At 39.2% G+C, this 60,948-nt stretch overlaps 3 protein-coding genes across 4 annotated transcripts in view; all 3 read right to left on the bottom strand.

Moving 5' to 3' along the window:
* Positions 1 to 3,435: 3,435 nt before the first annotated feature.
* Positions 3,436 to 30,450, bottom strand: syt5a (synaptotagmin Va). Of its 2 annotated transcripts, none has more exons than XM_061973712.2 (9): positions 30,337 to 30,450; positions 20,645 to 20,803; positions 11,903 to 12,084; positions 8,157 to 8,243; positions 7,866 to 8,033; positions 7,626 to 7,793; positions 7,427 to 7,544; positions 6,223 to 6,356; positions 3,436 to 6,102 (listed from the first exon to the last, which is right to left on the bottom strand). In XM_061973712.2, exons 2-9 carry the CDS (start codon positions 20,796 to 20,798, stop codon positions 5,893 to 5,895), a joined length of 1,221 nt encoding a protein of 406 aa, XP_061829696.2. In that variant the 5' UTR covers positions 20,799 to 20,803; positions 30,337 to 30,450; the 3' UTR covers positions 3,436 to 5,892. The 2 variants fall into 2 exon arrangements, with proteins under 2 accessions (XP_061829696.2, XP_072771811.1); XM_072915710.1 differs by having other exon boundaries at positions 20,645 to 20,800; positions 30,337 to 30,421.
* Positions 30,451 to 39,901: 9,451 nt separating this feature from the next.
* Positions 39,902 to 42,494, bottom strand: LOC133615253 (ferritin, middle subunit). The gene is made up of 4 exons (XM_061973709.2): positions 42,211 to 42,494; positions 40,503 to 40,649; positions 40,316 to 40,441; positions 39,902 to 40,244 (listed from the first exon to the last, which is right to left on the bottom strand). Exons 1-4 carry the CDS (start codon positions 42,310 to 42,312, stop codon positions 40,089 to 40,091), a joined length of 531 nt encoding a protein of 176 aa, XP_061829693.1. The 5' UTR covers positions 42,313 to 42,494; the 3' UTR covers positions 39,902 to 40,088.
* Positions 42,495 to 51,848: 9,354 nt separating this feature from the next.
* aldh16a1 (aldehyde dehydrogenase 16 family, member A1) overlaps positions 51,849 to 60,948 on the bottom strand; it is a 38,829-nt gene continuing 29,729 nt past the window's right edge. Inside the window, exons 14-17 of the mRNA XM_061973701.2 lie at positions 59,064 to 59,268; positions 58,578 to 58,763; positions 55,152 to 55,277; positions 51,849 to 55,010 (exon numbers count right to left, since the gene is read on the bottom strand). Coding sequence (XP_061829685.2) covers positions 54,855 to 55,010; positions 55,152 to 55,277; positions 58,578 to 58,763; positions 59,064 to 59,268 — 673 coding nt within the window. The 3' untranslated portion in view covers positions 51,849 to 54,854. The remainder of the gene's footprint in view (positions 55,011 to 55,151; positions 55,278 to 58,577; positions 58,764 to 59,063; positions 59,269 to 60,948) is intronic.

Raw genomic sequence — 60,948 nt, 5'->3', positions numbered from 1 at the left:
CAGCTAGCTCCCAATCAAAGGGAACTACGTTCAAATCCAAGTCATGGTCAAGCAGTGACTAGGAAAGCTCCATCTGGGGAAGTTAGAGTTTTATATCATAGATTTCTGAGACAGGTTCTCAATTAAATATGTCATTGGGGCCCGAAATCTTGTCTTCAGCAGACCAATGATAGCTGAATGGTTAAGGCAGCTAGCTCTCACTCAAAGGGGATTGGTTTCAAATCCACGTCATGTCATGTAGTGACTAGAAAAGCTCCAACTAGAGGAGTTACAGTTTTATATCATAGCTTACTAGGATAGGTTATGTCATTGGGGCACGAAAACTGAGAATTGGCAGATAAAGGAAAGCTGAGTGGTTAAAGCAGTTAGCTCCTAATCAAAGGTTACTAGGTTCAAATCCAAGTCATGGTCGAGCAGTGACTATAGAAAGCACCAGCTGGGGCAGTCAGTGTTTTATATCACAGATTTCTGAGACAGCTTCTCAAATAAATATGTCATTGGAGCCCGAAATCTAGTCTCCTGCAGACCGATGATAGCTGAGTGGGTAAGGCAGCTAGCTCTCACTCAAAGGGGATTGGTTTCAAATCCACGTCATTTCGTGGAGTGACTTGGAAAGCTCCAACTGGGGGAGTTACTGTTTTATATCATAGTTTATTAGGATAGATTATGTCATTGGGGAACGAAAACTCTTCTCTTGACAAGACCCAGGATAGCTCAGTGGTTAAGACTGCTGCCTTTCAGTCTCTAGTACTGGGTTCAAATCCATAACTTGGAAAATGTAGGTTTTTGCTTCACCTCTATCACTGTTCACTGATTGAATTTGTATATGAGCAAAATTTATGTCACAACATGACCCAGGATAGCACGATGGTTAAGTCTGCTACCTCTCAGTCTGCAGTACTGGGTTCAAATCCATGACTAGGAAGACTTAGGTTTTTGTTTCACTTCTATCATACCCCACTGATTACATTTGTATATGAGCGAAAATGATGTTAAGCCGGGACCCAGGATAGCTCAATTGTCAACACTGTGGGCTCCCAAAACAGGGGTACTTGGTTCAAACCCCAGACAAGTAATCAGTAATTTGGCTGTATGGCGTCAAGACGACATACACTTTAAAATTAAGTAAATGCTAAAGATAATAAAAATGGTCAAAGAGTCTATGAATACACCTCAGGGGTTACCTGTCTGTGTGTGTGTGTGTGAGTGTAATTCCTGAGGTGGGGGGGAAGACCAGTAAAAAGTTAATAATAAAGAGCGTTGACCAATGAGCTCTCCTGGGTACGATTTTAAAAAAAAAGGTTAATTGGAACAGTTAAAAAAAAAATTAAATAAGTTAATTATTATTTTTTCATTACATATGAAGGTGAAATATATATATATCATCATCTGAAACTTCAACTCAAAACTTTGTATGGTACATTCCACCCATTGGATTTGAACCCAACACCTTTCATTCCAAGTCAACAGTCTTAACCACTGGGCTATACTGGGTCTTGTGAGGTCATGTTTCCGGCTCATATAGAAAAGTAATCCTTGACTCTTTGCTGAGTAAACTACAATAAGGGAGAATAAAATACTGTCAATCCAACTGGGAGTGAACCCAAGACTATTTAATACAAGTGAAGGGTCTCAACCACTGGGCTATCCTGGGTTTTATGAAGTCTTGTTTCCGGCTCATATAGAAAGGTAATCCTCGACTCTTTGCTGAGTAAACTACAGTGAGGTGGAATAAAATACTGTCAATCGAACTGGTAGTGAACCCAAGACTATTTAATACAAGTCAAGAGTCTTAACCACTGGGCTATCCTGGGTTTTGAGAAGTCCTGTTTCTGGCTCATATAGAAAGGTAATCCTGGACTCTGCTGAGTAAACTACAATGAGGGGGAATAAAATACTGTCAATCCAACTGGGAGTGAACCCAAGACTATTTAATACAAGTCACAAGTCTCAACCACTGGGCTATCCTGGGTTTTGAGAAGTCCTGTTTCTGGCTCATATAGAAAGGTAATCCTGGACTCTTTGCTGAGTAAACTACAATGAGGTGGAATAAAATACTGTCAATCAGACTGGTAGTGAACCCAAGACTATTTAATACAAGTCAAGAGTCTTAACCACTGGGCTACGCTTGGGCTTGTGAAGATGAGCCCCCCTAAAATAGGCCTAACAACGGCAATGTTGATAGATATATTTGCGCGGAGTAGCGGTCCGGTATTGCCGATACCAGCCTGAATTGTAGTTGGTATCGGATCGGAAAGAAAATCAGTGGTATCGCACATCACGACCTACAACTGTGAAGGAGTATTTTGTACTGCATTTTAAGCTGTGCTCTGTATGCTTTATATATGTGGAATTGTATCACCTGTCTCTCACCGCCCGGTTTAATTCCCGCTGCACGTGTTTGGCTCACTCACTGCTTGGGACTAATCCCACACACACACACATTCTTGTATTTGTTACCTTCTTGAGACCTGAGAATAAAGCCTACTTCATTAGGACCACCCTTTGTAGATATATAAAGATGTGTATTTACAACATTAATAATATCTACATACTATGCCAGTATAAAAAAGCTTGTTGTGAAAAATGATTTGGAATTTCTCAAGAAAAAGGTCACAATTTCACAAGTAAGACTTAGAATTTGGGCATTTTAATAATAAAAGTTGTAATTTTACTCGACGCAAGTCGAAATTTTACTAGAAAAAGGGAAAATGTGTGCAATATTATGATAAAAGTCGGAATTTTACTCCATGACAGTCGCAATTTTACAAGAAATGCTTAAAATTTTGGCAATTTTATGAAAAGAGTCGTGACTTTACTCGACAAAAGTCACAATTTTATAAGAAAACTTGAAAATTTGGTCAATATAATAATACCGGTAATCGGAATTTCACTTGGCAAAATTATGACAAAAGTCATCATTTCACTGTAGAAGCTAACTGTTAATGGCCACTATAGTCTTAGTACTGTAGTGTATTTGTTCGTCCTATGGTCACATATGGGTTGTCTTACGTCAGCACCGGAAGTCGTAAAATCAGCTGTTCACCCGGCGGGTTTTTTCGGGGAGGAATAAGGAAGTCCTTCTTTAGCTGCCGTCTTGTTTTATCGTACATGCACCTGTCAATGTTTATGTCTATTAGTCTCAAGAAGGGCAGAAATACAAACACACACACACAGAGGAGTGTTTTGTACAAGTTAATTATAAACAAATAATATTGCATGTATTCATTTTCAGTTTGACGTACATTAATATGACACAAACACAAACATGTTATCGTCACAGAAAGGAATCACTAAACACTCTTTTACAAGAAACAGAGAGGAATATGCTTCATAACACACAAATCCAGAGTGATGATGTGAAACATGTCCAAATGCTTTCCCCATACATTGAATTAATAATAGTCAGCATTAGATTTGGTTTGGGTCAGCCAATGAAATATAGTTTTTTTTAATACAAGACATTAATACATTACCTCCTCTTAATAATGTTCCACAAGTCACATGGTCCACAGGAAGTTGCATCATCAAATGTATTTCTTTTGCATATTCAATGATAAAAGTGCTGTGCATCTGGAAAGTATTCACAGTGTTAGTTTTTTATTTGTAATAAATTTGCACAAATCTTTAAAAAAAAAAAAACTTTTCACATTGTCATTATGGAGCATACTTTGACTTTTTGGTATGTGGCCCTTGGTGGAAAAAGTTTGGACCACTAGGAACATTTTCCACTTTGTTTTGTTACAGCCTTATTCCAAAATGGAATAAATGAATGTTTGTCCTCAAAATTCTTCACACAATTCCCCATACTGTCAATGTTTTTTTATTTACAAGTGTATTGAAAATAATAGACTTGCCAAGCTTGTGGCATCATCTTCAAAAATACTTAAGGGTTGTCTACCGCTTGTCCCTTTAAGGGTTGTAGTTGCATCAAAGGTGCATCAACAAAGTATTGAGCAAAGGTTGTGAACAATTGCATACATGTGATTTTACGTTTTTATTTTTCAATAAATTTGCAAAAAAAATTAAAAAAAAAAAAAATTCAGCTTGTCATTATGGGGTATTGTGTGTAGAATTTTGAGGGGGGAAAATATTTATTCTATTTTGGAATAAGGCTGGAACATAACAAAATGTGCAAAAAGTGTAAATACTTTCCGGATGCACTGTATATTATTTTCTATTGTTTTTGTTGAGCCACTCTAAAATTCTAAGTATACTTAAAAACTCACAGTCCTGTTACTCAAACAAAGTAGTTCAAAAATGTATATATTATCAGATTTACGGTCAAAACAAGATAGAAATGTAAGGTTTTAACTAGCAAATGGCACTCATTTTGTGGAACGCTGCTTATGTTATTTATTTATCGTTATATCTGAAATATGTTTGGACACACTTTTTTAAGAAGTGCATTCTATATATTTTTTAATAAATTATTGTCGCATGGTGTTGAATTACTCATAATGAAATATAGTTTTTTTTTTAAATACAAGACATTAACACATTACCTCCTCCTGAAAAATAGAAATGTTCCACAAGTCACATGGTCCACAGGAAGTTGCGTCATCAAATGTATTTCTTTTGTATATTCAATGATAAAATTGCAGCACAGCCCTTGTACCAACAGTGCATCCGGAAAGTATTCACAGCTTTTGTTTTTTATTTGTAATATATTTGTGAAAAATTTCCAAACATAACCTTTTACATTGTCATTATAGGTTATTGTGTGGAGAATATTGAGGACAAAAAAATAATTTATTCCATTTTGCAATAAGGCTGTAACATAAAATGTGTAAAAAGTGTAAATACGTTCCGAATGCACTCTATCACTTTTTCGTGTTTTTGTTGAACCACTCTAATCTTCTAAGTGTGCTTTGTATATTAAACATATCATGTATTTGCTTAAAAACTCACTCCTGTTTGTTAGAATAATTGTTTCTAAATTATCACAAAAACTTTGTATTACATTGTGTTCCTGACAAGAAGAATGGTGTTCCTGTGTTCTTTCATGTATGGTAATCAACAGAAGGATGTTGTTCTGGCCCAAGGACTTCAGAGCGGAGAGATGACAGGATCTGCCCAATTTCCAGACAAACTCTTTTTGAAGTATTTTACAAACTCTCTTTGAACTATTTTATGGAACTCTTTTTGAACTATTTTACTAACTCTTTTTGAACTACCCTTTCCTGTGAATTGTTTACGACCTTTTCTGTGAACTTTTTGCGACCTTTGTCCTTGGGAAACAGCGGTGGCCATGTGGTCGGGGAGGGTCCAGATTGTAGAAGGATACAATGTCCGGGCGACTCTCCTCAATATAATGAGTCCAAATTGAATTCTGTCTCTGTTTAATTCTTTGCCAGTGTTTGAACCTGACACTGTTACTCAAACAAATCATCTTCACCGTAAAGTTGCCAGAGTAGTTAAAAAATGTATATATTATCAGATTTTCAGAACCAAAAAAGGTAGAAATCGAAGTTATTTTTTAGAGTTACAACGAGCAAATGGCACTGATTTTGTGAAATGCTGTTTATGTTATTTATTTATCATTCTAATTTAAATATGTATATCATTGTTGATGATGTGCTTTGTGTTACAGTGGCCAAAAATATTCAATATACTTGTCAAATAACACCTGTGACTTGTTTTTAATGACTACTTAGGCCTACTACGCCACTGTATTTTAATGTTGGTCCTTATGGCTGTGACTTGTTTTTAATGACTACTTAGGCCTACGACGCTACTGTATTTTAATTTTGGTCATTATGGTGGTGGCAGTTGAGAACCACTGCAATACAGGAGAGTGAAAACGTCTAAAGACGGAACGTTCTTCAAATATTTTCCAAAATACTAAACGATGTGAGACAATCCGGACATTTATAATACCGACTGAGTGTGTTAGCGAATGGGTGCCTTCAGAGCAGCATCGACCTCCTCCTCGGACTGCAAGGTGTGCCACTGGGCCACCGGACGCCTGGGGTTGGCCAACATGTCGGACCAGTGGCGCAGTCCCACGCCCGAGGCGCCGTAGCCGATCCAGCACTTCCCGATGGGGTCGTTGCTTCCCAGTTTGTCGTAGTCGTACACGGTGATCACCACCTGCACTTTCTGGGAGGGTTCCAACAGACGTGAAGGCAATTAAAACACTTCATCGACTTCTCAATAACATGAGCGAATATCAGGAGCAGTAATAATGATATGCTTTGGTTTTTCTCGGGGTTGACACACCTGGATCTGGGAGAAGGGGATCTCGAAGCTGAAACTCTCGTTGAAATATGGATTCAAAGTGTTTTGTTTCACTGACGTCTTCTTCTTCTTCAGACGCTTGCCGTTGTGCTGCAGCACCACTTTGACGAAAGGGTCTACGAAGGAAACATCGGAGCAATCAGGAGCGCTCTCAGCTCACTTACATTGTGCAGTCATTTTAGGGGAATAAATAATTGTTGGACACCAACCAAACCAAAATGCTTTTTTTTTTTAAACAATAATCTAAGCTGCTGAGACAGAACATAGTCATTTATGTAAATGTAAAATCGGCTGAAATCAAAATTGAAATAAGAGCTAGCTAGGAGATCAACAGCTTGCAAGCGCAGTTGTTGCTAGGCAGAATTTGTTCAGGCGTCAAAGAATGAATTAAACTGCCTCTTATTATACACCATCAACCAAGTAAATAAAAAAAGTAAAAACAATTAAACATATCCATTAATCCGTTTTCTATGTTTTTTTCAAATAAGAATTACATTTATTTTATATATTTTATAAATATATATACAATGTATATTTTATAAATAAAAATATATTTTATCAATGTTTTTTAAAACAGTAAATTTTTGGGCAAATTGATACATAGTACATGCTGTATATATATATATATATATATATATATATATATATATATATATATATATATATATATATATACACTATGTATGTAATAAAATATACAACCAAATTCGCAAAACAATTGGGGGAATTTTATTTGGAAAAACTGTTGAATATATATACATATATATATAAATAATTATATAAAATATAATTAAAAAATATATGTATTTATAATTAAATTGTTTTTAAATGTATTTTTATCAAGTTACATTTTATATATATATATATATATATATATATATATATATATATATATATATATATATATATATATATATATATATATATATATATATATATATATATATATATATATATATAATGTAACTTCTCAAGCTGCTGTAAGGAATGTATTTATTAATATTTATTAAGATTTTTTGGAACACATTGATATGTTATTGTTGTGATACATTCAGTATACAAAATGACTTTTCGATTGTTATAAATGATGTAATGGTTATGTAATTCAATGTCACTTGAAAGCTGGTCCACAAAAAACAACAAATTAATCGCAGATACAAGATCGCTACTGTTGTGTATACATTACCTGACAGTCCTCCAACGTCCATCTTCTTCAAATTCTTGGCCTCCATGATGTTCACAGTGAGCTTGCCGGCCGTAGGAACGTAGCGAAGAGAAATGCAAATGTCTCCAAGTTTCTCTGCCTGTAAAGCCCCATTTGAAAAATGAACGCATCAGCATTTGAACAAAGGTGACACTGTTGCTGAAGGAAACAACCAGCGCACCTCTTCCTTCTCGCCTCCAATCAGGTCCTTCCATTCGTGGATGGGCTGGCCGAGGTCCACCGAGTTCATGGGAATCTTGATCTCGCCGATGACGTCGTGTTTGCCGAAGCGGTCAAAGTCGAAAACCTGCAGCACCAAAGTCTGACCGCCCAACTCCGTGTAGGGGATCTTCAGGGGCACAAAATGACCTTTGAACCTTTCATCGACGAGGAGGCCTGAACACTACCAAGCGTGACGCACCTTGAAGGTGAAGGTCTCGTTGAAAACAGGGCACAGGTTCTTGCGCTGGACTTTGGTCTCAAACTTTTTCTTCTTGTCAGGCAGCATGTAGACTTTCACGTAAGGGTCTGAGGTCCCGCCCATGTCCATGGCGGCCAGGTCCTGAGCCTGCAGGATGCCTACTATCAGCTGAGGGAGGAGAGGAACAATTAGGTTGTTTTAGTTCTTACAGTTAGGACATCTCGTGTGTGTGTGTGTGTGTGTGTGTGTGTGTGTGTGTGTGTGTGTGTGTGTGTGTGTGTGTGTTCTTACCTGGTTGTCTGTGAAGTTGTAGTCCAGCGTATATTCCAGTTTGCCAAAGTTCTCTTTCTCCTCCTCTTGTTTACCTTCTTCTCCTTCCTGCAAGACCCAATACAAGACTCTGAATGGAAGACCACTCATTAACACATCATGATGGGACTGCTTGTGAATGTAACTTGTCGTTACAACTCCGTACAGTAGGTGGCGGTATGCATCGCAACCAGAGGTGGGTAGTAACGTGCTACATTTACTCCGTTACATCTACTTGAGTAACTTTTGGGATGAATTGTACTTCTAAGAGTAGTTTTAATGCAACATACTTTTACTTGAGTATATTTATAGAGAAGAAATGCTACTTTTACTCCGCTCTATTTATCTACATTCAGCTCGCTACTCGCTACTGATTTTTATCGATCTGTTAATGCACGCTTTCTTTGTTTTGGTTTGTCAGACAGACCTTCAAAGTAGGATCTATCGCATGCCTTCGTTTCACCAATCAAATACAGTCACTGGTGAGGTTTGACTCCGTTTCACCAATCAAACAGAGCCAGGCGGTCACGTGATTAACTGCACATAAAGTTTCAGTGGCAACAAGCTTAAGCTTACATGAACTCAACGTCAAATTTGAGGAAGCACATCGCGGTAAGTAACGTTAGTAGATATTTTGGCTGTCACCGTAGGCTGATGTTAGCTTCCCTGCTATGAATCACTGTCAAATGTACATCGTGTGGGGACATTTATTAACGCACTGCAGCCTCATAGAGACAAACAAAGACACACACATCACTATCAGTTTATGGTGTGTGTAAAGGCTAACTTGTTATTTTCCTTTGTAATCTCTGCTTACTGAGCCTATGGTGCTGTTAAGTTATTGTGGCTCAATTTGCCTTTATTTTTTTTATGTTAATGTATTATTATTTAATATATATTATTGTTTTAGTTGCTTAAGAGATATTCCTGGCTCTGAATTTGCTCATTGCTATTTTTATGTTTGTGTGCATTATTTGTTGCCGTCATCATTAAACGAACAGGTTACTCATCAGTTACTCAGTACTTGAGTAGTTTTTTCACAACATACTTTTTACTTTTACTCAAGTAAATATTTGGGTGACTACTCCATATTTTTACTTGAGTAATAAATCTCTAGAGTAACAGTACTCTTACTTGAGTATAATTTCTGGCTACTCTACCCACCTCTGATCGCAACACCGCTTATACCTTAGGAGAAGATATCCAGGAGAAATGTGTGGTGCCAACTTAGCGAGAAATTCCATATCACGGCTATTGTGACCAAAATGATCATGGTATTGATGAATGTGTTTAAAGAGTACTTATACACACACACACTGAAATATTTTAACCAAGTGTATTGGATTTTTTTCTAATCAAGTAGTCAAACAAAATTGTCTTCCATTTTCAGTTATTTCACCTTTTTTTTGTTAAGTACATAACTCATAGTTTTGATGCCTTCAGTAGTAACAATCTACAATGTAAATAGTCATGAAAATAAAGAAAACACATTGAATGAGAAGGTGTGTCCAAACTTTGGCCTGTACTGTATATATATACATACATATAAAACTATATATATATATATATATATATATATATATATATATATATATATATATATATATATATATATATATATATATATATATATATATATATATATATATAATAATGTATTAGATTTATATAGCGCTTTTCTAGACACTCAAAGCGCTTCACAGAGAAGTGAGAACCCATCATTCATTCACACCTGGTGGTGGTAAGCTACTTTCATAGCCACAGCTGCCCTGGGGTAGACTGACGGAAGCGTGGCTGCCAATTTGCGCCTACGGCCCCTCCAACCACCACCCATCATTCATCATTCATTCACCAGTGTGAGCGGCACTGGGGGCAAGGGTGAAGTGTCCTGCCCAAGGACACAATGGCAGCGACAATCTACAATGTAAATAGTCATGAAAATAAAGAAAACGCATTGAATGAGGTGTGTCCAAACTTTTGGCCTGTACTGTGTGTATGTATATATACAGGTAAAAGCCAGTAAATTAGAATATTTTGAAAAACTTGATTTATTTCAGTAATTGCATTCAAAAGGTGTAACTTGTACATTATATTTATTCATTGCACACAGACTGATGCATTCAAATGTTTATGTCATTTAATTTTGATGATTTGAAGTGGCAACAAATGAAAATCCAAAATTCCGTGGGTCACAAAATTAGAATATTACTTAAGGCTAATACAAAAAAGGGATTTTTAGAAATGTTGGCCAACTGAAAAGTATGAAAATGAAAAATATGAGCATGTACAATACTCAATACTTGGTTGGAGCTCCTTTTGCCTCAATTACTGCGTTAATGCGGCGTGGCATGGAGTCGAAGAGTTTCTGGCACTGCTCAGGTGTTATGAGAGCCCAGGTTGCTCTGATAGTGGCCTTCAACTCTTCTGCGTTTTTGGGTCTGGCATTCTGCATCTTCCTTTTCACAATACCCCACAGATTTTCTATGGGGCTAAGGTCAGGGGAGTTGGCGGGCCAATTTAGAACAGAAATACCATGGTCCGTAAACCAGGCACGGGTAGATTTTGCGCTGTGTGCAGGCGCCAAGTCCTGTTGGAACTTGAAATCTCCATCTCCATAGAGCAGGTCAGCAGCAGGAAGCATGAAGTGCTCTAAAACTTGCTGGTAGACGGCTGCGTTGACCCTGGATCTCAGGAAACAGAGTGGACCGACACCAGCAGATGACATGGCACCCCAAACCATCACTGATGGTGGAAACTTTACACTAGACTTCAGGCAACGTGGATCCTGTGCCTCTCCTGTCTTCCTCCAGACTCTGGGACCTCGATTTCCAAAGGAAATGCAAAATTTGCTTTCGTCAGAAAACATGACTTTGGACCACTCAGCAGCAGTCCAGCTCTTTTTTTCCTTAGCCCAGGTGAGACGCTTTTCGCGCTGTTTCTTGGTCAACAGTGGCTTGACACGAGGTATGCGGCAGTTGAAACCCATGTCTTTCAAGCGTCTCTTGGTGGTGGATCTTGAAGCACTGACTCCTTCTGAATCTCCCCCACATTTTTGAATGGGTTTTTTTTCACAATCTTGACCAGGGCGCGGTGATCCCTATCGCTTGTACACTTTTTCTGACCACAGTTTTTCCTTCCCTTTGGCTCTCCATTAATGTGTTTGGACACAGCCAGCCTCTTCAGCAATAACCTTTTGTGTCTTTCCCTCCTTGTGCAATGTGTCGATGGTTGCCTTTTGGACAGCTGTCAAATCTGAAGTCTTCCCCATGTTTGTGTAGGCTTCAGAACTGGACTGAGAGACCATTTAAAGCCCTTTGCAGGTGTTTTGAGTTAATCAGCTGATTAGTTTGTGGCACCAGGTGTCTTCAAAATTTAACCCTTACACAATATTCTAATTTTGTGACACACGGAATTTTGGATTTTCATTTGTTGCCACTTCAAATCATCAAAATTAAATGAAATAAACATTTGAATGCATCAGTCTGTGTGCAATGAATAAATATAATGTACAAGTTACACCTTTTGAATGCAATTACTGAAATAAATCAAGTTTTTCAAAATATTCTAATTTACTGGCTTTTACCTGTATATATATATATATATATATATATATATATATATATATACACACACACGCACACACATATATATATATATATATATATATATATATATATATATATATGTATGTATATATATATATCGCATGGAAGTCATCTTCTTCTCACCTTCTTCTCCTCTCCTCCCTCTCCTTCGGCGTCTTTCTTCTTGCGTCCTCGCCCGCCCTTCCTCTCTCGGGCCTTCTTGGGCTTCTTGCCCTTGTTGAAGCACTTCTTGTAGAGGCAGAAGCACATGCAGACCACCAGCACCAGGACCACCACCACAATGGCACCCACTGCCCACATGGGCACTGGACAAACACAACACAGAACGTCTCTTATTTGGGAAGACTTTTGGGGAAAATCCAACCAAATATGGATGTTATTGATACCAGGGTAGTATCAGATTGTCTATTTTCACAAATACCTGTGTTTTTGTTAGGTTGTTCAAATATATTGTTTTATTTATGCATTATTACATTGTTTATAGGAGGCCACGGGGGAAACCCAGGACATGTTGGGGAGACTATATGTCCCCCAGCTGGCCTGGGAACGCCTCGGGATACTCCCCAGGACGAGCTAGACGAAGTGACTGTTGAGAGGGAAGTCTGGGCTTCCCTGCTTAGGCTGCTGCCACCGTGACCCGCCCTCGGATAAGTGGAAAAAGTCAGATGAATGGATGGATATTGTTTATCAATTCAGGGAATAAATCATTGTATACATACATTTTGGGGGCAAAAACCGAAATAATTTTAATGAGAGCCATTAGTTTTTGATTTTGTTGACTTACTTTGCTCTAACAATTGTACGCAATAAAAGGGAATACTTGTTTTATTTTTTAAATATTTCTACTTTATTAACTATATGTTTGTTTTATACTAAGTTGTTTGGTTCACAAATGCAACTATTTTTGTTTTCTTAAAATCTTTGTCCCGTGTTTTATTCTGATTTTAATCATGATCAACAATAAAGCGAAAATCAAAAAACTCACTTATTCAATCGGTGTCTGTATCGGTAACAGTATTGGCGATACTATCTTGGTATCGGATCGATACTTAAATTGGCAGTATCGCCCACCTTTATTATTGACCTTGTTTTTGAAACGACGTGGTCGCATAGTGATGCGGGTGTGGTTCTCCCAAGGATGCAGACGGCTTCGGACACAGCTTGCAGGTAGGAAAATAATTTATTGAAAATATAAATCGTACGGGGAACGAACAAAAGACGTGCAAATAGCAAAAGGCAAAAACAAAAGGACTAGCGTGGGAGCTAGCAGGCAAAATGGCTTAGCGTGAAAACTAGCAGCTAAGGAACATGAAATAATCGTCGTCATCAGTTGTATGGGAACAAACTAGGAAGCCAGACCGAGTGAGGCCAGGCCAAAGACTAAATAGCCCTCTGATTAGCGCCCGGACAACAGGTGCGCGTCCCGGACACTAACCAGAGGCAGGTGTATACAATCTGCCGTCATGGCAACAGAAATAAACGAAACTCAAGGTGCTGAAAACACATGTGACTCAAACAAACAAACTATGATCCGGGCAGCGGATCGTAACAGTACCCCCCCCTTAAAGGACAGATTCCAGATGTCCCTTGACACTAAATAAAACTAGAACCCAAAAAACAAGAAATAGTTCGAGAGTCAAGGGAGGGTGGAGGGAGGATTTGGTGGTGGGTCGCCAGGCCACGTGTCCCCGAATCCACCGGGGAAGAGTCAGGTGGCGGCGGAGAGTGGAACGCCGCTGCCGCAGGCGAGGCGGGCGACCACGGAAAGGCCACCTTCGTGGCTGCCGAGAAGGTGGGCGTGAGTGGCGCCAGAAGCTCAACAGCCACAGAGTTCTAAGTCTATGTCTCGGGTGTCGCTGCTGTTTGCGCCACAGGCGTCCATACACACACCTCAGAGAGCGCCGCTTGCGCAGCCAGACCACTCGAGGTCGCTGAGACGACGATGAGGGTGAGGAAAGTGGCGGCGTCCTGGAAAAGCCCACCGGAGACGAGGAGAGAGAAGACGTCGCCGTGGAAGCAGGAGGAGTCGTCGTCGCCGTGGAGGCAGGAGGAGACGTCGTCGCCGTGGAGGCAGGAGGAGACGTCGTCGCCGTGGAGGCAGGAGGAGACGTCGTCGCCGTGGAGGCAGGAGGAGACGTCGTCGCCGTGGAGGCAGGAGGAGACGTCGTCGCCGTGGAGGCAGGTGCAGGTTCTGGTACCAGCCGTGGAGCAGGTGCAGGTTCTGGTACCAGCCGTGGAGCAGGTGCAGGTTCTGGTACCAGCCGTGGAGCAGGTGCAGGTTCTGGTACCAGCCGTGGAGCCGGCGCTGGTGTGGGTACCAGCCGTGGAGCCGGCGCTGGTGTGGGAACCAGCCTTGGAGCCGGCGCTGGTGTGGGAACCAGCCTTGGAGCCGGCGCTGGTGTGGGAACCAGCCTTGGAGCCGGCGCTGGTGTGAGAACCAGCCTTGGAGCCGGCGCTGGTGTGAGAACCAGCCTTGGAGCCGGCGCTGGTGTGAGAACCAGCCTTGGAGCCGGCGCTGGTGTGAGAACCAGCCATGGAGCCGGCGCTGGTGTGAGAACCAGCCTTGGAGCCGGCGCTGGTGTGAGTACCAGCCTTGGAGCCGGCGCTGGTGTGAGAACCAGCCTTGGAGCCGGCGCTGGTGTGAGAACCAGCCTTGGAGCCGGCGCTGGTGTGAGAACCAGCCTTGGAGCCGGCGCTGGTGTGGGAACCAGCCGTGGAGCCGGCGCTGGTGTGGGAACCAGCCGTGGAGCCGGCGCTGGTGTGAGAACCAGCCGAGGAACTTGGCATGGTGGAGCTTGGCGTGGTGGAGGTACAGGAGACGAAGCTTGGTGTGTCAGCCGAGGTGCAGGAACAGGTGCTAGCCGAGGTGCAGCAGGAGGTGGCCTAGCTGGCGGTTGTGGCTTAGCAGGCCAAAGGACTGGTGGCGGTGGCCGTGCAGGAGGTTGCGGCTTGGCACGCTGAAAGACTGGTGGCGGTGGCCGTGCAGGGGGTTGCGGCTTAGCACGCCGAAAAACTGGTGGCGGTGGCCGTGCAGGTGGTTGCGGCTTAGTACGCCGAAGTTGTCCCACCGCACTAGCACAGTTCCCAGTACTAGCCCCCCCCTCAAGACGCGGATACCAGACGCGCTCTTTGCAGTTTGGAACCGTCTTCAAGGGTGGGTGGGGGGAGGTATGGAGGGGGGTATACTCTTCTTCAAATTGTCCAAATTGACTATTATCATCCCCCACTTGAGATTGGGTGGGAGCACAGGGGGAAAAAATATGTGCAGTGGGCGGAGCAATAGTCACTGGGGGCGGAACCAAAGTCACTGGAGGTGGAGTCTGAAAATCAGAATGTGACTGACTCGACTTACACTTAATAAAAATGTCCTGATAATGTCTTATCTTAGAATGAAAGTCATTTGGTATTGGCTGACAGAAAGAATTAGAAGATGGAAAAAAAAATTCTTGCTCAATGATGTCATCGGGAGTGGGCGGAGTTACCTCTTCGGGGGGCGCCAATGAAATGACGTCATTGTTGCAATTGTCCATGTGACTGACAGCCCAATCGGAAAACTGTTTGGCGAAGTGGTCGATTGGGTTGCCAAACATCTGAGGAGGGGAAGTTTGAGCTGCATGTAGCTTGCTTCGGTCCGGGGGAGGAGTTTGCAGGAGTGGCGCGTCTTGGCGGCGAGGGAAAGACCTTCTGGCCGGCTTCCGTCTTCGCTGACGCGTCCCGTACTGCGGGGGTGTGGCGATGTCCTCGGGCCAAACGGAGTGGATTGGGACCAGCTTTCCGTTGGGACCCCATATCAGGTCCTGGCGCTCCGAGGGGGAATAGCGAAGAGTTTCCGCTTCCATTGCTCGCAACACCTCCCACGTACCTTCGTCAAACTCCTCAATGGCTGCCGCGGGAGAATTGTTATTTGCTGGCTTCCTACTGAAACGACTTGGTCGCATAGTGATGCGGGTGTGGTTCTCCCAAGGATGCAGACGGCTTCGGACACAGCTTGCAGGTAGGAAAATGATTTATTTTAAATATAAATCCTATGGTGAATAACAAAAAGGCATGCACGTAGCACAAAAGGCAAAACAAAAGGACTAGCGTGGGAGCTAGCAGGCAAAATGGCATAGCGTGAAAAGCTAGTGGGAATCTAAGTAGTCGTTATCAGTTGTATGGGAACAAACTAGGAAGCCAGACCGAGTGAGGCCAGGCCAAAGACTAAATAGCCCTCTGATTAGCGCCCGGACAACAGGTGCGCGTCCCGGACACTAACCAGAGGCAGGTGTATACAATCTGCCGTCATGGCAACAGAAATAAACGAAACTCAAGGTGCTGAAAACACATGTGACTCAAACAAACAAACTATGATCCGGGCAGCGGATCGTAACAGTTTTTATCAAAAAACAATTGTTTAAAAAAGTTAACACACAAACGTGTAATAATGTTATACTTCTCTTACTTCTCATCTGTTCTCAACAAGCACATGAGTGTGTGATTAAGGAGTTGGGGTCAGAAGTCACACAGGACTATGAGAACATCCTTCTGTGCCCCACAAGGCTTGAATTGATTATAAAACACCATCCTCCACATGGTCGCAAGATTGGGTCATTTTTTGAGTACTTTAAAGCCCTTAAAAAGGTGATGTAGTTGCCGAAATAATAACTTAATAGTAAAGAATAATTACGGAGCCCCTAAAGGGACATGGGGGGAAAAAAATGTTTTATAATTTTGTTTTTTTTGTACTTTTTTAGACATGTATCTCGTGCTCAAGAGAAACTTTTTATAAAGTTATAAAAAAATTAATTAAAAAAATTATATTTTTATTATTATTATTTTTTTATACATGTATCTCGTACGCATGAGAAAGTTTCTCATGCGCACGAGATGCATGTCTAAAAAAACCAAACAAACAAAAACAATTATTAATTTTTAAATACAAAATGCGGCTGCTAGACTTTTGACAAGAACAAGAAAGTTTGATCATATTACGCCTATACTGGCTCACCTGCACTGGCTTCCTGTGCACTTAAGATGTGACTTTAAGGTTTTACTACTTACGTATAAAATACTACACGGTCTAGCTCCAGCCTATCTTGCCGATTGTATTGTACCATATGTCCCGGCAAGAAATCTGCGTTCAAAGAACTCCGGCTTATTAGTGATTCCCAGAGCCCAAAAAAAGTCTGCGGGCTGTAGAGCGTTTTCTATTCGGGCTCCAGCACTATGGAATGCCCTCCCGGTAACGGTTAGAGATGCTACCTCAGTAGAAACATTTAAGTCCCATCTCAAAACTCATTTGTATACTCTAGCCTTTGAATAGCCCCCCTTTTTTTAGACCAGTTGATCTGCCGTTTCTTTTCTTTTCTCCTCTGCTCCCCCCTATCCCTTGTGGAAGGGGAGACACACAGATCCGGTGGCCATGGATGGGGTGCTGGCTGTCCGGGGTCGGGACCCGGGGTGGACCGCTCACCTGTATATCGGTTGGGAACATCTCTGCGCTGCTGACCCGTCTCCGCTCGGGATGGTTTCCTGCTGACCACCCTGTGGACTGGACTCTTACTGTTTAGCTGGATCCACTATGGACTGGACTCTCACAATATTATGTTAGACCCACTCGACATCCATTGCATTCGGTCTCCCTAGAGGGGGGGGGTTACCCACATATGCGGTCCTCTCCAAGGTTTCTCATAGTCATTCACATCGACGTCCCACTGGGGTGAGTTTTTCCTTGCCCTTATGTGGGCTATACCGAGGATGTCGTTGTGGCTTGTGCAGCCCTTTGAGACACTTGTGATTTAGGGCTATATAAATAAACATTGATTGATTGATTGATTGATTGATTAAATAAACATTTTTATAACTTTACAAAAAGTTTCTCTCGCACACAAGAAAGTTTCTCGTGCGCACAAGATAGTTTCTCGTGCCCACGAGATAGTTTCTCGTGCCCACGAGATAGTTTCTCATGTGCACGAGATACATGTCGGAAAAAATAAAATTAAAATAAAAAAATAAAAAAATTCCCCCATGTACCTTTAGGGGCTCCGTAAATAATACATATTTAATTAGATTTTTTTTTTTTTACATTTATTTTATATCTCAGCATATTTTGACCCACATTGGATTGATATATTTTATTAATATCATTGTACCCCCCCACATTTTTTAAGGTTTAAATATGCATGCAGCAACAAATCAAAGTGGCACTACCTGCTCCTCCCTTTGCTAATAACACATTATAATGGGACTGCCTGTAAATGTAGCTCGTCCCTACAGCTCCGCACAATAGATGGTGCTATAGTCCTTAGCTTCGTTTCTTAACACACCTCCTACACCAGACCATAAGAAGGTCTAGCAGTGTAACCAACTTTTAGCGCTCTATTTAGAAAGTGTTTGGACCTATTTGGATTCTCTTTTTCTTGTTATTAATATGCTTTATTGAGCATCAACAGTGCAGCACAACGCAGTGCAAAAATAAACAAAAGTTGTAATTTTCAGGTTTTTTTTCCAATTTTTTTGAAGATGAACTGCCCTCTCCGCACCCAATCACCCTTCCCATTCATAAATAAACAAATATATAAATACATATGCACAAAGCAAACTATAACCTACTACCCAAGAATGTACAACAAAAGAGGAGAAATATAAACTTACAGAAAAATGTAATTTAAAACATTTGTATGCACGTCTAACACCTTTAGTATATCAGTATGTGGAATTAAATTATGGAACGGATTAAGTAAAGAAGTCAAACAATGTACTAATATGATCAGGTTTGAGAAACTGTTCAAACTTAGTGTTTACAAAGTACAAGGAAGAAGAATTCTGATGAACATTTTGAACCCTATTGAAAATTGGATAATTTTATTCATCTCACTATGTTGATTACAACCTTTTCTTTGGAGAAGTTTATCACTTATTATTTATGAACTTAAATTGTTCACAAAGAACAGGAACTGTTAGTAATTCCTATGTAATGGAAAATAGGTTGGATTAAATAAGCTCTGCTTCATCCAATCCTTTTCGGACATGTTGAAAGGAGAACCTGGAAATTGAGATGTATCGTATTGTGACTGTACACATGTTTGAAATGAACTTAAACCATAAACAATAAATTCAACTAAAATTAAATCAAATCGAATAAATACAAATCAAAATAAAATAAAATAAAATAAAATAAAAATGAATACAATAATACAAATAAACAATAACACAGACATTTATTTTACTAATGTGAAAGTAGCAAAAAGGGAGCAAAGAGGGAGATTATTGGATACTCTTTTTCAATTGGAAAAAACCCCCAAAAACATTTAGGCCAAAAATATAAAGAATTTTAATGACTGTCAATAGTTTTTGCTGCGTTTACCTATTTTTGACTGACTTTATTTTGCTCTAACAAGTGTGAGTAATAAAAAGGAATACTTGTTTTAATTAAAAACTTTTTTTTTTTCATTTTTGTATGTTTTTTTGTTCACATAACCAAATATTTTTGTTAACCTAAAATGTTTATCGTGTGTTTTATTTGGATTAAATTAAACAATAGAAATAAACAAAAATAAAGAAATGTATTTTATTATTATAAAAGTAGCAAACTAAAAAGAAAACCACCAAAAACTTTTGTGGCAAAAAGCTAAAGAATTTTTATGAAAGCCAATAGTTGTTCAGTGTTTACTTATTTTGTACTGACTTTATTTTGCTCTAACAATTGTGAGTAATAAAAGTGAATATTTGTTTTATTTTTTTTAATATTTTTACATTTTTGTATGTTTATATATCCAAATATTTTTATTTCTTTACCTAAAATGTTTGTCCTATGTTTTATTCTGATTAAATTAAATTAAGTGAATACAAAAATAAAAATAAACAATAATAAAGACACTTATTTTACTATTATGAAAGTAGCAAAAAGGGGGGGAGAAAAGAGCAAAGAGGGAGATTATCGGATACTCTTTTTCAAACGAAAAAAACCCCAAAACGTTTGGGCCAAATAGCTAAAGAAATTTAATGAGAGCCAATCCCTTTTTCTGTGTTTACCTATGTTGTAGTGACTTTATTATGCTCTAACAAGTGCGAGCAAAAAAAGGGAATACTTGTTTAATTTTTAAAATATATTTACATTTTTGTATGTTTTTTTGTTCACACATCCAAATATATTTATTGGTTTACTGAAATTGTTTGACCTGGGTTTTATTCAGATTAAATTAAATCAATACAACAATAAAACAATAATAAAGACATTTACTTTACTACTATGAAAGTAGCAAAAGGGGAGCAAAGAGCAAAGAGAGACATTATCGGACACTCTTTTTCAAACGAAAAAAAACAAAAACTATTTTTCTAAATATATTGGTTTTGCTTTTCATGTTTTTTGCTCACATTATGTCTGACACACTGCACCGCCTTCAATTATGCAAACCATTTTTAACACAATGAAGCCTTTTAAAAGTGTTTTTTGGAATGGTATACTTACATTGGAGTTTATGGTCTGGAGCAGAGCACGATGGCGACAGGATGGAATGAGAGAAGAAAGAAATGAGACAATACAGATGGAGAGTGAAATGATGACCCCATGCTGATATAACAGAATGATTATGATGTAAGTATATCAATCAATAAATGTTCAAATCGATGCATTTTGATGAAATGTGAGGACACCCCTCACATTTCTGCAAATATTTATCAAATATTTTTTATATATTTATCAAAAATATTTTGATATATGCTGGTAACGCTAATATTTAACAAATATTTATATATATTTATTTTTTATTTATTTTTATTTATATTTTATTTTTTTCATGGGTCAACACTGAAAAAATTATGAAGTTTAAAGTAGTCGGTGTACAGCTTGTATGTAAATTTACAGTCCCCTTTAGAATGACTTACTGGGCAAGTGTGTGAATTCGTTGAAGAACTTATTCTTCATGCTTTCAAACTGGTGGCTGGAGTGGTGGGAGGGAGGCGGGGGCGGCGCGGGCTCCTTGTTCTCCTCCTCCGCCGCCCTGCGGGGCCGCGCCCCCGACACGCTGACCAATCGCATCGCTGCTGTGTGAAAAGAAAATGTCAAATATTTATCACCCTTTCATTGACAGTAATGTCCCTTAAGTCACACGTGCTAATTGTATCATCTTTCATTCTCACAAGTGTGTAATACAAATAAATATCCATCCATCTTCTTCCACTTATCCGAGGTTTGGGCGCGGGGGCAGCAGCCTAAGCAGAGAACTCCAGACTTCCTTCAGATAAATATATTTATGTACTATTAACAATATAATGAGTCCCTCCAGGATTTCACTGGCTTTTTCTGTCATTCTTGCGGCCTAAAATACCTACATTTGCGGAAGCTTTTTCACAAAGTTGCAGCAAAAGTTGTTTTGAGGTGATTCAAATTGTGATTTTATGAATTTGTTATCACTGTTTTGAGAGTTCCTTGCAACCTCAAAAAGCACAGGATTTCAACAAAACCAATTAAAAATACAGAATTGATGTTTTACTCGTTTAATAGCACACTGACTTAAAAGTAGACACTAGATGGCAGCAAAAGCAAATACTAAGTGCTCATTGTCACATTACTGTACTGTTTTAATTACTTATAACTAGTAATAGTAGTTAATAATTACCATATTTTTCAGAGTATAAGTCGCTCCGGAGTATAAGGCGCACCGGCCGAAAATGCATAATAAAGAAGGAAAAAAACATATATAAGTCGCACTGGGGTATAAGTCGCATTTTTTGGGGAAATGTATTTGATAAAAGCCAACACCAAGAATAGACATTTGAAAGGCAATTTAAAATAAATAAAGAATAGTGAACAACAGGTTGAATAAGTGTACGTTATATGAGGCATAAATAACCAACTGAGAACGTGCCTGGTATGTTAACGTAACATATTATGGTAAGAGTCATTCAAATAACTATAACATATAAAACATGCTATACGTTTACCAAACAATCTGTCACTCCTAATCGCTAAATCCCATGAAATCCAATTTGAATCACCTCAAATCTTACGTGAATGAGCTAAATAATATTATTTGATATTTTACGGTAATGTGTTAATAATTTCACATATAAGTCGCTCCTGAGTATAAGTCGCACCCCCGGCCAAACTATGAAAAAAACTGTGACTTATAGTCCGAAAAATACAGTAACTAAATATAACAATTCCTGGGGAGATTGTGTGTATACGCTGGTGTATATGCCGTCAAACGACGCGCCCAGGGCACGAGCCGAAGTGAAATGCCAGCGAAATTGCCAACGTCAGCATGAGTCAGGTACCAAGTTATACGACTCTGAGGTGCACGCCTGCTGAAGCCCAACTGAAATGATGCATGCTAGTATGCTAACAGTTAGCATGTGTTCACTACCAAGTTATACGACTCTGATTAATTGATTGATTGAGACTTTTATTAGTAGATTGCACAGTACAGTACATATTCCGTACAATTGACCACTAAATGGTAACACCCCAATAAGTTTTTCAGCTTGTTTAAGTCGGGGTCAACTTAAATTGATTCATGGTACAGATACTATCATCATAATACAGTCTTCACACAAGATAATCATCAGAGTATATACATTTAATTATTTACATTATTTACAATCCGGGGTGTGGGATGTGGAGGGGGGGTTCGGTTTGGTTGATATCAACACTTCAGTCATCAACAATTGCATCATCTGAGAAATGGACATTGAAACAGTGTAGGTCTGACTTGGTAGGATATGTACAGCGAGCAGTGAACATAGTGATCTCAGAAAGCATAAGAACAAGTATATACATTTGATTATTTACATTTGATTATTTACAATCCGGAGAGGTGGGATGTGTAGGGGGGAGGGTGTTAGTCTAGGGTTGTAGTTGCCTGGAGGTGTTCTTTTAGTGCGGTTTTGAAGGAGGATAGAGATGCACTTTCTTATACATCTGTTGAGAGTGCATTCCATATTGATGTGGCATAGAAGGAGAATGAGTTAAGACCTTTGTTAGATCGGAATCTGGGTTTAACGTGGTTAGTGGAGCTCCCCCTGGTGTTGTGGTTATGGCGGTCATTTACGTTAAGGAAGTAGTTTGACATGTACTTCGGTATCAGGGAGGTGTAGCAGATTTTATAGACTAGGCTCAGTGCAAGTTGTTTTACTCTGTCCTCCACCCTGAGCCAGCCCACTTTGGAGAAGTGGGTAGGAGTGAGGTGTGATCTGGGGTGGAGGTCTAGAAGTAACCTGACTAGCTTGTTCTGGGATGTTTGGAGTCTAGATTTGAGGGTTTTGGAGGTGCTAGGGTACCAGGAGGTGCATGCGTAATCGAAAAAGGGTTGAATGAGAGTTCCCGCTAGAATCTTCATGGTGCTTTTGTTGACCAGAGAGGAGATTCTGTTGAGAAATCTCGTTTGTTGGTTGACCTTTTTGATTACCAATTACTGAGGTGTACACAAGTAAAATTAGCTCAAAAAGTTAACGTGTGGGATAGGTTGATTGGCAACACTAAATTGGCCCTAGTGTGTGAATGTGAGTGTGAATGTTGTCTGTCTATCTGTGTTGGCCCTGCGATGAGGTGGCGACTTGTCCAGGGTGTACACCGCCTTCCGCCCGAATGCAGCTGAGATAGGCTCCAGCGACCCCCCGCGACCCCAAAAGGGACAAGCGGTAGAAAATGGATGGATGGAGTAAGCGTGTTAAGTATCAAGTTATATGACTCTGAGGTGTGCGGCCCTAAAATTAGATGAAAAAGTTATCACGCTAGTGTTAGCCTGCTAACAGTTAGCATGTCTCACGTACCAAGGTAGATGACTCTGAAATTGGCAAAAAAATTTGCAAGCTAATATGTTAACTTTAGAATCTTTACAGTTAGCATGTGTTACATACCAAGTTGTATGACTCTGAGGTGTACGGCGACAAAATTGGCTTAAAGAGTTATCGCGCTAATGTTAGCATGTTATCATGCTAAACGTTAGCATGAGTTACGTACCATGGTATACGACTGAGGTGTACGGTGGCAAAATTGGCCAAAAAGCTTAGCAAGCTATTAGCATGCTAACGTTCGCATTTTTACACTTAGCATGTGTCATATACCAAGTTATACGACTCTGAGGTGTACCCCTGCTGAAACCAAACTGAAAGGCTGACAGTCAGCATGTGTTAACTACCAAGTTACAGGACTCTTAGGTGTACACTTCTAAAATTAGCTCAAAAGGTTAACATGCTATGTATCAAGTTATATGACTCTGAGGTGTATGGCTGAAAAATGTACTTAAAAGGTTGTGTGCCTTGCTACAGCAAAGATGCATACGTCTCAAATAAAAAGCTGGATTTGTATGGTCGCTCGCTATTGCTGTAATAAAACACTGTAATGGTTTTCATTCAATTACCATCCAAAGTAAAGTAGGCATCCTTGTGTCACTGCAGCTTTGTAACGAGATTAAGCGGCAAAGGTAATCCAAAAATCCCCCGGGTTTAAACAAATGAAGGATCGACTCCTCCCCTTTTGCGTTCCATCCCACCGTAGTGTGGCGTCGACTCCTCCCCTTTTGCACAGTTCATTCTCCATCTGCCATTAATCCTCCTTCCCCATCACTTACACGTCATGTTTGAATGATGACCCCTTTTTAATCTCCTGTGATGGCATAAACAGGTCATTAGTGTGTTGTGTGAAAGGATATGACATTGACCACATGTTAAACTCATTTGCATAATTTAATAAGACCCAATACTGCTTTGACAAAAAAATAAAGTGGTACGCCAATTAATCCCTTGATTAAAGTACAATGTTTATTTTCCTATATCCAAAGACAGTGTTACTGTTCAAACTGTCAACATTCAAAATATTGTATACACTTTGCTCAAAAAGGTCTTCTTATTCATATACAAACCCCGTTTCCATATGAGTTGGGAAATTGTGTTAGATGTAAATATAAACGGAATACAATGATTTGCAAATCATTTTCAACCCATATTCAGTTGAATATGCTACAAAGACAACATATTTGATGTTCAAACTGAAAAACATTTTTTTTTTGCAAATAATCATTAACTTTAGAATTTGATGCCAGCAACACGTGACAAAGAAGTTGGGAAAGGTGGCAATAAATACTGATAAAGTTGAGGAATGCTCATCAAACACTTATTTGGAACATCCCACAGGTGAACAGGCAAATTGGGAACAGGTGGGTGCCATGATTGGGCATAAAAGTAGATTCCATGAAATGCTCAGTCATTCACAAACAAGGATGGGGCGAGGGTCACCACTTTGTCAACAAATGCGTGAGCAAATTGTTGAACAGTTTAAGAAAAAACTTTCTCAACCAGCTATTGCAAGGTCCGTAATATCAAAGGGTTCAGAAAATCTGTAGAAATCACTGCACGTAAGCAGCTAAGCCCGTGACCTTCGATCCCTCAGGCTGTACTGCATCAACAAACGACATTAGTGTGTAAAGGATATCACCACATGGGCTCAGGAACACTTCAGAAACCCACTGTCAGTAACTACAGTTGGTCGCTACATCTGTAAGTGCAAGTTAAAACTCTCCTATGCAAGGCGAAAACCGTTTATCAACAACACCCAGAAACGCCGTCGGCTTTGCTGGGCCTGAGCTCATCTAAGATGGACTGATACAAAGTGGAAAAGTGTTCTGTGGTCTGACGAGTCCACATTTCATATGTTTTTGGAAACTGTGGACGTCGTGTCCTCCGGACCAAAGAGGAAAAGAACCATCCGGATTGTTATAGGCGCAAAGTTGAAAAGCCAACATCTGTGATGGTATGGGGGTGTATTAGTGCCCAAGACATGGGTAACTTACACATCTGTGAAGGCACCATTAATGCTGAAAGGTACATACAGGTTTTGGAGCAACATATGTTGCCATCCAAGCAACGTTACCATGGACGCCCCTGCTTATTTCAGCAAGACAATGCCAAGCCACGTGTTACATCAACATGGCTTCATAGTAAAAGAGTGCGGGTACTAGACTGGCCTGCCTGTAGTCCAGACCTGTCTCCCATTGAAAATGTGTGGCGCATTATGAAGCCTAAAATAGCACAACGAAGACCCCCGGACTGTTGAACAACTTAAGCTGTACATCAAGCAAGAATGGGAAAGAATTCCACCTGAGAAGCTTAAAAAATGTGTCTCCTCAGTTCCCAAACGTTTACTGAGTGTTGTTAAAAGGAAAGGCCATGTAACACAGTGGTGAACATGCCCTTTCCCAACTACTTTGGCACGTGTTGCAGCCATGAAATTCTAAGTTAATTATTATTTGCAAAAATAAAAATAAAGTTTATGAGTTTGACCATCAAATATGTTGTCTTTGTAGTGCATTCAATTGAATATGGGTTGAAAAGGATTTGTAAATCATTGTATTCCGTTTATATTTACATCTAACACAATTTCCCAACTCATATGGAAACAGGGTTTGTATATAAAAAATAGATGGACAGATATTTACATTTATTTTCAATAGTGTTATCATTATTTCACTATTTCAAAATACAAACGTTAAAAAAAAATATGTAGAAGGTACTGCAAGTGCCACACACAATAAAGATGTGTTTATGGCGATAATCTTAAATCAAAAAAGTACTCTAGATTAATAAGAGGACCAATGATGACTATAAAATGTAGAGAATTGAAAATTATTATCCTGCATAATATTGAACTATTATTAATAATTATAATAATAATAATAATTCTAGAACATAATAAAATAACATAATGCATAATATACTTGATTAAAGCATGGGTTAACTCGCTGACTTTAACATGATGCCAAATATCACAATCAATGGACATCATTTGTAACAAAATGCATAAAAATACATTTAATTTATAAGCGCATTTTAAAAAAATAACCAAGGACACTTTACAATATACAGGTAAAATTATTAAAAATATGATAAAACATAGGATCCATTCCATTTTTCTTATATTTAACTAGGTAAAAACTCATTGAGATTAAAATCTCTTTTGCAAGTGACCCAAAAACAGGTTTCATAAATAAACAAAACAAAAATAAAAACAGGAGCAGTCACACACTATAATAAAATGTACGAATTACTTACAACATAAACACAAAAAACCCGCAAAAAGGTAAAAAAATGTTTTAGTAAAAATTTAGAAATAGAAACAATTTCTCGATCCTTTAAAATGGCCTGAAATTCCCCCAAAGTGATGAGTTCAGGTAACCTCAGACCCTTTTATTAATTCAATGACCATGGCTTTTTTTGTTTTACTGAGATTTGTGTTGGCTCCAGGAACCAACTCGCCAAGGGTGTCTTGTGACCACAAACTGTAGCGACTAGAGTCTCCACACATAAAAGAACATAAATAAGGGGGAACCAGAAAATGAACATGTGACCAACAAAGAAACATACTAACTCTGCACCGCATTGGCTCTGTCAACATGGCGGTGAATGTACACATGTGCTGTGTTTGTTTGTGCTTAAATGTTCTTATTTACCGTATTTTTCGGAGTATAAATCGCACTGGAGTATAAGTCGCATTTTTTGGGGAAATGTATTTGATAAAACCCAACACCAAGAATAGACATTTGAAAGGCAATTCAAAATAAATAAAGAATAGTGAACAACCGGCTGAATAAGTGTACGTTATATGAGGCATAAATAACCAACTGAGAACGTGCCTGGTATGTTAATGTAACATATTATGGTAAGAGTCATTCAAATAACTATAACATATAGAACATGCTATACGTTTACCAAACAATCTGTCACTCCTAATCGCTAAATCCCATGAAATCTTATACGTCTAGTCTCTTACGTGAATGAGCTAAATAATATTATTTGATATTTTACGGTAATGTGTTAATCATTTCACACATAAGTCGCTCCTGAGTATAAGTCGCACCCCCGGCCAACAAACTGCGACTTATAGCCCGAAAAATACGGTACATATAATCAATGTTGTATCAACGTCTTGTGCCTGCTGGGTTAACAATTAAGAGTATATTGGAGATTTTTTTTTTTCCTTTCAGGAACATTTCTGCTATATTTTTGTCCACAACTTTGGCTGCGTTACTCCGAATAGAATGATTATTTTCTTTTTACACGTTTAATTTTTGTTTAGATTATTTCAAATATTTTATCATTTTAACCCATTTCTGTTGCTCCTGATGTTAATACAAAATAAATAATATTCATACGATATAGAAATAATTGCAGTAGCGTCGTAGGCGTAAGTACTGATTAAAAACAAGTCTGAGGTTTTATTTAACATCAATCCATCCATTTTCTATAGGTTGTCCCTTTCAGGGTCGCCACCTCATCGCAGAGCCAACATAGATAGACCAAAATCATTAGGGCCAATTAAGTGTTGCCAATCAACCTATCCCCAGGTGCATGTCTTTCGAGGTGGGAGGAAGACATTAGGAACCCACGCATTAATGGGGAGAACATGCAAACTCCACACAGAAAGACCCCGAGCCCAGGGATCAAACCCAGGACCTTATTGTGAGGCACACACACACTAACCCATACACCATCATGCTGCCGTTTTATTTGACATATTTTTGGCCACTGTAACATTTCACACGGTTTGAACAGTAACACTATGTTTGAATGAAGGAAAATGAAGGAAAATAAAACACTGTACTTTGATAAAGTGATTCTATTGCATACCACTAGATAGAGCCCGTGTACCACTAGTGGTACAGGTACCACAGTTGGGGAATCCCTGATTATTGCAATGCTTTATGCAAACGTTTGTGAGCAAGTGTGATGTGGGGTGCTGTGGAAGTGGTAGAGCACTGTGGAAGTGGTAGAGCACTGTGTTTTTGTGTGTGTTGTGTTTTATTGTAATGTATGGATTATGTTTTTCTCTATTTCTGTGGGACCCCCTTGCAAACAAGATGCTGTATCTCAAGAGGCTATCCCAATGATCCTTAAACTATGGTATAAGTGCCACAAGCGGTACGAGGGCTTCATCTAGTGGTCCACCAATTAACCACTTGATTAAACATTCAAACACAGTGTTACTGATTAAACTGTGCAATTTTACAGTGGCCAAAAATATTTATATATAAGTTAAATATAACCTCTGCCTTGTTTTAGTGAATACTTAGTCCTACTACACTACTGTATTTTAATGTTGGTCATTATGGTGGTACTTGGAGAGCCAAGTGTTTTCTGAGGTAGTACATGGGTAAAAAAGTTTGAGAACTAGTGGGCTAACCTAAATAATAATGGAAATAACATTGAAATTGGTCCTCTGGTAGTTAAAATTGTTTGAAAATGTTTTTGATTCATATTTTTTTTTTACTTTTTTGCACAAATCTCTTAATCAAATTGGACAACATGTCATGTTTTGTTTTTTTTGTAATTCTAACACTTTGAATGCCCATTTGATCTAACCATGTCCGGTTTTTGTATTTTGAAAAAATTGCATAAAAGGATTATGATCAATTTCTATCTTCATTATTAATATTATGTATATTCAGGCTTAAATCTACACCAGTAGCACAGACCTTTGATATTTGCTATATGGATGAAAACTCATATAGTGCACATTTTTATCATAACATTCATAATTACATCAAATGGCCATTTGATTGCGATCAAAACATATTATCTATTTTTTCAACTTAATTACTGGAATTATTTTACAATGAACAAATATACATAGACTTGATTGAAAAGAAAACAAATATATAAATATATATATAAAACATGTATGTATATATACATATATTGTGTGTGTGTGTATATATATATATAAATATATATATATATACATATATATATATATACACACGTTTTATCTATATATGTACGTGTATATCTACATGTTTTATATATACATGTACATGTATATATATTTTATACTTTTTGCACATATATATGTAAGTATATATATATACACACAATACACACAATATATATATATATATATGTATATACACATGTTTTATCTATATATGTACGTGTATATCTACATGTTATATATACATGTACATGTATATATATTTTATACTTTTTGTACATATATATATATATATACACATGTATGTATGTATATATATATATATATATATATATATATATATATATATATATATATATATATGAATTATAATATTTTTTTGTTTATAAATAAGTAATTTAAATAATAATACGGTAATTAAAAAAAACATAATAATAATAATGATAATCATGGATAAACATAACAAAACATGCTTGTGGGAGCTTACATATATTTTTACCATTCCAGTAGGCTATTTATCATCTAAAAGGTGTTTATCAAAAATAAGTATCATGATCCTTTTTTTCTAAATAAATGATCGACTTCAACCATCCAACTGTCTTCTCTCAGATGTAGTAAATGAGTCATTTTCTTCATTGTCCGTATTTCTTTGATAAAAATACAAAAACATTAAAACATATTTGCTGTTATGATTCAGGACAAACAATTTAATAAAAAATGTTGTACACACTCTTAATGATCATTAATTATTGTCCTGGCTATATTTAACTGCTAATAACTTATAAATTAAGGCAATTTGTTTATTAATCCTATCACATCATCAATAGGCTGCCGAGTAAACAATGCAATTCAAAGTCATGCCAATATGACTCACCTTTGTTGGTGTCGGTCCTCAGTACTTTATCTTTTATTAGTACTATTATGCATCCAAGCGTGTTGCAGTACAATCCACCATCAGTGCTGACTGACAACTGTCTCTCCCTTCCCCCCCACCGCCTCCGTTAATCTTTTCATTATCCCGTACTGCCAACTACTTACTGGCCACGCTCTAACACTCACCATCAGGTCCAGTGGGTAACGTATTTTGCATTTTGCAAACACACCTTGGCAGGTAGCCTCGTCTTGCCTGTGTCATAAAAAAAAAAACAGATTTGTTTTGATTTGTTTACATTTTGTCCAACCCGCAATAGCCATGAAAATTACATGCACATGCGTTATGGGCAATTATGCAAATTGGATAACCTCATCTCATCCTCAAACAACCCAACAACACAAATAGATTGCAGTCCTGTGGGAAAAAACTGACACGCACGAGTTCAACACTGTTAATAATAATAATAATAATGGATTATATTTATATAGCGCTTTTTAATGACACTGAGAACCTATTCAGTCCACATTCATGGTGGTAAGCTACATTCGGAGCCACAGCTGCCCTGACAATTTGCGCCAACTGCTTCAGGAGCATCATGTCATAATACTTATCTTCCATTTTACGCTTTATTCATATTTATTATAATTCAGTGGCCATGTACCTTCTTTAGGGTTCAGTTTGTATTATTCACATTGGGGTTCCTCTGCCATAGGGCCGAGGCCCTCTTTTGGGCGGCAATCGCCCTCTAGAGCGCCGCCAAAAAAATGATGTTTCTCAGCTGTGGTTCGTATAGGTCGCAGCGGAACTCGGTTGTAATACACTTTTCCACCACTTGTGGCAGTAATGACTATATCGAACAAGTAGAAGAAATCTGGCACAAGTCATAGAAGTTTCTTAAGCGCAAAAATTATGACTAAAGTGGTGTAGCTGTATTTTCATTTGCATTTTAATTATACTAACAGTTTAGTAAATAAACTTATATTATTTCCTAATATTTCAATTTGAATGTACTTTAGCAATGTGTAATTTTATTTAAATGTATTTCTAATCGGTTTTAAGTAGTACATTTAATTGGTATTTATTTTTGTAATCAGCCTGACCTAAGCCTTCATAATAATGTGATTAACACATGCTTTCATATCATTTGACAAGGTTGTAAACTGTGCGTAGGTTGGATATAATTAATGAATATGATTAGACTAGACTTAGACTTAGACTTCCTTTTTATTGTCATTCAAATTTGAACTTTACAGTACAGATAAGAACGGAATTTCGTTGCATTAGCTCACGGTAGTGCAAGATAAAAAAGCAATAAGGTGCAGTTATAAATAAATAGATTACTGTACAGATAAATATATAGCACTTTTGCATATGCATCCAGGTTTATGGATGTACAGTTGTGCTCATAAGTTTACATACCCTGGGAGAATTTATGATTTCTTGGTCATCACTCCAAATTACTTTGTTCCAGAAGTTTTGAGGCTTGTCTCTATGCTGTTTGGCGTAATGTAAGCGGGATACTTTGTGACATTTGCGCAGAAATGGCTTTCTTCTGGCGACTCGACCATGCAGCCCATTTTTCTTCAAGTGCCTCCTTGCAAACAGCCACACCACAATTTTTCAGAGAGTCCTGTATTTCAGCTGAAGTTATTTGTGGATTTTTCTTTGCAAACAATGTTCCTGGCAGTTGTGGCTGAAATCTTTGCTGGTCTATCTGAATTCCTCATTTTCCACTTCTTAATCAGCGTTTGAACACTGCTGATTGGCATTCTCAATTCCTTGGATATCTTTTTATACCCCTTTCCTGTTTTATGCAGTTAAATTACCTTTTCTCGCAGATCCTTTGACAATTATTTTGCCTTCCCCATGACTCAGAATCCAGAAACATCTGTGCAGCACTGGATGAAAGATGCAATGGTCTGTCAGAAGCTCAGAAACTCACTGACCTTTTATACACACACATTAATTACAAACAAACAGATCACAGGTGAGGATTGGAACCTTGATTAGCCATTCAAACCTGTTTGTGTCAACTTTTGTGCATGTTATCAGATCAAAGTCACTGGGGTATGTAAACTTTTGATCAGGGTCATTTGGGTACTTTCTTGTGCCATTTTGATTTAAGAAGAGTAAACACTGTTGTTTGCCAATAAATAGCTTCATACAACCATTAAGCATGAGTGGAAGAAACGTTTTTGTGTTATCGTTCATGTTCTCTGAAGAATGGCCAAGAAATCATAAATTCTCCCAGGGTATGTAAATTTATGAGCACAACTTTATGTTATATTGTCTTTATATTGCAGCGAGTTAATCCATTTTTAGGGGGAATTGAGGGGATTATTATGATTAAAATCAAGAGTAAGATACTATCCATCCATCCATTTTCTACCGCTTGTCCCTTTCTGGTTCGCGGGGGGTGCTGGAGCCTATTTCAGCTACATTCAGGCGGAAGGCGGGGCACACCCTGGACAAGTCGCCACCTCATCGCAGGGCCAACACAGATAGACAGACAACATTCACAGTCACATTCACACACTAGGGCCAATTTCGTGTTGCCAATCAACCTATGAGTAGGATACTAATTTAGTGTTAATATTTGAGTGGGCCCCGGGCCCCTACGTAGTGGTAAAGTTAGGTCCTGAGGTCAAAAAAGTTAAAGGGGAACATTATCACAATTTCAGAATGGTTAAAACCATTAAAAATCAGTTCCCAGTGGCTTATTACATTTTTCGAAGTTTTTTTCAAAATTTTACCCATCACGCAATATCCCTAAAAAAGGCTTCAAAGTGCCTGATTTTAACCATCGTTATAAACACCCGTCCATTTTCCTGTGACGTCACATAGTGAAGCCAACACAAACAAACATGGCGGAAAGAACAGCAAGCTATAGCGACATTAGCTCAGATTCAGACTCGGATTTCAGTGGCTTAAGCGATTCAACAGATTACGAATGTATTGAAACGGATGGTTGTAGTGTGGAGGCAGGTAGCGAAAACGAAATTGAAGAAGAAACTGAAGCTATTGAGCCATATCGGTTTGAACCGTATGCAAGCGAAAACGACGAAAACGACACGACAGCCAGCGACACGGGAGAAAGCGAGGACGAATTCGGCGATCGCCTTCTAACCAACGATTGGTATGTGTTTGTTTGGCATTAAAGGAAACTAACAACTATGAACTAGGTTTACAGCATATGAAATACATTTGGCAACAACATGCACTTTGAGAGTGCAGACAGCCCAATTTTCATCAATTAATATATTCTGTAGACATACCCTCATCCACGCTCTTTTCCTGAAAGCTGATCTGTCCAGTTTAAGGGACGTGTGAGCCAAGACATCCAGGGGGTTTAGCTCGCTCGTCTGCGGGAACAAACTGCCGCCATTGCTTGCCGTGCTACCGAGGTCCTTTGTCCCTGAATTGCTCACACACTCCGGCAGATTCAATGGGGGTCTGGCGGCAGATTTCTTTGACTTTATCGTTGGAAATGCATCTGCTTTGAGTGTCGCAGGATATCCACACATTCTTGCCATCTCTGTCGTAGCATAGCTTTCGTCGGTAAAGTGTGCGGAACAAACGTCCAATTTCTTGCCACTTTTGCATCTTTGGGCCACTGGTGCAACTTGAATCCGTCCCTGTTCGTGTTGTTACACCCTCCGACAACCAGTGTTGGGACTAACGCGTTACAAAGTAACGCGTTACTGTAACGCCGTTAGTTTCGGCGGTAACTAGTAATCTAACGCGTTATTTTTTTATATTCAGTAACTCAGTTACCGTTACTACATGATGCGTTACTGCGTTATTTTACGTTACTTTTTATGTAGTATAAAGTGTGTTTTATCGGAGCGCTGCTGTGTCATCGTTCTGATTCTTCTTGTGTCACAAGCCGGAGAAGAGAGAGACATGCGCTCTGTGTGGGTGTGTGTGAGTGTGAGTGTGGGGAGCGAGGGGGGGGGGGGGCGTGTCTGATCATGGCGGAGCCAGAAGTCGAGTTTGCTAACATGGAGATATTTTCACTACTTTTCTTTTGTCAAGCACAAAGAAAATAACATTTTAGTTAAATGTAAATTGTGCTTTGGATCAAAGATGCCATCTACTGCCCAAAACAGCAATTCAAATCTGCTGAAACAAGCTACATAGCAACATGCTTTGACAAAGCTAGTAAAGAGAGACAGAGACTCTGATGCCACTTCACCTCCACCACCACCACCATTCACCGCTGAAGGTACACACTCTGTCAATCAATGTTCCCTCTAATTGTTCATGTGTGAGCAAATGCAAAAAGTCCCTGAGCATTGAGTGGAGTCCATGTGAGCAACTTTAGGCGTGGCACACTGTGGCTACACCAGCAGCACACCTGTCCCAAACCTCACTAAATAACAACTTACATCTCCATCCATCCATCCATCCATTTTCTACCGCTTGTCCCTTTCGGGTTCGCTGGAGCCTATCTCAGCTGCATTCGGGCGGAAGGCAGGGTACACCCTGGACAAGTCCCCACCTCATCACAGGGCCAACACAGATAGACAGACAACATTCTCTTATTATTATAATCAAATGACAACAGTCATTTCCATTTCTAATATAAGTGTTTAGGCCCACTTATAATGACAATAACAAAAAATATTGTTTTTCATGAACTGTGTACTTGTATTGTTTGTCTTGGTGGAGGTCCTGCTTTGGAAATAATTTGTACCCCTTTCAGACATTGCATTTAGTTCCCATTAAAACATTCACATGTTGCACAATGAGATGTAAGCAGGGGATCATGTGTACATTCCTGCAACTTCCTGTTTGTAAAAAATATATCTTTATTAGTATTTATTTAATATACTAACAGCATTTAATGATTAATATTTATAAATTAAGATTCCTAATAAATGACACTAGAATAAGCACACATTTGATTGGTAAATCATAGTGTAACGACCTGGAATGACACTTTATGTGTGGTGTTGGAGTTGTCCGACTTTTTGTGTGGCTGTAAACGCATCACTGGCTAAGTGCCATATGTGCAAGTGTTGGCGCACGTGAGAGAGCGAGCGGCTGCTGTTGATATAACAAAGTTGCTTTTGGTCTGGTTTGTACTGCAGAAAATGACCAGTTTTGCTAGATATAATTTTTTTTACTAATGTTTTGGTGATGTGTTTATGGCCGACAGTAAAGAGTTTTGCTCAGTAAAGTGATGGATGGAATTCATGTCCTCAAAGCGTCTCGACAGACGTTACAATATTTGAACAATGATGACGAAAACGGTTTTCTCTGTCGTGTCCGTGTCGTGTCGAAAATTGTTATGCGCTTATTTTTTTATTTGATTTTGTGCATGGCATAGATTTGCCGTGCGCAGAGGACGCTTGAGCAGTGCGCAATTGCACATGCGCGCTCCTGAGAGGGAACGTTGCTGTCAATTCTCTTATATACTCTTTCATTCTAGACTTCTAGAGTGTTTGATTGTCACATCACTCTAAATGTATAGACTATAAAGTTCACAAACATAAAGAGGGACGCTAGTGGGCCAGGCCAATCTTTCCTTATCTCTAAACTAAAACTGGGGAAATGTGTAGTGTTCTGGGTTTCAGACATGATTTTGTATAAGAATTACTTGAGGAAGAAAATGCCTGGTTAGACTTTGTGTATGTAGTGTGTGCCTTTCTTGGTTTACATCTATGCTGTTATTATGCTGTTTGTTACTTATGTATGTTATGTTGCAGCTATTTAAAATACCGTATTTTCCGCACTATTAGCCGCACCTAAAAACCACAAATTTACTCAAAAGCTGACAGTGCTGCTTATAACCCCGTGCGCTTTACATATGGATTAATATTAAGATTCATTTTCATAAAGTTTCGGTCTCGCAACTACGGTAAACAGCCGCCATCTTTTTTCCCCATAGAAGAGGAAGTGCTTCTTCTTCTACGCAAGCAACCGCCAAGGTAAGCACCCGCCCCCATAGAACAGGAAGCGCTTCTTCTTCTACTGTAAGCAACCACCCGCCCGCGTAGAAGAAGAAGAAGAAGTGCGCGGATATTACGTTTCATTTCCTTTGTGTGTTTACATCTGTAAAGACCACAAAATGGCTCCTACTAAGCGACAGGTTTCCGGTTCATGAAAAGACGCAATCTCTCCATCCGCACACGGACTACTATTTCACAGCAACTGCCTAAAGACTTTCAAGAAAAGCTGGCTACTTCCCGTGCATATTGTAAAAACAAGATAGCTGAAAAAAAGATCCGGCCAGAGAACATTATCAACATGGACGAGGTTCCACTGACTTTTGATATTCCTGTGAACCGCACTGTGGATACAACGGGAGCACGTACGGTGAATATTCGCACCACAGGGAATGAGAAGTCATCCTTCACTGTGGTTCTAGCTTGCCATGCTAATGGCCATAAACTTCCACCCATGGTGATATTCAAAAGGAAGACCTTGCCAAAAGAGACCTTTCCAGCCGGCGTCATCATAAAAGCTAACTCGAAGGGATGGATGGATGAAGAAAAGATGAGCGAGTGGTTAAGGTAAGTTTATGCGAAGAGGCCGGGTGGCTTTTTTCACGCAGCTCCGTCCATGTTGATATACGACTCCATGCGCGCCCACATCACGCTGGTTTTTAATATATTATTAAAGTTTGACTGACCTATCTGACTGTTTTTTTGACATTCCTTTAGCGCAGTTAGATGCGGCTTATAACACGGGGCGGCTTATAGGTGGACAAAGTTTTGAAATATGCCGTTCATTGAAGGCGCGGCTTATAACCCAGGGCGCCTTATGGTGCGGAAAATATGGTAGTTTTGTCAATTTGTTCTGGCCAGAAACAAATTGGCTTTTGTAACATATCTTTGTCTTTGTGTGTTGTATGTAGACCACATGGCTTAGCAGAGTTGAGTGATGCAAATTCATGTCAAGTTGATCAACAGATTGTATTATTCTCCAGTGCAATAACAGTACTGAAATGAAGGCTAAAAGGGCATTAATTGGAGCTTTAAAAAAAAAGAAAAAAGAAGTAACTAAATAGTTACTTTTCACAGTAACGCATTACTTTTTGGTGTAAGTAACTGAGTTAGTAACTGAGTTACTTTTGAAATGAAGTAACTAGTAACTGTAACTAGTTACTGCTTTTCAGTAACTAACCCAACACTGCCGACAACACACCGACGAGGCATGATGTCTCCAAGGTACGGAAAACAGTCGAAAAAACGGAAAATAACAGAGCTGATTTGACTCGGTGTTTGAGGAAATGGCGGATTGCTTCCCGATGTGACGTCATCGCTCCGAGAGCGAATATTAGAAAGGCGTTTAATTCGCCAAAATTCACCCATTTAGAGTTCGGAAATCGGTTAAAAAAAAAAAGGTCTTTTTTCTGCAACATCAAGGTATATATTGACGCTTACATAGGTCTGGTGATAATGTTCCCCTTTAAGAACTCCTGCTTTAGTACTAATGAGGCACCAATGGAGTTGGACAAAAAGGGTGATTTCAAATTCTGGTGGCGCTTGTCACTACTCGATTGGCACCAGAAGACACAATCAGTCCATGCAGGTGCGAAGGCTACGTCACTTCCGTCAACTTGTTTTACAGCAATTAAGTTTGTGAATGCCTCACTGTTGCCGTGGTTTTCATTTTTTTTAATCTTTATTTGTATAACAATGTCATATAAAACGTTACATACAAAACAAAGGTAACTAATATTGCGATATTTATTTTAAAACCGTACAGAAACATGAATGATGGGCTCAGCAGCCCAAGAAGGCGAATACATTATTTTTTTTACTACTTTATTTACATCAATTCACAGTGATGATTATCTAAGTCTACTTTTTTAGGTTGCAGATATATATTAAAGTTACAGTAAGGTCCTTGTCTAACACAAAATCAACATATAAAAGAAAGTCAAAGTATATTAAACAAACCTTTTAAGAAAGTGGCGCCCCCGTGCGTCATTCGTTGCAATGACAGAAAGGTGAAAGTGGTTGAACTTGAAAATGTGGCGATAATACTCCAATTTTTTTTTATCCACCCCTTGTTCAGGTTTATATTCATGTTCACATTTACTCCCAATTAAGCTATTTTTTAAACAAAACAAAACATTCAAATATCACAGAACTTGACGTCGCAAGGCTCAGTCATAAAAATTGCAAGTCCAGGAAGTGACGTACTCTTCCCGCGTAAGTGTACTGATCTTGTTTTCCAGTACCGATCGAGTAGTGACAGCGACCTCTGTGGTGAAATACGGGACAGCTATTCTGATAAGCTTGTAGTTAAACCATGTTAAAAATGTTTAGAATAAAATGGTCTTCATTTTTCCCACTATTAGGAAACTGTCGTGCAGTGCAGATTAAAACAAGTCTACAAAAAATAAGGTGAAAAGATGGAAACTTAAAACACAAAGGACATTAAAATAGCACAGCTGATGCAACCAGCCGCCACATCAGCAACACCATTATGTACATAAAGGAAAACCCAACAAAAAAATTAGCAATACATATTGCATCATGCATAGGTAGAAAAAAAAAATCACACCATCTGTTGTCTTACTTTGATTTAAAATACACTTGTTTCAATTTGAAGGACTTTAGGATGTAGTCCACTAAATGTTGGTTCAATATGCCCTTGCAATTTGTCCACAAATTCAAGTGTCTTTACATATTAACTTTGATCCAACACTGTAACGTAGTTGGGAAATGACTGGTCACCCTACTCACTTCACCTTTTTTAGATTAAGCATTGGAGAAAAAAAATAGAGCTTTAGCAGTGTTACTATTAGAACAGTTTCAATCACAATTTTATCATGCGAGGGCCTAAAAAAAAAATCTACTTTGGTGTTTCTACACCACAATTGGGCATGGAAACTCACTAGGGTCAAATACAAAAGAAAAAAAATAGCGAGTATTGTGGCTTTAAAACAGTGGTTCTTAACCTTGTTGGAGGCACCGAACCCCACCAGTTTCATATGCACAATCACCGAACCCTTTTGTAAAAAACAAAATGTTTTTTTTCCTAATTCAAGACAAATTTATATGTTTTTGGTAACACTTTATTTAGTATGGGGAACATGATCTAAGACTTAAGAGTTTTTTGGACACTAGGGGAACAAATTCAAAGACTTAGAGTTATTTGGTTAGGGTTAGAGCTATAAGGCCATGCCGAATAAGGCATTAAGTACTTGATTAGTTAAGAGCCTATGTTACTAATAAGCAACTAATTGATGGTGAATATGTTCCCCATACTAAAGTGTTACCATGATTTTTTTTTTTTAACTGGTGCACAAAATTAACCGTGCATGAACATCACCTTGTTCAAACAAAACCAACAGTGCATAAACTCACAACAAATGACACACCTGCAAATCAGTGTGACTTCTGCTGTTGCCATATCGTAATACGCCGATAGGGAGAAGTTTTTATTTACACAATGAGTCGGGTGTGTTTTGACCTCCGCCGAACCCCTGAGCCCGACTGACCGAACACCTAGGGTTCGATCGAACCCAGATTAAGAACCACTGCTTTAAAAGTCATGTTCAGACATTTGCATGAACATATATGCAAATAAATACAGTACATCACAATCCAGCTCAAAAAGTTTATTTAGAACAGCTTTTCAACTCAAATGTAATCACTGGCTTTTATAAATTTAAAGTGTCAATATTCCTTGCGACGTTAAACCAGATTAGATATGAAATTATATCAATCAGTTGAAGCGGGAAAATAACATGTTGAGGCTTTTTTTTAAGTGTAAAGGCCTTTCAAAGATGTTTAGCTCTTGCCCCCCAGAGTGTGCTTGTCAAACAAGTACTCGGCCATCTTGTTGTTCTGAGCATCCATGCGGGACAGGTTGCTGATGTAGTCGCCCAACTTCTTGATCGCTTCCACCTTCTCGTTCAGGTAATGGGTTTCAAGGAAGTCGCACAGCTGCGGACACAGGAACAGAAACCGGTTTAGTGCCGCTGACGGGGAAGCTAACCGTAATAGTAAACACTTACATGAGGGTCCACATGCTCATTGGCCAGTTTGTGCAGTTCCAGCAGAGCCTGGTTGACATTTTTCTCCAACTGCAGGGCACACTGCATGGCCTCAAGCCCACTCCCCCACTCGCCACGCTGTGGTTTCTACAGAAAAACACTATTGTTAGCACACATGAGCTTAGTAGTACTAAAAGTATTTGCTCACCTTGACGTCCTGGAGGAAGATGCGTCCACCTCTGTTGTTTTGAAAGGACAGCAACTTCTCAGCATGCTCTCTCTCCTCCTCACTGTTTTCTTTAAAGAAATGAGCAAAGCCTGGAAGGGCCAAGTCATCTTGGGAGAAGTAAAATGCCTAGCAATAAGAGTAGAATAAAGGATTATGGCACTTTGACAGTTACATTTGATTATCATGTAACAAAAGCTAAGCATGACAGCATTTTTTTAATTGCCATGATATGGCTAAAAGCACAGCAGTCAGTACTAGGCATGATGTTCCAAACAGATTCTCCCTGTTGTTCGATAAGAAAAGAACCGATTCCATGGACTCTAATCCCTTTTTGAGAACCGATTCCCATTATCGAGGCCACTATAGTAAAGAAAGAGTTGGTTCTTTATTCGAATCCCTGGGAACGAATCCCGTCCACGACAATGTTATGCCCATTTGATTGTAGACTCTTACTGGACACCTTGTGGCGATATGAAAATACTACGCGTCATTAGTTTGGGCACTTCCGGGTTGGCGACGTCAGTTCAGTTCATGAGACAATTGAGAAGTAGACTAGTTGTGTTAGCTCTTACAAGCTTTGGGAAAGATAAGTCTGTAAGTAAACTGTTTAACTTGTTTATGTAACTCAATATTAAGGTGGAAAGTGGTTAAATTTGATACTAAGATGTTTATTGAAAAACAATTTTTGTACACTGTTTCAATGGATGTTTTGAGGACTTAAAATGGCTGCCAGTCGTGTATTTCCACCATCGAAATAATTTTTTTGGAAGAATTGCTGATTGATGACTGTGGTGTTCTTAGTGTCATAGTGTGTGTAGTTAGTATGTTCCAATAGCAGCAGAAGTGCACTTTTTGGAGAGCAGTATTATTTTCAGTTTTGTGCCCAAGGGACTGATTTTATTTGTGAAGTGAATTATATTTATATAACGCTTTTCTCTAGTGACTCAAAGCACTTTACATAGTGAAACCCAATATCTAAGTTACATTTAAACCAGTGTGGGTGGCACTGGGAGCAGGTGGGTAAAGTGTCTTGCCCAACGACACAACAGCAGTGACTAGGATGGCGGAAACGGGGATCAAACCTGCAACCCTCAAGTTACTTAATATACTTTGGGTAACAGTCAATATATATTTTTTAGGGGGGTAGCAGTCAATTTATTTATTTATTTTTTTCTTATAAAATAAAAGTGAGCTTTTGTTAAACAAAATATTGTGTTTTTTCCATATACAAGAACCTATCTGGATTCGATAAGAGAATCGATAAGGAATCGGTTCATAAGAGGATTCGATAATGGGCTCGAACTCGATAAATTCTTGTCATACATTATCCCTAGTCAGTACCCGGATGTTGCACTCAGTGCGCAGTTACACAATGATTATAAATCATAATATATAATGAATATAAAACGGTAAAAGAAGCAGATAAACATTACATTAGTCATTTCCGGTAATCCGATGGTAATCGAACTAGGACAACTTTATGCTTCCGTATGGTAACACAGCATCGAGTGTGCACATGTGAACGCACTTACTACTCAAATACTAGTCGTAAGTGTACAAGTGCGCGAGTTGAGAACAAACAATCCTAATGATCACCAACAAGGAGACTTTTTTTTATCATAGCACAGTCGTTCTCCATACATAATTTACAGTACATGACGTACATTAAACATGCAGTTTTGCTTACCATGGAAGTGTAAGTGTAGGAAGCGAACAGCTCCATGTTGACCATTCGGTTAATGGCGGACTCGCATTCGCTGTGGTAGTTCTGGCGCACTTGAGACTCCATTTTGGCTGGCGGGTTTGTCTTTTTCTTACAAAAAAATAAGGTACAAAAATAGAGCTTTGCGTGGAGTTAATTGGTAGTGTGAAGGCAAGGCGAGTCGCTTTGGAAAGCAAATAGGACGACAGACGTTCCGTTCAAACACTGTTGAAGCAAGAACCTCTTCTCCGATTCTGACTCAAGAGCTGGTACCGAGTGCTATATATACCTCTCTGTAAGACCTCGTGACTCCTATTCTGCACACGTCTCTGCAGCACGTGACGCCGATAGAAGCCAAGCGTTACAATTGGTGCGTTCTGACCATGTGACCAATGACGTATTGAGCCAACTTTCACTGTACTTACGAATGCGGTTGTTGATTTCCACACAGGGGCGCCGAAAAGGGGGGGGGGGGGGGGGTAAAGGAGACGGATTCTAGGGGCCCATGATGGAGGGGGGCCCAGAGAGGCCCCTAATGATGATGAAATTATAATACAGAAAAAATAATGACACTGTGTTGGGGGCCCTGTAAAGATTCTTTTCATGGGGCCCAAAATCCCTAGCGGCGCCCCTGTTTCCACATATTACAGTTTATCTACCATACATATAAACAAAGAGGAAATCCAACACTTACAAATATCTGATAATTCAAACACCATGGTGGGAATAAAGCAATATTGTCTCAAAAATACGTTTGATTGATTGATTGAAACTTTTATTAGTATATTGCACAGTCGAGTACATATTCCGTACAATTGACCACTAAATGGTAACACCCGAATAAGTTTTTCAACTTGTTTAAGTCGGGGTCCAAGTAAATCAATTCATGGTACAAATATATACTATCAGCATAATACAGTCATCACACAAGTTAATCATCAGAGTATATACATTGAATTATTTACATTATTTACAATCCGGGGGGTGGGATGTGGAGGGGGGGGGGGGGGGGGTGATATCAGCACTTCAGTCATCAACAATTGCATAATCAGAGAAATGGACATTGAAACAGTGTAGGTCTGACTTGGTAGGATATGTACAGCGAGCAGTGAACATAGTGAGTTCAGAAAGCATAAGAACAAGTATATACTTTTGATTATTTACATTTGATTATTTACAATCCGGGGAGGTGGGATGTGGAGGGGGGAGGGTGTTAGTCTAGGGCAGTGGTTCTTAACCTGGGTTCGATCGAACCCTAGGGGGGACCTCCGCAGTGCCTCCGCCGCGGAGGTCAAGACACACCCGACTCATCGTGTAAATAAAAACTTCTCCCTATTGGCGTATTATGGATACCCCCAAACAACGTTCCCTCTAATTTTCCATATGTGTGAGCAAACGCAAAAACTCCTTGAGCATTCATGTGGAGCACATGTGAGCGACATCAGACGTGCAGCACACCTGTCCCAAACTTGACTAAATAACAAGTTCAATGTTTTATTATTGTAATCAAATGATCATTTCCATTAAATTATTTTGTAATATAAGTGTTTTGGCCCACTTACAATGACTATAACATATTGTTTTTCATGAGCTGTGTACTAGTATTGTATATCTGGGTGGGGGTGTCCTGCTTTGGAAATAATGTGTACCCCTTTCAGATATCACATTTAGTTCCCACTAAAACATTCACATGTTGCACAATGAGATGTAAACATGGGATTATGTGTACATTCCTGTAACTTTCTGTTTGTAAAATATATCTTTATTATAATTTCTTTAATATAACAATATCATTTTATGATTACGGTTCGGGTTCGGTGAATGCGCATATGAAACTGGTGGGGTTCGGTACCTCCAACAAGGTTAAGAACCACTGGTTTAGGGTTAAAGTTGCCTGGAGGTGTTCTTTTAGTGCGGTTTTGAAGGAGGATAGAGATGCACTTTCTTTTACACCTGTTGGGAGTGCATTCCATATTGATGTGGCATAGAAGGAGAATGAGTTAAGACCTTTGTTAGATCGGAATCTGGGTTTAACGTGGTTTGTGGAGCTCCGCCTGGTGTTGTGGTTATGGCGGTCATTTACGTTATGGAAGTAGTTTGACATGTACTTCGGTATCAGGGAGGTGTAGCGGATTTTATAGACTAGGCTCAGTGCAAGTTGTTTTACTCTGTCCTCCACCCTGAGCCAGCCCACTTTGGAGAAGTGGGTAGGAGTGAGGTGTGATCTGGGGTGGAGGTCTAGAAGTAATCTGACTAGCTTGTTCTGGGATGTTTGGAGTCTAGACTTGAGGGTTTTGGAGGTGCTAGGGTACCAGGAGGTGCATGCGTAATGGAAAAAGTGTTGAATGAGAGGTCCCACCAGAATCTTCATGGTGCTTTTGTTGATCAGAGAGGAGATTCTATAGAGAAATCTCGTTCGTTGGTTGACCTTTTTGATTACCTTGGTTGAACAAGTTGACTTGGTAGGATATGTACAGCGAGCAGTGAACATAGTGAGTTCAGAAAGCATAAGAACAAGTATATACATTTGATTATTTACATTTGATTATTTACAATCCGGGGAGGTGGGATGTGGAGGGGGTAGGGTGTTAGTCTCGGTTTAAAATTGCCTGGAGGTGTTCTTTTAGTGTGGTTTTGAAGGAGGATAGAGATGCCCTTTCTTTTACACCTGTTAGGAGTGCATTCCATATGGATGTGGCATAGAAGGAGAATGAGTTAAGACCTTTGTTAGATCGGAATCTAGGTTTAACGTGGTTTGTGGAGCTCCCCCTGGTGTTGTGGTTATGGTGGTCATTTACGTTAAGGAAGTAGTTTGACATGTAGTTCGGTATCAGGGAGGTGTAGCGGATTTTATAGACTAGGCTCAGTGCAAGTTGTTTTACTCTGTCCTCCAAGACATCTGCTGATATGTGCATTACTCAATAACGCAGCTTTATTGCTACACGGGAGAGCAAAGGACACTTTTAGGCTAAGTAACATATTCAAATTGGCATTGAAAAAATAGAATATATAAAAATGATTATTTTAAACATGTGCTGAAGTTCTTCCTGTTAAATTAACTGTCTGATTTTGTTTTAATTTTTAGAGCAAAACATTGTAGTATTTGTGTTTCTTGTATTGTGTTGTTCAAATGCATGGTTACATTAATTTTGTGGTTATTTTTCAGCAGTTAGTATTAAGGTTATGTCATGATCAATCTTAATTAAACATAAAATAAATATATTTATGTATCCCACTTCTACTACTTATTACATTTTACTCAACACTGCGCATGTTTTACAGTTTAATATTTTTAAACTCCCATTTGCTTATTAGTACTGTATATTCTTTTCAACACATTTCCTTCATCCCTCCTTAGTTTTTATCCACCATTTATGAATTGCGCACTTCTGTTAACATTTTACTCCAATATCTATTAATGCATTCATTTCTAGATATCTTCACTTATTTTATGTGTATTATTTAGTCTTACTTCCTGGTTGCACAATGAAAAAAGCTACATATCCACATTCATTAGCTGTCTTGCTCTTCTACGTAATTGAATTATTAGACATTTGCTAACGTGACAGTAAAATATAATACCTTAACTTTTGCTGAGTCGCAGTTACTCAGCAGTGTAGTGGTGCCTTGTATCCTGACTGCGCGGTTTTGTTTTGTTTGTTTTTTTGGCAAAAAAAGTGACTCAGTCCATCACAAATTCTTGTATCAACAGAGGATTTTGCTGTGTCATTGTTGTGACTCAGCTTTTTTAAACAAAGGCAAACTGTCAAGCTTCCTGTTTTTTTGCACTGTCACGGGTTACAAAAGGGAGGAGTCTTGTGACCATGGCGGTGTCTGACAGTAAGTTGACCTCATTGCACAATATATGTTCACTTCAGGGTGGATTTGTGCAATGAAAATGATGAAAAGAGTGTTATTTTCCTCTTCTTTTTTATTATTCAGTTCTGCACACAACTCCCGGGTAATTACTATACTGTGTAGTCCTGTAATGACTGTATATCTCAGTGTCTTACACATCTGACAAAACAACAGCACATTATAAAAGGCTGCTAAATGGTAGCATTTACTGTTTACCTTTTTATTTCGTACTTAGTTAGAGAGTACAGTATTTGAACCGTGAAATATACCTAATAGTCATTCCTAAGACTAAATATGTCAGAGTTAACAAAGAAAAGGCAACAACTGAACATTTTTTCCCCCCACCTCTGGTAAAATCACATACATTAGGGTTTTTTGGAGGGCCACAAAAAATATTGGTTTCTCAGCTATGGGCCGCAGCAGAAATCAGTTGTAATACACATCTCCACCACTTGTGGCAGTAATAACAATCTAAAAAAAACAGAAGAAGTCTGGAGCTAAAGTCATAGAGACATTTCTTAAGTGCAAAAATTATGACTAAAGCAGTATTTTTACAATAATGTCTTTGCCTCTGGTGAGGGACGGTCGCATTTTTTTCTCCTCCCGTCTTTTCCTGGCTTGCTCTTTTTTGTCTTGTCTAAAAAAAATTTGAAGCCTCTTTCTTTGCGCTGTCCTCCAAATCTAAACATCAGACATGGAATTAATTAGCTGGACTCTCAACTCTATTGACAAAATCTTTTTGACGAGGAAAAGAGGTTCTGGGGAGCCTGGTTGCCCTGATGGAACCATTACTGCGGGGTACGTGAGAGATTCCTGGGACAAATGGAGAATCATGTGCCTCTCAGTCCTTTCCATCGAGGACGTGGAAGACATCTACCTATTTGGAACCATGATCGCGGGGCACCTGCTGATTGGGCTTGGCATTGCTCTGGTGTATCGTAAAATTCGTAAGACGATGGCAGCCACTCAAGGAGCCCAAAGGCTGTTCGTCGCAATGGACGGATTGGGCCGGGCTGTGGGATCACAGTCTGGGGCAATTTCTGAACTGAATCGCAAGATGGATCACATCATGGAGAAGCTTGCTGTAAAGGAAGGATTGGACATGAGGGCCAGCATGGACGTATTGAACAGGCAAGTCATTGTAATGCCTGCTCGAGAAAAAACAAAAATCCTTATCTACGATTTGACTCCCCCGAATGGCCTTGAGACAAGAACAGGCTGTTCTGTAATCATCCCCTGAGGAATTTCAAAGATGGACGCTTTTGACCTCTCTCCCTCCTCCCCTCCTCAACGACACCTGGGAGTCGAACTTTGCTTGCATTGCATGCAGAACGACTCTGGGCTCATGAACACTACTTACCTTCACCCAAAAAACTATGGGGATACATACAAATACACTCCCCACCACCACCCTCACCACCGCTTAATTTCTCTTCGGGGTTATGGACGGCTGAGTAGAGCTTTATAGCAGCAGGCCGGCCTCCAGGCCCCCCCCCCCCCCCCCCCCCTGTTGCGAGTTGTTGTGATTATATGTAACATGTTTATGTGTGCTATGCTAAATGAGTTTTTTTCCCTTGGACACAGTCTGGACCCCCTCCCGAGGGTCCAGCTTTTGACTGATACTTTTTACTCTTCCCCCCCTTTCCCAATATCACCTTTTTGCCACCTTTTTTAAGGAGTGCCGTAAGTGGCTGACCAGTTGGCGGTCCCGTCTTGTCCCCCTGTAACGTATGTCTGCTCTTAGTGGGACTGTGCCGAAAATGTAATTTCAGTTCTTATGTGTCTTGTACATGTTAAAGAATGGACAATAATGAATCCTGAATCCTAATTTGCACTTTACTTTTTTTGACAGCTTATTTAATGCTATTATTAATTTAGTTAGAATTAATTTATTTTAGCACAACATAATTTTATCAGAATCAGAATCACTTTATTAATCCCCGAGGGGAAATCAATGTAAGAGTATTTGTAATCAGTTTTTAAGAGTCCTTTCTTATGCAGTATATTTGGTTAGTATTTTTTTCCCCTAATCAGTCTGACTTAGAGGTTTATGTGTTAAATAAATAATAATCGTTGTGATTAAAACATAGTTTCATATCATTTGACAAGGTTGTAAAGTGTAAGTAGGTTGGATTATTGAGTATGATTAAAATTAAGAGTAAGATTGTTAATATTTGAGTGGGCTCCGGGCCACTCTGTCAAGACTTGGACTGAGGCTTGGTTTGTTCTCCCGAGGTGCAAGTGAATTGGACTGGTCATGGCGTGAAGGTAAATACATATTTAATAATAACACTCAAACGAACAAAAGGCGCGCTCAAGGCTGATGTACAAACTTGACTAATGAAAACAAAAGACTTGCACGGGGGCAAAAAACTATGAACAATTAAACAAAACACTAACTGTGGCTTAATAAACAAAAACTTACTTGGCATGGACATGAAGTGCGCAGAGGTGGACAGAGTGTGACAGGGGGCATAAATGCGGGGATGTCGTCAGGACGAACAACAGAAAATGAAAAGCTTAAATAACAGACATGATTAACGAAAACAGGTGCGTGACGTGACAGGTGAAAACTAATGGTTGCTATGGTGACAAACAAGAGTGCACAATGAGTCCAAACGTGGAATAGGTGAAACTAATGGGTAATCATGCAAACAAGACAAGGGAGTGAAAAGCCAGAAACTAAACAAAACATGACTTATCAAAACATGATTACACAGACATGACAGAGCCCCTCCCTTAAGGACAGATACCAGATGTCCAAGAAAAAACTTAAAAGTCATGGGAGGGCGGGAGGGGGACATGGCGGGGGGGCGCCAGCCCAAGTGGCCCCGAATCCACCGAGGCAAAGTCAAGTGGCGGCGGCGAGTGGAACTCCGCTGAAGCAGGCGAGGCGGGCGCCCAGGGATTGGCCACATTCGTGGCCGACTGGGAGGTGGGCGCACTTGGCGTGGCGGGCGACCAGGTAGCGGCCATATCCGTAGCCGACGAGGAGGCAGGCGCGTCATCAACTTGGCAGGCGTGGCAGCTCGGCGTGGCAAGTCAGGCGGCGAAGCTCGGCGTGACGCGTCCAGCGGCGAAGCTCGGCGTGACGCGTCCAGCGGCGAAGCTCGGCGTCGGTCTTGGTCTTGGCATGGCGAGTCTTGGTCTTGGCATGGCGGGTCTTGGTCTTGGCATGGCGGGTCTTGGTCTTGGTGTGGGTCTTGATCTTGGTCTTGGTCTTGGTGTGGGTCTTGGTCTTGGTCTTGTTGTGGGTCTTGGTCTTGGTGTGGGTCTTGGTCTTGGTCGTGGAACAAAAGACTTGCACGGGGGCAAAAAACTATGAACAATTAAACAAAACACTAACTGTGGCTTAATAAACAAAAACTTACTTGGCATGGACATGAAGTGCGCAGAGGTGAACAGAGTGTGACAGGGGGCATAAATGCGGGGATGTCGTCAGGACGAACAACAGAAAATGAAAAGCTTAAATAACAGACATGATTAACGAAAACAGGTGCGTGACTCAAAACGTGAAACAGGTGCGTGACGTGACAGGTGAAAACTAATGGTTGCTATGGTGACAAACAAGAGTGCACAATGAGTCCAAACGTGGAACAGGTGAAACTAATGGGTAATCATGCAAACAAGACAAGGGAGTGAAAAGCCAGAAACTAAACAAAACATGACTTAAAACAAAACATGATTACACAGACATGACACACTCTGTGGTGGAAAAGTTTAAGAACCCCTGACCAACATGTTGAACAGTAAACATATTAAAGTAAAGGAAAGTCACAAATCATTGCAAATTTTGAGGTAAAAATTAAAACATGACTCTGGGGTAAGGGCCCATAGCAGCGATAGATAGGTGCTCTAACTCTAGACCAGTGGTTCTTAACCTGGGTTCGATCGAACCCTATTGGTTCGGTGAGTCGGGCTCAGGGGTTCGGCGGAGGTCAAGACACACCCGACTCATCGTGTAAATAAAAACTTCTCCCTATCTGCGTATTACGGATACGGCAACAGCAGAAGTCAGACTGATTTGCAGACGTGTAATTTGTTGTGAGTTTATGCACTGTGTTGGTTTTGCTCTTTGAACTAGGTGATGTTCATACACGGTTAATTTTGTGCACCAGTAAAAAAAACATGGTAACACTTTAGTATGGGGAACATATTCACCATTAATTAGTTGCTTATTAACATGCAAATTAGTAATATATTGGCTCTTAACTAGTCATTATTAAGTACTTATTAATGCCTTATTCGGCATTGCCTTATTATAACCCTAACCCTCTAACCCTGGCCCTAACCCTCTAACCCTAACAGTCAGGTTCAAACACTGATGACATCTATTAAACAAGACAAGAAGCAAAGAATCAAACAGAGGCAGAATTCAAATTTGTACTCAATTGAGGAGAGACGCCGTCGACCTGAAACCTCTTACAGTGTCACTCACGCTCTGGCGAAAGATTGTACGCCACCTCTTTTTATTTGGACTTTCCCTGTTTGCATAACAACATGTTTCTAAAGTAATGGGGAGTATGTAAACAGTCACTGTTTTCAGTCACATTAACACAAAAGAAAAAGATGCCTCGGACTTGGGCTAGTCCTGGATTCAGCTTGGGCAGGTCTTCGATGACAATAGATAACACCACTCCCGTCTCCTCTCATCGTACACAATGGAATTTTCCAAGCCTTTGCTTGGTGCAACAAAGACAGCCCCTTGTCTGTTCATTTGGAACTCAGAGAATGGAAAGTTTTTTGATAATTTACATACAATTTTTCTGACACTAACCCTAACCAAATAACTCTAAATTAAGTCTTTGTTACTTAGAATATGTTCCCCTAGTGTCCAAAAAACTCAAAATTAAGTCTTTGTTACTTAGAATATGTTCCCCATACTAAAGTGTTACCAAAAACATATAACTTTGTCTTGAATTTGAAAAAAAACCATATTATTTTTCACTAAAGAAGGGTTCGGTGAATGCACATATGAAACAAGTGGGGTTCGGTACCTCCAACAAGGTTAAGAACCACTGCTCTAGACTTTACATACACACTGTAGGCACCATTTTTGGTTATGAAATGCATATTTTATAACTGAATTTATTTAGGGAAATTTAAGTTTTGAATAATTCTAATTATTGTCATTCAAACTATTTTAAGTATTATCCCTACTTTTTATTCAATATTGGATTTGTTTATTTCAGGAAAATTGGCTGAAAAATGTCATTGTTTTCTAATGTGTACTGTCCTCTGGTGTGGATCACTGTGGCTTGTTTGCAACAATTGATCGAGTCTCGTGGTTTTTCTGACCGTTTATTTCATGGCCCTCGTTGTTGCGTGTGTTAGTCTTTTTGTTTGACATGGCATGTAAACTGTTTGCCACAACAGAAGAAAATAACAACTTTGGGGATTTATTTTTGTCTTTTAGTTTACATAAATGTATAGCACTCCAACTGGTGTACTCAGGACTTTATTGGAACTCACGCCAGGCAGACTCCACTTACTGAGAAAAAAATGGAAGGGCTTTTACTGGGGAAACCCTACACACACACACACACACACACACACACAACAGCAGCAGAATATGTTGTAGACTAAACTAACTTGGCAACAAATGAACCCTGCTCCTGCTACGTTTTCTTATTCTATGGTAGACCAGGTGCTAATGAGGTGTGGTAGATAGCAGAGTTACAATGCCTGTGCGATAAGCTCCATTCACAGGCAGTCCCCTTTTAAAGTGTCTATGAGCGAGGGTGACATCTTATTGTGGCGGTCCAATAAAACAGGGCAGCAAGTAAAGTTATATTTTCATTATACTTTTTAATCAGAATCAGAATCACTTTATTTATCCCAGAGGGAAAATTAACATGTTCAGCACATAATCAGAAAGAACTGCCGCTTATTTGGCAGTGGAATGTTTACAAAGCATGTTTATAAAGAAAGCATATATTATTTTGACAAGACACAGTTGGCACAATTCACCTTTGACAATACTGCTCTCGTAAGAAAAAGTGGAACCTTCATGTTTCATCCAAATGCTTTCTATTGTTATTATTAATACAGAGTTGTGTCACACACTGTACATATAAAACCTAATGAGGTAGGAGAGGCGGCAGACGGTCAATACGTCATGAAAATATCACCATTATTGTTTTGATTGCCATTTGAGGAACAGTAACTGTTTTGCCAGTCTACTCTCTGCTGTTGAAAAACACTACAACACGACATTTGGCCCTCATTTGATTCAGCCCTTATCAATCATTGCTTACCAACCTATTGATTGGATTTTTACGGCGCATTTTAAATCTCTTATAGGCTACATTTACACAGACAGGCTCGCATTTAACTGATAAAAATTCCACACATGGATTTGTCAATGCAACAAAATACAGCAGTACCTCAGATTGCATATGCCTTGGTTTTAGTATGATTACATTTTAGGAAATCAAAAATATGTCTCGGTTTCGATTAAGTACGAGTAAACACAAAATAGGCCACCATGGGGCCAAAATAAGTTGCGAGTGCCAGCATTTTGATAAAGAATGTGAGAAACACAATAGAATTTAGAAAATAACTCGTAGCAAAGCACGACTGTGGCGTCCACTGGGGTCTATTATCCACTTCAGTCTTGTTATATGTGAAGGGGTCTTCTTACATTTAATGAATTAGTTGGACGCACATGTCCATAACTCACGGGGAAAATATGGGACTGCAATATATATATTTATAAACTTACAGCTGTAATATCTTTCATTAAATCTTCATATTACAGTAAAACCCGGTTTATGTCGACTTCCCTCCAACTGGCTGACTGATGTCAACATATGCAGTTGACAAAACTGTAATTATAAGGAGAAGGAGAAAGGGATATAATAAATGATTTGCGCATATTTTTATTTAGATTCCTGTGCTTTCATATCATATTTATACTCCTATCTAGCAAAGCTGCTGCGGTATTTCACTGCATGTTTGAATTTTGTTAGTTGCTGCGAACATTGCCATACTTTTATTTTGAATCCGACTTTGCACTGAACAGGAAGTCACGGTTTTAATGTGGTGTATGTTGCTGTTGTTTCACGCTGCTTAGCGATAATGATACAGGTGGTGGTCATGGGGTTACAAACACGTGTTTTGAGTGGTGTGAGTTTAATTGTTGAGACTAAAAAGGCAGCCAATATAGCTGGGCGTTTCTCGTCTAGCTTAACTTTTCATTATGTTTATTTTAACTTCAGCAATAAAGGCTTTATGAGCTGTCACAGTACACTTGGGAAACATAAGCAAATGCAAAAAGTTGACTATAACCGATGTTATCACTGTGCTACGCTAAGAAAGGATAGCTCGCCACAACTAGTTTGAGTGAGTCTCATCATATTTACGGAACTACATCAAGTTTTTAATTCATTTATGGGAGCGCGTACGGAACGTCGTAAACGAGGACCACCTCTACTACAACACATCAACAAAAAGGGATTTAAATGGGAATGGCCCCTTTAGCACACAAATGTTATGTCGACAAAATCCGTCGACCGTATACTTTGATGTTGATTTAAGCGGGATAATTCAAGTAATAAGATGAACACAGTGGACAGCTACTTGATGACTTTGTCGACAAACATAAACAGGACCAACTTAAGTGTGTTTCAATTAGAAGCGCACTGCATTCCTCGATTGAGCGCATACACTGTACCTCAAAACACTTGTATCTCAAATCAGTCCCGTTCATTGAAATAAACTGAAATCAATTTAATGCAAGCTTGTCTTCCCCCACCCAAGGATCACAATGTTAACATGCAACATGCTTTTTAAAAAGAACAACAAACTTTTAGATAGTAAATATTGTTTGAAAGTCAATACAATAGAATCTACTATAAACACTCTTTATAAAATTATGTAATATTGTACAGCATTTATCTTGAGAACCGGACTAATGCAGTATCTCCTTCAGGCTCCTTCTCCATCCTGTGTTGCCAAGTTCGCTTATTATAAGCGATTTTAGCCTTATTTTCTTACAGGTGGTTGCTTGTTTCTCTCATGGGATCTGGCAACACTGTTTTCGTATGAACTAGAATACTATGAACTAAGAATTTGTTGTTTATGTTGACCACAGACCTCTTTGAGTAACGTACCGGCGAGATCAGAGTTGACAGCAACAACCCAGTGAATAAGGCTAATGCTCATTCGTCCAGTTTGTGAAGTCAGGAGAAAAGAACATAAGAAAAGTCCTGCAGACCATTCGGCAGCTTCTTTATATTTTCATGGATTAATGTCCACCGTGTGGATGTTTTGGCGTGGACGCTAAATTCTGCTTAGGGGTGGTGCAGACTGACGGCCCTGATGATTGTAAACACTTTTTCGAGTCTACTAAATGTTTTTAATGGTTTGGTGTTTTGATTTGATGGGTGTCGTCCTTCGCACTCATGTTGTAATTTCCGGTGGTTGGACAGCCGGATTGTGTCGATCTCTGGCTGCGGGCTGTTTGTTTATGTGATACGGACATTGCACTATACATTTATTGCACAGACCAGCGATAGCTTCAAGCTAATTTTTATCTGTTGCAAAGTGACAGCCTACATTTAGGAATTCAACTGCCTATAATTAACGACAGAATCTAAATTACAGCTGTGGACAAATACTACTTCAAATGTTTGGAAATGTTCGTACATAAAATTATGCTCTAGCAAACAGCCGAATTACTCGCAAGTTGAGGTACCACTGTATGTGTAAAACCAATTAAGTTGAGATTTAGAAGAAAACACAACCTTTATCTTCTTGTTTTTTTGACATTATGCTGTAGGAATCCACACACTCTTCCACTGGACGGCGTTCCTCCACATCTCCTCTAAGACAGAGGCGTGAGACCAGTCCCTGTCGCCGTCTTTCCCGAACAGGCGCAGTGTTTTCAGAGGGCTGGTGCAGGTGTGCTGCAGGTACTGGCAGCCCTACAGCAAATAGAGAACATTGTCATGAGAGGTGTCTAAATACTGACATTATAGTGACATGTATAAGTATAGATGACACTAGAAGAATTGTTGAGCTCCTTCAGTTTCGTTGTCCTCATGCCTGATGGGCGCAATCCTCACCTCATCACTGCCCCAATACCAGATGGCCTTGATGACGCTGTGATTCGCCAAAGCCTTTGTTAGCTCGTCTCTTCTTCCTGTAATGACGTTCACCAATCCTGCAGGCAGATCTGAAGACTGGAGCACCTAGAAGCACACGGACATGAACCCTTTTGTGTGTACATCAGCACATTATCATTATTATTATATGTCATTAATCATCTTTAAAACGGATGGGGACTGTTGAAGGGAAATATTTTAACAAAGCAAACATAGAAACCAACTGTTTTGTTTGCACTACATGTATATCAGGTTTGTCAAGTTTGTTTATTGGACCTTTAGCATATTGTAAAAGTAAAATAAATTCATTATTCATGACATACTGCATATATAAATACATACTACACCAATCTAATGTTTCACTTTGTTCAGCTACCTTAGCATATACTGTATTCACTTTAGTGATAAAGTGAATACACTCTTATGTACCAAAACATTAAAACACACAAGTTGGTGAAGTTCTAGTGTAGTTCCTAATGGGTGTCCAAAATTGGCACGGGTCCACTTTGATACATTTTGTACATTTAACACTTATATAAGGCTTTTAATTTTTTGCGGCTCCAGACAGATTTTTGTTTTGTATTTTCGGTCCAATATGGCTCTTTCAACATTTTGGGTTGCCGACCCCTGATGTAGGGCAGTGTTTTTCAACCACTGTGCCGCGGCACACTAGTGTGCCGTGAGATACAGTCTGGTGTGCCGTGGGAGATTATCTAATTTCACCTATTTGGGGTAAAATATTTTTTGCAAACCAGTAATTATAGTCTGCAAATAATGTGCCATTGTTGAGTGTCGGTGCTGTCTGGAGCTCGGCAGAGTAACCATGTAATACCCTTCCATTTCAGTAGGTGGCAACAGGCAGCTAATTGCTTTGTAGATGTCGGAACATGGTATGTCTTGATCCCAATATGCAGACGACAGTGGGAGGCAGTGTGCAGATGAAAAGGTATCTAATGCTAAAACCAAAAATAAACAAAAGTTGAGTGCCCCTAAGAAAAGGCATTGAAGCTTAAGGAACGAAACTAGAAACTTAACTTGCTACAAAGTAAACAAAAACAGAATGCTGGACGACAGCAAAGACTTACTGTGGAGCAAAGACGGCGTCCACAATGTACATCCAAACATGACATGACAATCAACAATGTCCCCACAAAGAAAAAGAAAAAGAACTGAAATATTCTTGATTGCTAAAACAAAGTACATGCGGGAAATATCGCTTAAAGGAAGACATGAAACTGCTACAGGAAAATACCAAAAAAAGAGAAAAAGCCACCAAAATAGGAGCGCAAACAAGAACTAAAACACTACACACAGGAAAACAGCAAAACACTCCAAATAAGTCACCATTAAAGATGCTAAAACCAATCCAAAGTTAATATACAGCGCAGGGCAAAAATGTTTCACATGTCTCCGGAGGATGTTAATTCGGTTGTTTGAGTTTGTAGAGAATAAAGCAGATAACAGACATGACACAAAACTCTAGTCATTTCAAATGGCAACTTTCTGGCTTTAAGAAACAGTAAAATAAATCAAGAATATAAATTGTGGTAGTCAGTGACCGTTTCATTTTTAGATAAAGTAGAGTAAAACTATTATGGAATCACTCAATTCTCAGGAAATACATATAGAATCATGAATAACAAACAAACAAACAAACAAACAAGCACTGAAACAGACTGCCAGTTCTGTCTTTTTTAACAGCTTGCATTCTCTGAGGCATGGACATAACAAGTGACAAACATAACATCAATCTTGCGCTAACTTTCTCTGATTGCTGTTGTCAGATTAGCTTTGCAGGTTGGAGTCTTGTTACGGGCCATTTTTTTTAAAATTTCCCCCTCAGATTTTCAGTTTCATTGAAATCCGGACTATTAGCGGGCCATGAAATTAATTTTTTTGAAATCTTTTTTCAAGGAAAGTTTTCACAGTTACTGCTGTATTGCAAGATGCATTATCGTCTTGAAAAATCATTTCATCATTCCCAAACATCTTTTCGATTGATGGAATAAGAGACGTGTCCAGAATGTCAACATAAACCTGTGCATTGATTGAAAATGTAATGGCAGCCATCCCTCCAATGTCATTATGTGACATGCAGCTTCATATCATCAATGACTGTAGAAATGTGCATGTTTTCTTCAGGCAGTCGTCTTCATAAATCTCATTGGAACGGCACCAAACAAAAGTTCCAGCATCATCACTTTGCCCAATGCACTAAATATGACTTTCATCCAGTCATATATAGCCCACCATTGCCTTTCCTTAGCCCATTGCAAGCTTGTTTTTTCTGTTTAGTTGTTAATGACGGCTTTTTATATTTAAATCCCATTTACTTTAGGTGTTTATGGTTCGATCGCAGACAGCGACTCCAGTTTCCGCCCATTTGGTCAATTGTTTTGCTGTGCATTTTCCGTTTCTTTGGTATACCAGTACGCTGGCCTTTTACAACCTTCCCATGTTGTTTGTGGTTGAGATTTCAGACACATCCGACTGTAAACAATCAACGTCATTTGCAACATTGCATGAATATTTACATTCTTCAAAAAGTTTCATAATCCTCTCCTTTATGTCCATTGACATCTCTCGTGTTAAAGTCATGATTCATGTCAATTCAGCTGGTGCAACAGCTCTCCAAGGTGTGAACACTCCTTTTTAACTGTGGTTTAATGAACAGGTTTAATCTGATGAAGGTGTTAGCTTTTGGAAATTAATATTTACAGGGTGATTCCACAATGATTTGAGTGATTCTATATTTTTTTCACACCGCTTTATCTGTTAATGAAACTGTTACCGACTACCACAATTCATTTTCTCGATTTATTTTAGTGTTTCTTAAAGACAGAAAGTTGCCATTTGATATTATTATATTTTTGTCTAATGTCTGTTAGCTGCTTTTTTACTACAACGTTAAACAACTGAATGAACATCCTCAAAGTCTTGCGATTTCATAATTTTTGCCAGGGGTTCTATGCTAAGCTATTGAAACAAACAAACAAAGCTTAGCTTCGCTTTGTGTTTCAGATGACAAAGTGTAGTTTTCAGAGATCAAATATAAATATAATAATAATGAATGTTTTGTTTTTACAAAATGCAGAGGGCCAATAAAAAACTTTAAGACAACAATAGCCCCTGGAGCCTCACTTCTGGGTTTCATCAACCTAAAAAAGATGTCATACATTTGCCAAAAGTGAGGTAATCAATACCTATCTCAAAGTATCAATCAAACTTGAACTGTGTGGATGTATCTAACGTTGTGGCAAAGGAGCTTATAATATTACAAAATGGATTCATAAGTTTAAAACTTGACAGTTTATACTAGCATGACTTTCCATTGTTTTATCCCCAACATGGCGACTGAGTTACTTGAAAAATATTGTCGTCACTTACCTGAATAAAAGTCAATGCTGGCAGTGGACAATCCTCACTGGGTACCATGATGATGGCGTTACCTGTGGCGATGGCTGCCCCAAGCATTGTTACCATAGAGTGGAGGGGTTGCTTCTCAGGTAGGACCGCCCCTACCACGCCCAGCGCTTCAGGGATGGAGAGACCTGAGCCAGACTGTGGCATAGGCTGAAAAAGACACACCATACAATATGTTAATGAGGGTTTGAATCAGGAATGGGTTATACTTGTATAGCGCTTTTCTACCTTCAAAGTACTCAAAGCGCTTTGACACTATTTCCACATTCACACACACATTCACATACTGATGGTGGGAGCTGCCATGCAAGGCCCTAACCACGACCCATCAGGAGCAAGGGTGAAGTTTCTTGCTCAAAGACACAACGGACGTGACTAGGGAATGTTAATATACATATAATATGTATAATACTTCAACCTCTCAAATGTATCAATTCAGGGAGAGTTCACCAGAGTTCTGCCGCAAACTTTGTCACAGTAGGCCGCCCAATCACTGAGCCTGGCGATGCTGAGCTCCACCTCCGTGTCGGCTTGTTCCAATGGGAGACCAGTTTGGCTGCTGATTGACGTCGCTATTTCTCGCCTTTTTCCCTCAAGGCCTTTGGCCAGAGACTGAATGGACTGAGCGCGTGCAGATGGACTCTTTTTCATCCACCTAGAGGAGAAAATTGCTAAATATTTAGATTTTTCAGAACAGGGGTGTGCAAACTTTTTTAAAAGTAGAAAATTTGGCCGGGGGCTGCAAGCCAACTGCATGCAAAGTAACAACAAATATGTGTACATATTATTATTATAATATAATGGATAAATAATTATTGAGTATTCTAATTGGTTATTAAGAGTATGTGAACGTTCAACTCCTACCTTGTTTACTAAACTGTTTTAATCAATCAGAAATATCAAGCAGCTAAAATGAGCAAAACATGGATACGTGTGGATAGAGTGTTTCGCATTTTTCCCATAATCTCTTGTAATGGATTTAAATAGGTGTAATTTAGATTTTTTTCATGTTTATTGGACGTTTTTTTATAATATACACAAAGTTCAATGAGCATGTTGTGTTGTGTGACCATGTTTGATGACCTTTTGTGCTGGTTGATTATTTTAATTTTTTGGACCATGACTAGGGAAAGTTGTTTGGATTGGGTCATACAAGTGAATGCTGTGCTGTTTATCTTGCAAGTATAATTAATGGTTGAGGTGCATTTGATGGTAACAAAATGGCAGCTGTCACACCCCTGGCTATTTGTATATGATATAAATACACCGCTACCCGTCATGGTTTATTGCACTCGTGCCGTCTCGTGGGCCAGATTTTAAAAAGTTTTCCGAATACAAGGTTTCTCTCAGCTAAATGTTGTGCTTTAGGTTGCAAGCCAAAAATGGGGTTACGAGTCTCACCCCCGCTAGTTGGCGTAGAAAAAGCCACAGTCACATGTAACATCCGACCAAAGCATCCAGTCTTGCTAACATGGACTTGTTTGCACTGCAGGTCAATTCCGATTTTTATGGCCATATGCGACCTGTATCGGATTTTTTCATGTCCGTATGAAAAGTGCAATTTAGAATTGTTTGTATATGGAAATAAATCGGATATACATGCGATGCGTCTTCAATGTGAATGCTCCAAAACTCAGGTTGCATTTATCCTACCAAAACGTCATAAAAAGCGATAAGCGTCATAATTATTCGCCAAAATGGGCCAGTACAGAGACAGACTAGAGTGGAAGCCATGTTTACTTACGTAAACATTGCATTGCGTGCGACGTCATGACCTGCATCCACATTAGAATCACATTTTTTTGTAATGTGAAAGGCAACTAAAATGATTGAATTCGAAAAAAAATATATATCCAATTGGACATCCAACCCTGCAGTGTGAACGTAGCCATTAGCTTATAGCTAGAGATCGACATAACTTTGTTTTCCAACTATAAGAACAAATGATATGAATTGAAATAAAGAAATAAATCATCATAACCATGCCTGTAGCCGACCGACTTGGTGAAGCAGTGTTAGCCTATAGCAGTGCTAGTTTGAATTGCTCCATTTGTAGTGTAATAATGCTCATTGTCATTTCTGTATTATTTTTTATTTTCGCTAACTGCTTATTTGCTATTACTTTTACCATCATATTTGTACATGTCGTATTTGCTGATGTTGCTCTATTGTTGTTGTTGTTGTTTGCTGTTGTTGTTTTAGTCTCTCTGTCTAATCCCCCTCTTGTCCCCACAATTTCCCCCTCTGTCTTCTTTTTTTTCTCTTTCTATCCCCTCCTGCTCCGGCCCGGCTGCACCAAATGATAATATAAATACATTTAATAAAGTCAAATACA

The sequence above is a fragment of the Nerophis lumbriciformis genome, linkage group LG22 (genome assembly GCF_033978685.3).
Source record: "Nerophis lumbriciformis linkage group LG22, RoL_Nlum_v2.1, whole genome shotgun sequence".
Taxonomy (NCBI): Eukaryota; Metazoa; Chordata; class Actinopteri; order Syngnathiformes; family Syngnathidae; genus Nerophis; species Nerophis lumbriciformis.
The sequence above is the reverse complement of the archived record's forward strand: the minus strand, read 5'-3'. Positions and strand labels throughout refer to the sequence as shown.

Bases quoted from the DNA above. Each gene is read 5' to 3' on its own strand.
- syt5a (XM_061973712.2), bottom strand. From the start codon at position 20,798: ATGCGATTGGTCAGCGTGTCGGGGGCGCGGCCCCGCAGGGCGGCGGAG. The intron at 7,545-7,625 runs GTGCGCTGGTTG...GGGGCTTTACAG, and splicing joins TTGGAGGCGAGAAGGAAGAG to GCAGAGAAACTTGGAGACAT. The intron at 6,357-7,426 runs GTAATGTATACA...TTTCCTTCGTAG, and splicing joins GGACGTTGGAGGACTGTCAG to ACCCTTTCGTCAAAGTGGTG.
- LOC133615253 (XM_061973709.2), bottom strand. From the start codon at position 42,312: ATGGAGTCTCAAGTGCGCCAGAACTACCACAGCGAATGCGAGTCCGCC. The intron at 40,650-42,210 runs GTAAGCAAAACT...TCTTATTGCTAG, and splicing joins CCTACACTTACACTTCCATG to GCATTTTACTTCTCCCAAGA. The intron at 40,245-40,315 runs GTAAGTGTTTAC...CTGTGTCCGCAG, and splicing joins ATGAGCATGTGGACCCTCAT to CTGTGCGACTTCCTTGAAAC.